Source organism: Mobula hypostoma, chromosome 8, assembly GCF_963921235.1.
Source record: "Mobula hypostoma chromosome 8, sMobHyp1.1, whole genome shotgun sequence".
Taxonomy (NCBI): domain Eukaryota; kingdom Metazoa; phylum Chordata; class Chondrichthyes; order Myliobatiformes; family Myliobatidae; genus Mobula; species Mobula hypostoma.
In genome coordinates this window covers 32,188,801-32,246,505 of record NC_086104.1, presented here as the reverse complement: position 1 = coordinate 32,246,505, position 57,705 = coordinate 32,188,801, and the positions used below count along the sequence as shown (strand labels likewise).

The following is a 57,705-nucleotide window of genomic DNA, read 5'->3' as shown; positions in this document are numbered from 1 at the left end:
AGTCTGATAGTTTATACAATTCTGAGAGGCACAGATTACATAAATGGCATCCTTTCCCTGAGTCCAAATGTCAAATACTAAAGATTACTTGATATTAGATAACACTAGAGAGATGGGTGGCTGGAATGCACTCCTCAGGGTGGTGGTTGAGATATATGATGGAAGTGTTTAAGAGGCTGTTGGATAGGATCATGAATATGCAGAGAATGGAGGGATATGGACCATGTGCAGGCAGAAGGGACTAGGTGTCATTAGGCATCATTAGCTTAATTAGTCAGGCACAACATCATGAGCCAGATGTCCTCTTCCTGTGCTACATTTGTCCCATGTTTCCTATTCTGTATTTCACTGACATCAGATACTACCAAAACATTGTAAATTGACAGTTGCAAGGAAAACAAACTAACCACTAATACATCATAACCACTTTTAACAACAAGAAGCAAAATTCACAATATGTATTCATTCCTGATGTGCAGCTTTCACTCAGAAACCATAGTCACCTCAAAAAACCCCAATCTTTTGCAAGAAGCGTCGATTAGATTTTTTTTTAGATTATGATGACACTCAGTCCTTGTTTATTGTCATTTAGAAATGCATGCATTAAAAAATGATACAACGTTCCTCCAGAATGATATCACAAGAAAACACAGGACAAACCAAGACTAAAACTGACAAAACCACATAATTATAACATATAGTTACAACAGTGCAAAGCAATACCATAATTTGATAAAGAGCAGACCATGGGCACGGTAAAAAAAAGTCTCAATGTCCCGATAGACTCATCATCTCATGTAGGCAGTAGACGGGAGGAACTCTCCCTGCCATGAACATCCAAGTGCCGCCAACTTGCCGATGCAGCACCATTGGAAGCACCCGACCGCAGCGGACTCTGAGTCCGTCCAAAAACTGTGAGCCTCCGACCACCCCTTCCAAGCACCATCCTCTACCAAGCGCTTCGACCCCACCCTGGCCGCCGATCAACAAGCAAAGCCGAGGTCTCAGAGCCTTCTCCTCCAGAGATTCTGTACCACCCACATAGTAGCAGCAGCAGCAGTGAAGCAGGCATTTCAGAAGTTTCACCAGATGTTCCTCCATGCTCTCATGTCCGTCTCCATCAAATCAGAATTGTGCACGGCACCCTACTTAACAAATAACAGACATCACCACCGGAGTGGCCACTGCAAGCTGCGTCACGCCGCGTCGCCATCTTCTCCTCCTGCCTTTTAGAGGATGGCACCCTGTGAAGCCAAGGTGAATAAGAACTGGGTCCACATATTTTATGTCTTAATCCTTCCTTTGCTCATTTCTCACCTGAGGTGCAAGCAACCGCATCTCATTTTGCAGGATTTCTTCCAATATTTCTAGTCCATTAATTTTGAGGGACAAGCCACTGAAAATATAATGGGTGTGGTAATAACTAGGTAAGTTTACTTAACAAGTCTTTCACAAAGAATTAGACTGCAAGAGCCAGGTATCTGATCTTTTCAAAAGCATTCACTTTGAGCTGTCAGCATTATTGGATACTAGTTCTTCTTGGTAGTGAACAGCACTCTATGCGATCAAAACTAATGTGGCAAAGTGCACACCACAGAAGCAGTGAAAACTGCAGATGCAGAAAATCTGGAAGAACACACAAAACTGCAAGAGGAACTCTTGCGGGTCAGGCAGCATCCATGGAAGGAAACAGATAGTTGTTTAGGGTTGAAATGCTTCACCTGGACTGGGATGTTACTACTCTGTGTAGAAATTATGCCTGCACATTTCATAGAACCTAACAGCACAGTAGTAGCCCTTTGGCCCATGATAACGTTCTGACCTTTTAACCTACACCAAGCTCAATCTAACCCTTCCCTCCATTACAGCATTCCATTTCCTTTTGTTCATACATGTCCCCATCGAAGAGTCTCTTAAATGTTCCTAAAGTATTGTCACGTACCCCATGACAGGAATAAAGAACCAGCAGAAATAGAAAACACTTTGGAGTCCAGTATTGCTATAAACTAATAATATGTATTAGTAACTGTGCAATACAGTAATATAAATGTAGATAAATCAAACAGGTTAGCAATGATCATATATATATATATATCAGTAAGTGTGGAAATATATATGTATGAAAAACGAAGCTTAAGTCTAGGAGTAAAAAGATAAACAGTCTTACGATGATGAGTAAAGTTCAGTTCAGTTCAGTTCGTGGCATTGAGTTGAGTAGTGACGGAGAGGGAGAGGTTTGAGTCTTCAGGTGAGCTGATACCATTGATCTTCTCGTCGTCCTCCAAAATCCTTTACAAGTCACCAACTGTGACTTTAACAAAGGGGACCGGTTTTCTGTGGTGGAGCTATCCCCCAGGCGAGGGTGGACACATAGACGACTCCCCACCAGTCAACCCTTCTTTTCCTTCTTTCCACTGCAAGAGCAATTGGATCGATCCTCTAAAACCCACTTTTTCTGCGGGCACAACAATGCTCACTCAGTGTCCAGATCATGTGTCTGAGGTCTGTATCATCTGACCTCCTATTTATCTCACCGTACTGAGCATCTACTGTCATTCAAATAATCCCTCCTTCCTTTGTCTGTGAAGAAATGCACAAGCAGGCGAACTGTCCTTGAACAAGTAATATCAACAACCTGCCTTCGGTCACCATAGCAACTTTCCAGCTGCTTGGTGCTGTCTCCAACTCCAAACTCAGTAGAAATCCTAAGTTACTTCCAGTGCCTTAAAGTGACAGTCCAACCGTTAATCTTCGTCTTTCTCTCTCTTTTACAAACAAGCCATCAGTGATAAATGACTCTCTCTCTCTCTACTTCAGGATCCCTTCACAGTATTTATCTCTACCACCAGCTCTGGCAGTGCGTCCTTAGGCAGTTATCACACCCTGTGTAAAAACAAACATAACTCTGACATCCCCCATACTCCAATCACTGTAAAATTATGCCCTCTCATATTAGCCATTTCTGCCCTAGGAAAATAGCACTAGCTGTCCACTCTGTCTGTGTCTCTTATCATCTTATACACATGTATCAAGTCACCTCTCTTTCTCCTTCTCTCTAAAGAAGAAAGCCCGAGCTCACTCAACCTTCTGTTGTAAGGCATGTTCTCTAATCCGGGGGAGCATTCTGATATATCTCATTTGTGCCCTCCTTCTTATGAGATAACCAGAACACTATCCAGTCATCCCCTTGTTCTTCACCTGCGTGTGGAGCACCTTGGCGTTTTCCTTAATACTACTCTCCAAGGCCTTCTCATGTCCCCTTCTAGTTCTCCAAAGTTCCTTCTGCTGTTCATCTTTCCTGCCCGCCTTGTAACTGCCAAGACCCTATCTGATCTTTACTTCCTTAACCTCAAGTTGCTTCTTCCTCTTGATGAGACGTTGCACTTCTCTTTCAACTATGGTTCCTCACCCTACTATCTGTTCCCTGCCTCAACGGGACAAACCCATCCAGAACCCCATGCAAGTGCTCCCTGAACAAGCTCCGCATTTCCAATATACATTTTCCCAATGCACCTGTTCCCAAATTTTGCTGCCTAATACCATCATAATTCCCTCTCCCCAGATTAAATACTTTCCTATGCAGTCTTCTCCTATTTCTGTAATAATGCCACTCCCCCCTCCTCTTTTACCTCCAACCCTGTCCCTTTTGAGGTAATTAAATCCTGGAACATCCAGCAGCCATTTTTGCCATTATGATAGCCAAGTTTTTGTAACAGCCACAAAGTCATAGTTCCATTTTCTCTAAAGTTTCCACCTTTTACCTTAAATTTATGTCCTCTCGTATTAAACATTCCAGTCCAGACAAGCACTAACCCACTGAGTTCCTTCAGCTCTTTGAGTATTGCACCAACAAACACTACCAGGATACACAAGAACTGAGCACCAAAGAGCACACATCCTCCAGTGACCATTGTAAACTGTGCCAGGAATGTATGTTAAGTAATAGTTACCACCGTATTAACTTCTTTCTGTATATCAAATTTTTCTCCAGCACTGTGCAGGCAAATTTTTTGACCCTATAGAATTTCACAATCAATAACTCACATTATCTTTGCTATAACAAAGTAACAACCTGGGCTGACTGGTGGCGCAATGACATCAGCGCTGGACCCAGGAGAGGAGGTTCTCAGGTTCAAAACTAGTCGGGTCCACTCCCGAGTACGCTTTCCAGCTGTGCCGGGTTGAGTGTCGAGATCGCAACTCGACCTCATAAAATAAAGGGAAAATACTGCAAAAATGTCTGTGAGGAGTGGCGCGCCACACAGTCTCTCTCTCTCGCTCTGCACCTTGTAAAAAGCCATGAAAAAGACATCATCGCAGATGCACAGACACGCCCCAAAAAAAAAGTAACAACCCATTTCCAAATACGGGTGACTTCCTTGATGAAGAAAGGGCTGCATTCCCAGAAAGCAACCACTATCATAATTTTTTGTAATACCAAGCCTTATTTTCTGTGCATGCATTAAGATGCGTTTAAAATATGTATTTATTTATATATTTAATCACATATACTTCATGAGAGCGAATTTTATTCTGTATCTCAAATTTTTGTCAGTGTTTTATGAATTCTGTTACCCGAACAGCTATAATGTGGGGATCCCAGAAAATAATCTAACAATTTCTGTTGTTGGTGAGGTGTTGTTTTTAGACATTGAAGTAGGAAACTAAAATATTAAAGGAATATTTTGTATTCATGCCAAGGAATTACAGATATACACTGGTAAAAGTTCAAGAATAATGATGCATATCCATATAAAAAGTGATTAATACACTCATGGAGAATGTCAATTTTGTAATGCAAGGAAATGATTGAAAAATTGGTACCACATATTGGTAGAAATTTTCCTTACCTACTGTACCTTTGTTTTAACAAACTGATAATTACTGTGATGAAAACAAACTCCTTTCAACCCATTTTAAATGGATACAGACATTATAAATATGATCTGTCTGACTGAAGAATTTAGAATTGCTTTTGAAATCCATGAAAACTGGCAAAGTTTGTACACATGAACAGATCAATTCATTTTGCACACTTCTCATTGCTAAAGAAGTGTACTTCCTCTCAAGTTGTATTCAATTTGAGATTGACACTGAAAAAGAACACAGTTTACAACGATAGTTAACTATATAACTGCTTTTATTTAAATTTCAAATCACAAAGTAAATTTACCTAATTCTTCCATCATTTTCAATTAGGATATGAAAAGCAATCAGCGTGCTTGCTTTTTCAAAATCATACTGTTCATATAATTCTATTCACTTAAAAATTATCATAGATCAAGAACTACTCTACTTTAAAATATCTTAGTACATATCCCACGTTTGCTTCAATTACCATAGTCTGCAAATGTATTAATTCACATTGGGTTAAATTTGTAGACTTTGCAAGTAGAACAGCAGTTGGAGGTAAATTTAATGCAGTAAAATCATAAGTAACTGCACCACCAAAATTCAAGATAACTAAAATTCCTGTCTCATGCCATTGTCTTACATATGCAAGGATATTTGTTGTATTTAGCATTACGCTGAAGTCACCATACTGCAAGGGTTGTTCTTCAATTCTCATCTTTCCAAGTGTTCTGTAAAATGACAAAGTTGATAATGGATCTTCAGACTGTTGCTGTTAAAACAAAGAAAAAAATTGTTATGCCCAAAACAAAATCATTATTATACATCCCAGATAGATGCAATTCAGCCTATAATATCTGTGCAGAAGCTCAGAATGATCCTGCTCTGCTCTTAATCGTTTGGCAAATATTTCTCATGATGTACCTTTGAAATATTTTTTAACTATCAGTCTTAAACTGGATACCACCTGGTCCCAACATACTGAAGCAGTTATAAAGAAGGCAAGACAGTGGCTGTTATACCTCCTTAGAAGTTGGAAGAGATTTGGTATGTCAACAAATACACTCAAAAACCTCTACAGATGTACAGGTTTCCCCCGCTATCCGAAGGTAGAGCGTTCCTATGAAACGGTTCGTAAGCCAGAATGTCGTAAAGTGAATAAGCAATTACCATTAATATGGGAAAAATTTTTGAGCGTTCCCAGACCCAAAAAATAACCTACAAAATCATGCCAAGTAACACAAAAAACCTATAATAATGGTAATATATAGTAAAAGCAGGAATGATATGATAAATACACAGCCTATATAAAGTAGAAATACTTTTCTGCAGCACTGTCTAGCGCAGCGAAAATCTCGCAGAAGCTCTCTCTCTAGTAACCTTTAAGCTATGAAGCTGCCAAATCATACCAAATAACACATAAAAATACACAGCCTATATAAAGTAGAAATAATGTATGTACAGTGTAGTTTCACTTACCGGAATTGGGAAGACTCCAATAAATTGCAGTTTTGTCACAGTTAAACACTTGCTTATACGAATAACCACCTGACACAATTGGCAATCTCCTCTGATCTGGGCCGACATTTACGTGCCGGGCAGCACCTAATTAATTAGCTTGTTTATTTCGCCTTTTTTCTTAAAGATGTGCTGGGTGCGTTCCGACTGCTGCTGCACCCCTGCATTCTTTGCAGCAACATATCGGTCTGCAGCCCGGAGGCTGGGGACTACTGCTTAAACTATGAAGCTGCCCTCACCTCAGAACCCAATCAAACCACTCATGACTACCTTTAAACTCCACTTTCGCAACACTTTCATCACCATCATCCAGTGCTTTCTGTTTCAGCTTATTAAAAAGACTGACTGATTTCTCCTTAAGTATAAAAAAACAATGGAGCGCCACGCTTTGTACACCCATCAATCCACTCAAGCAACAGACATTCCATTTTACCTATTATTGGATGCCGACTAAGAGAGACCACTTTGCTACGAGCAAAACCAACAGTAACATCGGCAGCTTTCAAAATTCTTTTCCGTGCTGTAATTGTTATATGGTTATATGGTAATCTTTAATGCTCTAAATAATCAAGAACCTATCAAACTTTTCTTTAAATATATTCAATGATTTGACCTCCACCACCATTGGTGGAAATGAACTCCAGACTCATCACTCTCGGGCTAAAGAAATTCCTTGGCATCTCTGAAGTCCTGCTGAAGGGTTTCAGCCCAAAACGTCGACTGTACTTTTTTTCCCCATAGATGCTGCCTGGCCTGTTGAGTTCCTTCAGCATTTTGCGTTCCTTGGCATCTCTGTTCCAAATGCACATTTCTCTATTCTAAGGTTGTGTTCTCTGGTCCTAAATTAAACCACTATAGAAAATATCTTCTCAACATTCATGCTATCTAGGCCTTTCATATGCTAATCGTTCATTCTTGGATCATTCTTCTGAAGTTCCTCTAGACCTTCTCCAGTGCCAACACTATTGTTTTATATTAGATAAAGGGCCCAAATGCTCACAATACTCCGTGCAGGCTGACCAATGCCTTATAAAGCCTCAGCAATAAATCCATACTCAGATATTGTTGTCCTCTCAAAAGGAATGATAATACTGCATTTACCTTCCTTACCACTAACTCAATCTGCAAGTTAAATTTTAGGGAATCTTGCACAAGGACTCAAAGTCTTTTTGCACCTCCGATTTTTAAATGTTCTCCCTGTTTAGAAAATAGTCTGCGCCTTTATTTCTTTTACCCAAGTGCATGACTATACACTTCCCTACACTACATTCCATCTGCCACTTCTTTGCCCATTCTCCCAATTGTCCAAGTCCTTCAGTAGCCTCCCAGCTTCCTCAACACCAGCTGCTCCTCCGCCTAGCTTTGTATTGTTTGCATGCTTGGCCACAAAACCATCAATTCCAACATCCAGATTGAGAAGTTGCAGAACCTGGGCGTCTACCTCCCTCTGCAGTTGGATCCTTGGCTTCCTAACTGGAAGACCACAATCTGTGCAGATTGGTGATAACACATCAGGGGTGTGTGCTTAGCCCACTGCTCTACTCTCTATATACACATGACTGTGTGGCTAGGGAAGCTCAAATACCATCTATAAATATGCTGATGATACACTGTTGGTAGAATTTCAGGTGGTGACGAGAGGGCGTACAGGAGTGAGATATGCTAACTAGTGGAGTGGTGCCGCAGCAACAACCTGGCACTCAACGTCAGTAAGACAAAAGAGCTGATTGTGGACTTCAGGAAGGGTAAGACAAAGGAACATATACCAATCCTCATAGAGGGATCAGAAGTGCAGAGAGTGAGCAGTTTCAACTTCCTGGGTGTCAAGATCTCTGAGGATCTAACCAGGTCCCGACAGATCGATGTAGTATTAAACAAAGCAAGACAGTAGCTATACTTTACTAGGAGTTTGAAGAGATTTGGCATGTCAACAAATACACTCAAAAACTTCTACAGATATACCGTGGAGAGCATCCTGACAGGCTGCATTGCTGACTGGTATGGGGAGGCGGGGCACAGGACCAAAAGCTGCAGAGGGTTGTAAATCTAGTCAGCTCCTTTTAAACCGCAGGGTGAATTCTATATTATAAACGAGAAAATCTGCAAATGCTGGTCATATTATGATCAGGCTCTTAAGGGTTCCTTTACCTTAAGCTCCCAAATCAAATCTGGTTTCCCTATCACCCTCACCTTTCAAAATTCACCCATCTTCATTTTACATTTTCCATGGATCTAGCTGCCAAACTCTTCAAGGTACTAAATTCTACAGATTTGTCACATTCCATGGGAAGAAATACCTATGCACATCAGTTTTAAATGACCATTCCACCTCTCACCCCAATGTTCCGGCCAACCCACCTTGTCCTGAAACTCAATGCCCTCATTCAAGACTCTTCCACAAATGGAAATGTCCTAAGCTTATCATGCCCACTTAGGATCTTATAAAGTATGTTCCAATAAGTCAGCTGAATGAGGTGGTTCTGAAAGATGTGGCTAAAGAAATAGTGGAGGGATTAGTAATGATCTTTCAAGAATCAATGGATTCTGGCATGATACTGGAGGACTGGAAAATTGCATCTGTCACTCCACAGTTCAAGAAGGGAGAGAGGCAGAGGAAAAGAAATTATAGGCCAGTTAGTCTGACCTCAGTGGTTGGGAAGATGTTGGAGTCAATTGTTACGGATATGGTTTTGAGGTACATGGAGGCAAATGATAAAATAGGCCATAGTCAGCGGGGTTTCCTCAAGGGAAAATTGAGCCAGACAAATCTGTTGGAATTCTTTGAAAAAGTAACCAACAGGATAGACGCAGGAGAATTGGTTGATGTTGTGTACTTGGATTTTCAGGGTGTCACACGAGGTTGCTGAACAAGCTATGAGCCCATGATATTACAGGAAAGATTCTAGCATGGATAAAGCAGTGGCTGATTAGCAGGAGGCAAAGAGTGGGAATAAAGGAAGCCTTTCCTAATTGGCTGTCGGTGACTAGTGGTGTTCCACATAGGCTGTGTTGAGACCACTTCTTTTTACGTTATACGTCAATGATTCAGAAGTCAAAACTGATGTCTTTGTGGCCTAGTTTACAGACGTTACGAAGATAGGTGGAAGAGCAGGAAGTTTTGAGGAAGCAGAGAGGCCACAGAAGAACTTGGTCAGATTAGGAGAATGGGTAGAGAAATAGCAGATGGATTACACTGTTGGGAAGTGTATGAGCATGTACCTTAGTAGAAGAGATAAAAGCACAACCTATTTTCTAAATGGAGCAAAAATTCAAAAATATGAGGTGCAAAGGAACATTGGAGTCGTTGAGCAGGATTTCCCAAAGGTTAATTTGCAACTTAAGTCAGTGGTGAGGAAGGCAAATGTGATGTTAGCAATCATTTCAAGAGGACTAGATGGATAGATGGATAGAGCTGGATAGAGCTCTTAAAGATAGTGGAATCAAAGGTTATGGGGATAAGGCAGGAATTGGATACTGATTGTGGATGATCAGCCATGATCACAGTGAATGGTGGTGCTGGCTCAAAGGGCCGAATGGCCTACTCCTGCACCTATTGTCTATTGAATAAAAGCAAGGATATAATATTGAGACTTATAAGGCACTGGTGAGGCCTCACTTGAAAAATTGTGAGCAGTTCCAGGCTCGTTATTTAAAGGATCTGCTGGCATTGGAGAAGATTCAAAGGAGGTTCGCAAAGCTGATTCCAGGATTGAAAGGCTTATCACATTGAGAAGCCTTTGATGCCTCTGGGCCCATACTCACTGGAATTCAGAAGAATGAAGCGGTATCTCATTGAAACCTATTGAATGTTGAAATGCCTCAAAAGAGATGATGTAGAGAGTATATTTCCTATGATAGGGGAGTCTAAGACCCAAGGACACAGCTTCAGAATAGAGGGACATCCATTTAGAATAGATATGAGGAGGAATTTCTTTAACCAGAAAGTGGTGAATCTGTGGAATTTGTTACCACAGGCAAATGTGGAGGCCAAGTCGTTGGGTATATTTAAGGTTCTTCATTAGTCAGGGCATAAAGTACTATGGGGAGAAGACAAGAAACTGGGGCTGAGAGGGAAATGGATCAATCATGATGAAATGGCAGAGCAAACTAGATTGAACAAATGGCCCAATTTTGCTCCTATACAGGTTTCCCCCACCATCCGAAGGTAGAGCGTTCCTATGAAACGGTTTGTAAGCCAGAATGTCGTAAAGCGAAGAAGCAATTATCATTTATATGGGAAAATTTTGTGAGCATTCGCAGACCCAGAAATAACCTACCAAATCATGCCAAATAACACACAAAACCTAAAATAACAGTAACATAGTAAAAGCAGGAATTATATGATAAATACACAGCCTATATAAAGTAGAAATACTTTTCCACAATCATTGCCGGCACTGTTCTCTGTAGCGAAAATCTCACGCATGCGCTCTCGGCAGAAAATTTCACGCAAGCGCTCTCGGCAAAAACACTCTCTCCAGTAAGCTTTAAGCTATGAAGCTGCCAAATCATACCAAATAACACGTAAAAATACACAGCCTATATAAAGTAGAAATAATGTATGTACAGTGTAGTATCACTTACCGAAATTGGGAAGACAGCTTGTCGAGCACACTGATGAAGGTGTGTTAGACTGAGTCGTCGGAGTTTGGGTGGTGCAGTGGCCTCCACCCTCTGGGCTGCCGACTGATACCGATCCGCGAAGCATGCAGGGGTACAGCGCTGGCTGGAACGCACACAGCACATCTTTAAGAAAAAAGCCGAAATAAACATGCTAATTAATTAGGTGGCGCCCGGCACGTAAATGTCGGCCCAGATCAGAGGCGACGCAATCAGCAATTGTCTCTGATCTGGGCCGACATTTACGTACCGGGCGGCACCTAATTAATTAGCTTGTTTATTTCGGCTTTTTTCTTAAAGATGTGCTGTGTGCCTCCCGGCTACTGCTGCATTCTCCGCGAATCTGTCCACGGCCTGGGGGTTGGGGTGGTGGGACACTGGGATGTCATCTCATCGTCTGTCTCCATTAGGGCAGGCAGCTCATCTTCTCCTATGACTGCCCACCTCGATGTCGAAGGTCAAGGTTCGTCATCTGCTGTGGCTGATGTGGAAGGCTTGCTTGACCGCTTAGCCTCGCGCGTTTTTAGATCATACAGTTCTTTGTAAGCACTCAAACTATCTTGCAAATATGCCCTAAACCGATGTACCCTTTCAAAATTAAAGTCGTACTTTATCATTGCAGAAAAAATCTCACCGCGGTTGCTTCACGTTCAGTTCCTGGACGACTTCACTTTCGCTACTGAATTCAGTTTCGATTGTTATCTTTTCCTCTTCCAATTGCCTCAGCTCTTCATTTATCAGTTCTTGGCCATGGGATGCCAAAACCTCTTGAACATCGTGTTCGTCAACTTCCACAAGCCAAACTCACTTTGTCCTTACTTCGTTCACCACGATCGAAACGCTTAATTATGTCTAGTTTTACGCTAAGTGTAACACCCTTACGAGCTCTTTCAGGCTTTTCCGATACCTTAGAACTCATCTTGCTAACGGCTGCTCACAGGCACATGTTTAAGCAATGCCGGCTAGAATGCCGTTCCGAATCCCGGGGAGAGTGGCTGCTCGGTGTGCGCGGCGCGCTGCCTTTTATCGGGCGCTGCTTTTTATCATGCGCTGCCTTTCTTCGTAACAGTGAAAACACCTTCTGTTAGCGAAAACAGGTAACTAATGTACTTTGTAGGTCTTTCGTAACAGTGAGGTTTCGTAAAGCGAACATTCGAAAAGCAGGAGACACCTGTATCTTATGGCCTACAATCATTCCTTTCTTTTAAATTCTAAAGAACACAAACCAACTTATTTAGCTACTTCAGGGACTAGCCCACTGAGTCTCCTTTGGCCTTTCTCTAATGCTGGTATATTGCTTAAACCAGAGGCCCAAAATTGTGCACAGTAGTCTAAATGCTGACCCCATCCGGATTCATGCACAAAAACAGACACTTCTGTATTTCAATGCAAACAACTCTGTATTTCATTCATTTGCAATCTCTTTTCATTTAGTTAACCAGCTGCTCTTTCATTTCTCTTACTGAAGTGTATGACCTTACACTGTTCCACACTAAATTCCATTGGTCAGGTTTTGCCCATTCACTCAACCTACCTGTATCTTGTTCCAGCATCCAAATATCTCCATCCTTCTCAGTCATGAGAATGCATTTGAAAGTCTTACACAACAATGAGTTAACAAAAATCCCTTAATACAGAGGTATAGTTTCAGGATCTAATCTTATGGGCTTATTGCTATTGGTGGATAGATCTATTTTGTGGGATGGCAGTGAAGCCTTCAGGACAATTGGACCCACTAGGTGAATCATATCCATTGTCACGATTAGGGCTGGGGTTGTACACAACGAACAGGTTGTCCTGTTCAAGAATGATGAAACCCCAGTGAAACAAATTTAGGAATACTGGAGTCAATGGACTGTATAATATGGAAACAGGCCCTTCTGCTCACCAGATACTTATCGATAATAATTCCTATTTCTATCAATTGGCACAAAGTATTCTGTGCCATGGTGCTTCGAATGTTCATCTAAAAAAACTTCTTAAATGTTTTTGAGAATACCTGCCTTCACTCCAAGCTGTTGCCCCATCCTGAGTACACTCTAGACATCAATCACTCTATGGCCGAAAAATTATCTCATATCCTTCTAAATGTCTTACCCAGCGGATACCTAGAGCAGATTTTTGCATCAGTCTTTACTGTGAATTATACCACAAATATCATGATGATCACAGATGGGCTGGTTTCAAACAGCATGGAAGAATGTGTAAAAATTTCAATCATGATGGACAAGGTATTAGAAAAACTCATGGGACAAAAAGCAACAAGTCTTCATGACCACTGATCTGCACCCAAGAGCTTTGATGGAAGTGACTGCAGAAATAGTGGGCCCATTGGTTGAAGTTTTTCAAACTCTGAATTCTGAGAGGATACCATGTGACTCCCCGTCCAAGGAAGGAAGGAAAATAAAAGGCATAAGACTATAGACCAGTCGGCTTAATATCTATTGTTGGCAAGAGGGAGTGAACAATCAAAGAAATAGCTGACCATTTAGAGAAGTTTAATATAATCAAAGCAAGTTAATCAGGTTTGACAAATTTGCTTGAGTTCTTTGAGGATGTATTAACTAGAGCAGATAAAGGGGAACATGTAGATGAGCTACATTTGAACTTCCAGAAGGTATTTCATAATAATGGAGGAAGAGCATCACTATGAATTGAGAATTGTTTATAACAAAAATAAACAGGTTTGGAATAAATGAGTCTTAGAAGGACCTGTGTAGTACCCCAGGCCCTAACTTATTTCTCTTTACATTAAGGACACCGTATGTAAGGTATCCAAGTTTGCTAAAGTCACAAAAATACGTAGAATATGTTTGTAAGAAGAAAATGTAACTAGGCTTTGGGAAAACAGATAAAATGAGTGAAAGAAAATCCAGAGTCCAATGTGGCAAAGTGTTAGGCCATATACTTTGATAAGAGGGAATCAAAAAATGCAGCCTAGTATCTAAATGGAAAGTGACAGCAAATCAATGGAGCATAGAAGAACATAGGTATTCTTGTGCTTGAACCAGAAATGCAACCAGGCAGGTCCAACTAGTTAAGAGGGTAAATGACCTAATAACCTTTAATATGAAGGGAATGGGAGTTTACAAATAGGCAGATTTTGTTATAATTGTATAGTGGGTGAGGCCAACCTGGAATACTGTGCATAGTTTTAATCCATTTATTCCAAAAAGGATTTCAAACTGTTGAATGCGGACCAAAATAGATTAACCAGGCTAATCCCTGGACTGAAATGCTAAATGCATTAGTTCTGCATTCTTCAAAGTGTAGAAGAATAGTGGGTTATATTACAGTAATATCCAACTACCATGCTTCAGGGAGAGGGGATGGAGTGGAAAGCACCAGAGATATTCTGTAATGATCAATAAACCAATTGTTTGGAATGAAACGACTTTGCCTGGTATCTCAAGGCTGAGTGTGTCTGCACCCATGCCACCACTCACATCTCGCACTCCTCTGCCACCTGTCGAACAGCCCTCCCGGGGGCCTCCACCCTCGCCATTCCAATATCCTTTGCTCCCGCCAGATTTACAAACTAACTCTCTCTGTACTATGGTGTCAAATACAGTACTATGCAAGAGTCTTAGACACTCTAGCTATATATATGTGCCTAAGACTTCTGTACAGTACTGTATGTTGAGACGTTTTCACTTATGGGAATACTCAATGAGGGCATATAATTTCAAGATAAAAAACCACAAGCCATAGGAGCAGAATTAAGCCATTCAAACCATTGAGTTGACTCTGCCATTCAATCATGGCTGATTTATTCTCCCTCTCAACCCCATTCGCCTACCTTCTCCCCACAAACTTTGAAACCCTTGGTAATTAAGAACCCATCAACCTCTGCTTTAAATGTACCCAATGTCTTGGCCAATACAGCCATTTGGGGCAATGAATTCCACAGATTCACTACCCTCTGGCTAAACAAATTTGTCCTCTCTCTGTTCTAAAGGGATATCCTTGGATTGAGGCTATGCCCGCTGGTCCTCGACTTCCTCATCATTGTATGGCCTAATAAGGCAATCTCCCTGCTTTGGGACTGTTTCGAACAGATTAACTAGCAGAATTTCAAGGAGGGTGCCACAACCAGAGAAGATACAGACCTTGAAGAATATGTCTCATCTGTCACCAACTACATCTGTAAATGTGTAAACTACGCTGGTACCTCAGGAACGGTCATGTCACGGCTGAACCAGAAGCCCTGGTTGCATGCAGAGGTGCGTTCCTGCTAAAAGCCTGGGACGCTGCCTTTAAGTCTGGTGACAGTACAGCTCTCAGAGCTGCCAAGAGAGACCTCAGGTTGGGAATTAAGAGGGAAAAGATTGCCAACACACAAAAAAATTCAGGAACACCTGTCTGATGATGATTCCTGGCATATGTGGCTGGGTATCAAAGGTATTACTAACTACGCAAGGAAAAACCATCAAATGAATCAGTGATGCTTCCCTCCCTGACGCTCTAAACAACTTTTATGCATGCGTCAAGGCATGTAACACAATGTCAGCCACAAAAGCTAACCCCCTTCCAGGTGAGCAGCCACTATTTCTAACAGCAGCAGACACGAGAATGACCGCAAAGAGCCAACCCAGGCCAGACAACATCCCAGGCAAAGTACTTTGGGAGTGAGTACACCAGCTCAGTGACATCTTCAACACTTCATTCATTCAGACTGCTGTCACAACACGATTCAAATCAGTCACCATCATCCCTATACCAAAGCAGTCTGTAGCGTCAGAACTAGATGACAATCACACAGTGGCACCAACAGCAATCATCATGGAATGCTTTGAATGCTGGTAATGGCACACATCAAAAACTCCATTCCTGCCACACTGGACATCCACCAGAACTGCTCTTTGACAGATGCCGTAGTGCCATCGTGTACCTGGTCCTGACATTTGTGCCAGAATGCTGTTTCTGGACGTCAATTCGGCATTCTACACTAAGGTGAACAAACTCCTACTCCTAATCCTTGGTCTAAATACACCACTGTGCAACTGGATGTTAGACTTCCTAACCAACAGATCTCAAATAGTCAGGATGCACAACCATTCCTCTCTCCCCATCATCCTCAACACAAGGACCCCCCCAGGGCTGTGTGCTGAGCCCACTGCTTTACACCTCCTCACACATGACCGCAAGGTCAAACATCTGAGTAATCACATTGTTAAGTTCGCTGATGACACAAAAGTGGTAAGGTTTATCATCAACGAGACGGTCTACAGAGAGGAGGTGGAAGAGCTCAAGGCCTGGTGCTAAGGCAAATAACCTGCTGCTCAATGTCAACAAGACAAAGGAGACGGTTATCAACTTCAAGAGAACTCACACCACTCTTAGCTCTCTTTACATCAGAGGCCCAGCAGTGGAAATTGCATACAGTTTCAAACTCCCGGTAGTGTACATCTTGCACAACCTCTCATGCTCCCAAAATTCATCCTACACAATCAAAAAAACTCAACAATATTTCAACTTTCTGAGGAGGCAGGACTATGCATATCAATACTCATGACCTCCTACAGATGCAGTGCAGAGAGCACATTAACAGCTGCATCACTGCATGGTATGGAAAGCACACAGCAGTATTCAGGAAGGCTCTACAATGGGTAGTCAAAGCAGCAGATTTCCACCATCAAGGACATATATACAGAAAGATATAAGGCTAGCAATATCATGAAGGATCTCACCCACCCTGTTCATGGACAATTTGTCCAACGCCCATCAGGGAGGAGGTTACATAGCATCTATCCAGGACTACCAGACCCAAAAACAAGTTATTTTCCCCAAGCAGTAAGGCTGATCAATGTCTATCAACCCACCTCAACTGCCACCACCATTAAATGTGTGTGTCTGTGGTCAGATCTGGAGTAACAATTATTTGATTGCCTTTTACATTTGTATACTGGAAATGGCATCAAATGATCTTGAATTTTTAGATCTCTCCACATTCACTCTTTTTAAGCCTTTCAATATTCAATACGTTTCAATGAGATATCCCTCATTCTTCTAAATTCCAGACAGTACGGACCAGGACGATCAAATGTTCTCATACATTAACTGCATCATTCCTGGGATCATTCTCATGAACTTCCTCCGGACTCTTTTCAATGCCAGCACATTCTTTTTTTAGATAAGGAGCTCAAAACTGCTCCAAATGTGGTCTGACAAATGCTTTGTAGTCTCAGTATTACATCCTTGCTTTTCTATTCTAGTCCTCTCAAAATGAATGCTAACATTGCATTTGACTTTCTTACCACCGACTCAACCTGCAAGTTATCCAACAAAAGGACTCCCAAGTAACTTTCCACATCCGTTTTCTGAATTTTCTCCCCATTTGGAAAAGTGTGTGTACTGTATATGTATGTGCATAATAAAAAACATATATATATATATATATAGATTAGTGCCTATGAAAGTATTCATCCCCTTGGAAGCTTTCATGTTTCATTATTTACAACATTGAATCACAGTGGATTTAATTTGGCTTTTTTGACACTGATCAACAGAAAACAATCTCTACAAGGTGATCTAAATTAATTACAAATATCCATGCAATTACTTTGTGGTTTATAAGTATTCGCCCCCTTCATCAGTATTTAGTAGATGCACCTTTGGCAGCAATTACAGCCTTGAGTCTGTGTGGATAGGTCTCTATCAGCTTTGCACATCTGGACACTGCAATTTTTCCCCATTCTTTTTTACAAAATTGCTCAAGCTCTGTCAGATTGCATGGGGACTGTGAGTGAGCAGCCCTTTTCAAGTCCAACCATAAATTCTCAATTGGATTGAGGTCTGGACACTGAGTTGGCCACTCCAGGGCATTAACTTTGTTGTTTTTAAAGCCACTTCTGTGCAGTTTTGGCTTTATGCTTGGGGTAATTGTCTTGCTGGAAAACACATCTTCTCTCAAGATAGAGTTCCCTTGCTGACTGCATCAGGTTCCCCACCAGGCTTTCCCTGTATTTTGCAGCATTCACTTACCCTTTACCTTTACAAGCCTTCCAGGGCCTGCTGCAGTGAAGCATCCCACAGCACAATGCAGCCACTGCTTCACGGTAGGGATGGTGTGTTTTTGATGATGTGCAGTGTTTGACTTACACCAAACATACAGTTTAGTCTGATGGCCAAAAAGCTCAATTTTGGTTTCATCAGAACATAGAACCTTCTTCCAAATGACTTCAGACTCTCCCACATGCCTTCTGGAAAACTCCAGCCGGATTTCACGAGAGTTTTTTTTTCCCTAACAGTGCCTTTCTCTTTGCCACTCTCCTGTAAAGCTGCGACTGACGAAGTACCTGGTCAACAGTTCTCTCCCATCTCAGCCACTGAAGCTTGTAACTCCTCCAGAGTTGTCACAGGTGTCTTGGTGGTCTCCCTCACTTGTCCCCTTCTTGCAGGGTCACTCAGTTCTTGACGACAGCCTGCTATAAGATTTACAGCTGTGCCATATTCTTCCCATTTCTTGATGATTGACTTAACTGTACTCCAAGGGATATTCAGTGACTTGAAAATGCTCTTGTGTCCATCTCCTGACTTGTGCTTTTCAATAAATTTTTCACAGAGTTGCTTGGAGTGTTCTATTTTCTTCATGGTGCCATTTTCGCCAGGATACTGACTCGCCTGCAGTTGGGACTTCCCAGCTACAGGTGTATTTTTACTACGATCAATTGAAACACCTTGACTGCACATAGGCCTCCAAAAACAGATCTCCATTTAACTAATTGTGTGAATTCTAAAACCAATTGGCTGTACCAGTGATGATTTGGTGTGTCCTATTGAAGTGGGTGAATATTTATGCAATCAATTATTTTCTGTGCGTGTGTATATATTTTAGAACAAGCATTCTTGTTCATTAAATAATCCATAATGGGTTATATACATAAACACGCAAATTGTATACATCATCACGATACCACACGTAGTGTGCACGGCTTACTTAAAGTAAACTTGAAGTTAAGACTCCTATGTCTTCCTTTGAATTAGTTTAATGTTTGAAGTTACAAAACATAACATCAACCCTGAACTGTCTAGAAAACCACATCACCAGCAATCAACCAGAAAAAATGCCCCTTTATTCCCACGCTTTGCTTCCTGCCTGTCAGGCAATCTTGCTAGTATCTTTCCTGTGATACCATGGGCTCTAATTTTATCAGCCTGATAAAGTGCAAATTATTTCAAACCTAGGCACATAAATAATTATTCTGGAAGAGGTAGTGAATCTCTGGATTTTACCAGAAGATTTTAAGAGGGGGCTAATTTATCAGAAGATTTTAAAGTAGTGAGAGATAAATTTTGATAATACTGGGGACTGAGGGCTATGGCTATCTGGCACAGAGGAGTTCAGATCTGGAGTAAATCATATTCAATAGTGGGGAAGGTTTCAGGGGCCAGATAGCCTACTCCAACTTTATTTTCTTCTATTCATGTGTACTTCTTGCCTTAAAACTCTGTCACTGTTTATGAATACTTACACTAAGTAAAAAAGCTTCTCACTTTCTACTTTAACTATTCTGTCATAATTTATTACAGTGTCATATTAATTACATGAAATGCAAAATGTTCATACATACATTAACAGTTGGTGTGTATACTGGTGTGTAAGCTGGTGAAATCCAAGGAACGCTGTTTGCAAATCCTGCATATTTAGATTTGTCCCATCGCATTAGAGGATATTTCGATTCCTGTTACATATAGCGCAAGATTAGAACCATATTTTAACCAATTAGGAACTTATAATAATAATAATAATAATGCTTTAAGCATATAATAACTTAATCACAACAGTAGATTTTGATTACCTTATAGTCTTTGAGAGCAATCTCATCTCCATAATAAAATACTGGAGTCCCAGGCATTGTTAATAAAAGTACTGCACACAATTTGATATAAGTTCCTTGTTGTTTTTCAGAGATCATAGATGCAATATGTCCTTCAAACTACAAGAAAGATTTATATAAAAATATTATATGCATCTAAAATGTATGTTTCTACAAAAATGTAAACATTTACTGGGTTCCATTGTAGATATTTATTCCGGGAGTGCAATGGCGAAAAGACCTTTGTCTTTATTTGGAAAACACTAAAAAAAAATCCATTTCCAATGAGCGAATGTTCAGGACTTTATTTTATAGTGAATGTTTGATTTAGGTACCTGTTCTTTGACTGAAAATCCCAGGATTTTACCAACATTGTGGGGGGGAAAGAGGATCAATGCCGCTGTCTTTTCATCATTATATCTACTGGTTTATTGCAGTTGCATCAAACATTTGCTAAAAGAGGAAGCAGATCTGTTTATTAAGACTTTTCTAGATTTCTGGAAGAGATAGGTACATAATTGTGGGGTAAGCAGAAACAGATTGAGGTTGGGAGTTGGACCGGATAGAACATTGAACAGTACGGCACAGTATGGACCCCTTGTACCATGATGCTTTGCCTATCTTTTAAACTACTCTATGATCAATCTAACCCTTCTTTCTACATAGCCAAAGACCCTCCATTTCTCTTTCATCTATGTCTATGAAATTAAATGTCCTTAGTATGTGGGTTTAGGGCTGTGAGACCTATGTTCATTTTTTTTGCCGGTATTAGGTAGTATACCACAATGCAATAAATTTAGGTGCTCATGCTGTACCGTGAAAATAATACCAGGCTATCAAAATATTTGCAGTGATATGATTTGATATTTTTATCATTATACTTCAGATTTTACTAAATTCATTAAATACCTGAAATATTTAAAAAATTAATTTCTGCAAAACCATTTTAGATCTTAAATTTAACCTTTTATCACAGGGTCTATACAGATCCATACCATGATTAAGCAGGTGCTAATTTTGATATAAATTTTAATAAATAAAACATACTATATTTATATATACTATAAAAAGATATCATTTCTGAATACTTACAATGAAACCAGACCATGCAAAATTCTGCTTATGAAAATAATTATTCAATGTCCAGGCTTTTTCAACTACTTTAGGATTTGTTAACAGATCATTCAGATAATAAACAAAAATCATTACTCCAGGAACTTTCATTAGAACTGAAATTAAGTAGTCTGGATCTTCCATACTAGTAGCAATAATAAATACTCTGAAAGAAAACAGTATTGTGTTAATCTATGTCATTGATTTCCAATTTTTACTTCACAATACAATCAATTCTTTTTACTTTCCTCAGCTGTAAAGGTTAGGGCAGCCCAAAAGTTGCATTGGATTCATTATAAAAAAATGTTATAAGTATCATCTAGGTGGATTTTAGGCAACTGAAGAAGTCCCATGCAAAAAGGTAATTAGAAGAACTGAGGCCCTTGGAACTGAAGGGTCACCAGAAAAAGATGCTGGAATATTCAGCAGGTCATGCAACATTTGTAAAAAGAAATAGAATTAGTATTTCATGTCAAAGGTTCCTTTTCATCAGCTCTTTTCAAAGATACTGCTTGACCTGCTAAACATTTCTTGCAATGTTTATTGCTGTTTCCAACTTGCAGCATCTGCATTTTAAGCCACACACATCAAAGTTGCTGGTGAACGCAGCAGACCAGGCAGCATCTCTAGGAAGAGGTACAGTCGACGTTTCAGGCCGAGACCCTTCGTCAGGACTAACTGAAGGAAGAGCTAGTAAGAGATTTGAAAGTGGGAGGGGGAGGGGGAGATCCAAAATGATAGGAGAAGACAGGAGGGGGAGGGACGGAGCCAAGAGCTGGACAGGTGATTGGCAAAAGGGATATGAGAGGATCATGGGACAGGAGGCCCAGGGAGAAGGAAAAGGGGGAGGGGGGAAAAGACCCTGTGGATGGGCAAGGGGTATAATCAGAGGGACAGAGGGAGAAAAAGGAGAGAGAGAGAAATAATGTATGTATATAAATAAATAACAGATGGGGTACGAGGGGGAGGTGGGGCATTAGCAGAAAGTGTCCCGAAGGTGTGGAAGGGTCTGGGATAGGGACACCAAATACCTCATGGCGGAGAGGGTCGCCTTCAGAGCTTGACAGGAGAAGCGACGAGAGGCAGAGTCAATAAAATGTGAGTACCTGGGATCCTCAGAAGGTCCAAATTGAGAGGCTTGAAAACGAATCCTAAAGCCAACTGGAGTAAGTTGGTGGCAGAGGCACGTTCCAAGAAAGGATATATGGCTGTGATAGCGAGTCCACAAGGAGATATTTGGTGTCCCTATCCCAGACCCTTCCACACCTTCCGGACACTTTCCGCTAATTCCCCACCTCCCCCTCGTACCCCATCCGTTATTTATTTATATACACACATTCTTTCTCTCTCTCTCTCTCCTTTTTCTCCCTCTGTCCCTCTGACTATACCCTTTGCCCATCCACTGGGTTTTCCCCCCTCCCCCTTTTCTTTCTCCCTAGGCCTCCTGACCCATGATCCTCTCATATCCCTTTTGCCAATCACCTGTCCAGCTCTTGGCTCTATCCCTCCCCCTCCTGTCTTCTCCTATCATTTTGGATTTCCCCCTCCCCCTCCCCCTTTCAAATCTCTTACTAGCTCTTCTTTCAGTTAGTCCCGACGAAGGGTCTCGGCCCGAAACGTCGACTGTACCTCTTCCTAGAGATGCTGCCTGGCCTGCTGCGTTCACCGGCAACTTTGATGTGTGTTGCTTGAATTTCTAGCATCTGCAGAATTCCTCATGCTTGAGTATTTGCATTTTGTTTGCTTTTCACCAGGAATAGGAAATTGGTTCAAAGACAGAAAACAGTAGCAGCAAATGGTCATTTCCTTCAAACTGCAGGATGTAAGACTGTGATTTTCCATTGGGATAGGGGCTGGGTCCATTGTTCATTTTCTGATCAACATAAAGAAAATGGGTGTGCAGTACATAATTTATAAAACTGTGGATGACTTATGCTTTGAAGTGTGGTAAACCATGATGATCATAATAGACTACAAAACACAGATAATGGATGAAGGAGATCTTTAGTATGAAGTGTAAAATTATACATTTTGATATAAGGAACAAAAAGAGACAACACTGACTAAATAGCATAGTTCTAATACAGGCACGTGAACAGAATGATTTGGAAGTACACATGCCTGAATCTTTGAAAGTAAAGGGCTTGTTGAGAGAGTACCATGTAAACCATAGGGGATCCTGGGATTCATAAACAGAGGCACTGAATTCAAAAAAATGTGTTTAAACTGTAAGTACACTGGTCTGGCCACAATTGGCATATGGCAGCCAATTTCCGTCATCACACATCAGGAAGGATAGATAAATCCTAGAGAGGATACAGAAAAGGCTTACACGAGCCCAGAGATGAAACTTTCAGCCACAAGGGTGGAATTAATAAAGCAGAATTAGAGAGGATATCAGATAGATGTATGCAAGATCTATGACTGGTTTAGATAGAAACATAGAAAATAGGTGCAGGAGTAGGCCATTCAGCCCTTCAAGCCTGCACCGCCATTCAGTATGATCATGGCTGATCATCCAACTCAGATCCCTGTACCTCCCTTCTCTCCATACCCCCTGATCCCTTTAGCCACAAGGGCCATATCTAACTCCCTCTTAAATATAGCCAATGAACTAGCCTCAACTGTTTCCTGTGGCAGAGAATTCCACAGATTCACCACTCTCTGTGTGAAGAAGTTTTTCCTCATCTCAGTCCTAAAAGGCTATTCTGGTTGAAATTTTCCTGTCAGCTGTACTTGCAGTGAAAATTTTGAAATACAAAATATTACATTGCAATATTGCAACCATATAAGCAACATTTAATTAATTGATAAAACAATGATCAGTTATCATACAGGAATAACAGCAAAATAACGTTATCAATTTAAATGTCAAAATACCTCAGTAGAAATTAACTGGGCACAATGCACAATCACATTTGGTATACAATTAAAAACAACTGCGTTATAAAAATACTAAAAATTACTCTCAAATATACCTTTTTCTTGATTTTGTACTGTATCTTCCAGCCATTTCTTTCAATTTTTTCAGAAGTTCTATAAACTAAATCCAAATAGAGGATACCATCTTAAATGTAAGTGATCTAAGCATAATAACCATAAAAGCTATTTATTTTCAACAATTTATCTTTCAAATAAATAGGTGAGCTGAGAAATTGGAAGTTTTATTTGTGCTATACAATCTCAATTTTGAATATTTTATATTCAAATTGGGGGACATTGGCCATACTGCCTGGATAATACATTCTAAAAATTTGATAAGGCATTCTAGTAAGTCTTGCCCAAAAAATGTCATGCATAGGAAGTAATAATAATAACAACTTTATTTATAGAGCATTTTTCATACAATTGTGTTTAACCATGGTTCTGTTTTAATAAGTAATTTCTTTTTAACCCTAAGTGGGGCCACTGTGTTCAATATATTTGTCAAGTTATTGTTGAAATTACCAACCATTTCATTTACTAAGCAGTTCTAAATCACATGAGTCAGATAAGCTAGCCAGCTCAGAGAATTAAAGTTGTGTTCCACATCAAGAAACTATTTTTTCTAAAAAATAATTTATTTCAAGGTCTTGATTCCAGGCAGGAAGGCATCAAAAATATACAAAAATGATCAGTTACTGAATTCAGACAGAGAGACATTAATAATATTTAACCCAAACTCAAGTGCATTGCCAAGTTGACATGCTCAGTGACATGTTGGGTAAGATCTCGGCTGTCTAGTAAGCTCATGAATTCAGCTGCCATAGAGAGATCATTAACATGAATATTTAAGTCACCAGAGATGAAAATCCTATCATAGTTCAATAAAAGAGAGGATAAGAATTTTGAGAATTCCGAGAGAAAACGGGCACTGGATTTAGCAGGGTGATAAATGACAGCTCAGAGGACAGCATCTGTACCATAAATTTGAAACGTATGTATTTCAAATTTTGAAAACTTGTTGACAGTGAGTAGAGTGTACCTAAAATGCTTTTTGAACATGGTAGCAAGCCTGCCATTTTGTCCTTAGGACATAGTCAGGGGGACACAGTTCAGAAGACAACTGGCTGCATTCATCTAGCTTTAACCAGGTCTCAGTTCAGAACATCAAATCAAAGTCTGTAGAGAAAATAAAATCATTTAAGATAAAAGACTTACTTGAAAGGGATCTCACATTTAGAAGAGCTGGCTTAAACTGAGTACCTTGGAGTAGTGCAACAGGGGAGGTAGGTTTTAAGAGTAGAAGATTATTTCTGTTAACACATTTAATAAGATAGTTCAACCTAGGGGCTGAACAGAATTGGTAACATTTACAGGACTGCTAAGGAGGATGCAGTGAGGGAAAGATCACATGTGCGATTGATTGTAAATAGCCATAGATGTGGATTTGCCAGCCTGCAGTGGAATATGTTTTTAGACTGCACACTGTTTGGGTGAAGACCATTGAGTTGAAAAATGTGGCATATTCCCAAAATAGATTAAAATTTTGAATGAAATACATGGAATGATGTTACTCACTATGCTATGTTAGGAAATGTAGAAACTAAAATTGCATTTTTCAGTTCACCATCACATAATGAAGCCATGTGCATGACTTTTATTTTTAGGTGATTTACACTGCTTATCATATTCAGCTCCTGTGTTGCATGACTATGTTGCATCTTGAAATACAGGGTGTATCGCATTCACCTCTGCTTATAAAACCTGTACATTCTTAGGCTTGTGCACCAGAGCAATTTTACATTAAAACAAAAGGAGAGTCACAACAGATCTTGAAGGTACCACTCTATTACATATTTTAGCATGACCAGTTAGTTGCATGCTCCTCAACCCTGGCAGTGAAGATTATATTTTGCCTTAGGCCCTCAGTGAGAGAAAGATGTGCATTCACAGGAGATTGGGAAGGTGCAGATAGAGGTGATGGAACAGGAAAAGGAAATTGGTACATGACAACAAATTGAAGTTCTTTCTAGGCATGCCCTAAGTGCCAATCTTATTGCCTAGAAATTCCCTAGAGAATGGCTTTATGCACAATATAATTAAAAGGAAGGATATGATGGGCTACTTTTAAGCCACCTAAATTTGGTGGTACTGAATGGACAACATTGTGTGGTAAGCTGTTGTGTGATCTGAACTCTATACCTCAACTAACTTCACTAAGAGTTGCCTTTACAAATCATATTTAAAAACTACTGTGAAAGATTCAAACAACCAAACCTCCCCCTTATAGAAAAACAAATGCCACTAAGACTAGATTCCAGAATAGTGATAAAGCTATGGTGAAGGTATCGTTTCCTTATCTTAAAGGATTCTTACAATCTATATCCTACTAAAATTCTCATGCTCTGTTTGTGACCTCTAATTAGCCCAAACGGTGCGTTACAGCAACACTTTATTTTTACTAAATCGACTTAAAATGCACTAACTTACAGAATGCACGCAAAGTTCAGGGTTATATATCTGTATAAAATTGCTCACTCATCAATCAACAGGCCCCACTTTCGACAACCTGAGCTGATTCCAACTTTAATGGAAACTGCGACGTGACACGACGACGCATGCGCACGGCCAGCTTCAGCAGCGCCTCACGATGCTCACAGAGCCAATTCCACCTTCCATGGAAACCACGACGTGACACGACGACGCATGCACACAGCCAGCCTCAGCAGCGCCTCACGATGCTCACAGCAGCGACACCAACCGCAGCAAAAGGGCAGGGCTATCACGTCCATTTAGGAAAGCGCCAACCACATCATCAAGAAAAATCAGCATCCTGGAAGCTTTGGTGTTACTGCTTCATATCTTCTATCAAGCATTAGGGTAAAAAAATATGGACAGCCTAATTATGCCGTGTGGAAAGAGAAGGGGGACAGTTTGGTCAAGAGATGATGCCAAACGTCGTCAGGAAGCGGCAAGGAGAGGGAAAGAACAACAACTGGATGAGGCCAGGGCCGCACGACTCCAGGATCAAAGAGTCAAGACAAAAAAGATGAGAGAAGAAGAGACAGAGAAGGAGAGCCATGCACGTCTCCAAAATGACAACAATAGGTACAGAAGGAGGCGAGAACAAGAATCGGATCAGGCCAGGGCCGCCGACTCCAGGATCAGACAGAAAGAACAAATGGTAGAAGAGATGAAGAGACGAAGGATGAAAGGGTTGCGCATCTCCAGAATGATAAAAACAGGCAGAGCAGGAGGAGAGAGGAAGAGACAGAGGAGAAAAGGCAAGATCAACTCGAGAATATGCGGCAAAAAGTACCCTATTGAATAATGAGCAAAGAGAAGTATATGAATATGTGTGCGACTGCTTGGAAAGGAATCTCTCTTCAATGGTTTTCATTGATGCACCAGGAGGAACAGAAAAGACATTTATCATCAATTTGATCCTTGCTAAAGTTAGGGGAGATGGAGGTGTTGCTATTGCTGTAGCATCATCAGGTGGTAGGACAGCGCACTCAAGATTCAAAATACCCCTCAAAGTCAATGAAGATGCCCTTTGTAACATTGATAAAAACACCAATACTGCAAATTTACTCCAAAATGCGAGACTAATAAGTCTGGGATGAGTGCCCCATGATTAGGAGGGAGAGCTTCGAAGCCGTGGAACGTACTCTTCGTGATGTATGAGGCGAGAATGAGGCCTTCGGGGGCATTTTAACCATTTGCTGTGGCGATTTCAGTCAGCTTCTAGCAGTTGTGAAACACGGAAATGATGCTGATGTGGAGAATTCATGAATAAAAAAATCCTACTTATGGAGAAGCTTCGTCAAGTTTCAATTGAAGAGAAACATGCGATTGAGTGAGGGACAAGGACAATATTCTGAGTTCTTATTGGATGTTGGAGAAGACAAGATTGAGAAAAATGAAAACGGTGAAATCGAAATACCTGAAGATATGATTCTGCCAGCAAAAACTATGGAAGAATGCATTGATTTCATCTACCCGACATTCGACAATCCTGCAGAACTGTTCTCGAGGAATTCTATCTTGGTTCCTCTCAATGAAATGATACGAAAAATAAGCTTCACGTGCATTAGACGCTTCCCTGGAATTATGAAAGAATACTGTTCCTTCAGTGCCATAAGTGAAGGAGCTAATGCCACTCATTTTCCAACAGAATTCCTTGATTCGGTCAAACTCTCTGAATTGCCACCACATAAACTGGAATTGAAGAGGGGATCTCCCATCATTTCAATGAGGAACTTGGATCCACCAAGGCTTTGCAATGGAATGCGAATGATGGTGGAAGAATTGCACAACAATCTTATCGTAGCGAAGATAAACATTGGTGCATTCAAAAATGACATTGTCATGATCCCAAGAATTACTGTCAATTTATCAGAAGGGGAAGGTGTCCCTCTTCAGCGGAGCCGGTTCCCAATACGGTCATGCTTTGCTATGACTATACATAAGGCGCAAGGCCAAACCATGGAGAATGTGTTGATTTATTTGGAGAAACCGGTATTCCAGCATGGTCAGCTGTATGTGGCTTTAAGCCGGGGAAAAAGAAATGAAAACGTTAGAGCATTCTTTCTTTTTTAATTAATTTTTTAATGCATTTCTACAGTACAATGACAGAAAAAAACCATCAACAAAATGGAAATTTATACAGTGCAAATCAAACGTGTCCAATATATGATTCATAACAATAAGGAAAAAGCACCCAAAATAAAATCATATAAAGTTAGTGTCCTCCCCACCCTCCCACTATAAAACCCCAGGACAACCAATTCTATGTATAAAAGAAACATTAATCGGAGCATTCAACCCTACAGAACTGTAAATATATATAAAAACAATAATGTAATTCACAACAAAAAACCGTTAAACTTACAGGAAAAAAAAGCTGAAAGGAACTGTAGTACAAAAAAAAAGGATAAACTTAATAACTTAATCTAAAGGGGAGTTATCAAAGTATTCAAGAAAAGGTCCCCACACCTTATGAAACTTTATGTCCCAACTAAGTCAATAATGAATCTTTTCACCGTCTAAGCAGGACATAATATCACTAAGCCATTGAGCATGACTGGGTGGGGCAGCATCTCTCCACCTAAGAACTAATCGTCTAGCCGAGAGAGGCAAAAGATAATGTTCGATGTTTAGTCGAACTCAAGTGCATGTCTACTTCACCCAAAGTGCCAAAAAGAGCAATCAGAGGGTTAGGTTCTAAGTAGCAATAAAGAATATGGGATAGAGTTAAAAAAATTTCTCTCCAGAATTTCTCTAGACTAGGACAGGCCAGTACATATGGATAAGAGAAGCCTCACCCCCTTTATACTTATCACAAACGAGACTAATGTCAGGGTAAAGCCGCGATAGTTTAGTTTTAGACATGTGAGCCCTGTGTACAACCTTAAACTGCAAAAGGCAGTGGCCAGCACATAAAGAGGTTGAGTTAACTGACTTAAGAATTGAATCCCAAACCTCGTCGGATATTTGGATCATGTTCCCAGGCAGTTCTAGTTTTTAATTAAACGGGGCACACTTCAAGATCACCAACTTATCCCGAATAGCAGCTATTAAACCTTTACCCAATGGAGTAATACAAACAGGTCCACAAAGTTTTTCTCAGGCATCTCAGGAAAGTTTGATATTAAAGGGTTAATGAAATGTCTAACTTGAAGATATCTAAAGAAGTGAGTATTAGGTAGGTTAAACTTTACAGACAGTTGTTGGAAAGCTGCAAAACGATTACCTATGAAAAGATCTTCAAAGCGCCTAATAGCCTTTCTGTACCAATGACAAAATGTTGAATCCCACATAGAAGGTAGGAAAAGATGATTGTGTAAAATAGGGCTGGAGAGAGAGAGATAAAAACCATGAAGGCCATTATATTTTCTGAACTGAGCCCATATTCTCAGAGTATGTCTAATAAGAGGATTAACAATTAGTCTAGGCAAATGACAAGGAAGCGCGGATCCAAGAAGTGCAGAAATGGAAAGATCCTTAGTGGCATTCAACTCCATTGCCACCCATTTTGGGCAGTCAGACTGATTATGGAAGAAAGACCAAAAAATAAGACAACGAATATTGGCTGCCCAATAATATAAACGAAAATTAGGCAGGGCCATACCACCTTCCCTTTTAGATTTTTGAAGGTGAGCTTTATTAAGTCTGGAACATTTGCCCTTCCATAGATAGGACGAAGTAATAGAACCTAACGCATCAAAAAAAGCTTTAGAAATAAAAATTGGTAAAGACTGAAATAAGTACAGAAATTTAGGAAGGATATATATTTTAATAACATTAATTTGACCTACCAGGGACACGGACAAGGGTGACCACTGTGTCAGATTCTGTTTTGTAGAATTTAGAAGACTGGCAAAATTTTCTCAAAAAAGATTCTTAAAGTTCCTTGTTACTGTAATACCAAGGTAAGTGAATTGATTGTTAACTACTTTAAAAGGGAGGTCATGAAATACTAATGTTTGTGCTTCTCTATGGATTGGAAAGAGTTCGCTCTTGTGTAAATTAAGTTTATAACCAGAAAGCTGACTGAATTTATTAAGAAGTGAAAACATTGGGGGTAAGGAGGTAGTCCGGTTTGATATAAAAAGTAAAAGATCATCGGCATAAAGGGAAACTTCATGCTCAACACCTCCCCTCCTAACCCCCATCGATTCAGCACAGCTACGAAACGCAATCACCAGTGGCTCTATAGCAGGAGTCCCCAACCTTTTTTGTACTGCGGACCAGTTTAATATTGACAATATTATTGCGGACCAGCCGACCCCGGGACCCCGGGGGGGGGGGGGGTTGGGTAGGATTGCCAACGGACAAGAGGAGCAGTCAAATACGTTGTGTTTACCCCGAGAAAGACTACCATGACCATGAAGCCTTGCGCGGGCACCTGTGTGCGCATGTGTTTACGTGCTGATTTTTTTTCTACAAATCATTTTTGGCGATTCTGTACGGGGGGGGGGGTTAATCACGACCAGAATATAGGTGATAAGTGGCTAATACACTCAATTTTGTTTCTAAAAGGGTTACGTCCTTATGTCCAGTCTATTCCGCAATTTAGTTTTCGTTACATTCATTGCAGAGATATGTTGGAAATGGAAGCAACGTTTTCAGTGCTTTCGTGGCTATCTCAGGATATTCAGCCTTGACTTTGATCCAGAATGCCGGCAGAGATATTATGTCAAACATACTTTTCAGCCCGTTGTCATTTGCAAGCTCGAGGAGTTGATCTTCTTCCCGTGCTGACATGGATGACGCGCGGGTAATGACCTTGCGTGCGTTCAAGCTCAACAGTGGCCGTGACAGGGAATGAGGAAAGGTGCAGCTGACTCATATCACCAAATCACATCGTTTCCTCGCAGCCCGGTAGCACATGCTTTGCGGCCCGGTGGTTGGGGACCGCTGCTCTATAGCCAAATCAAAAAGTAAGGGACTTAAAGGGCATCCTTGACGGGTGCCACGTTTAAGGCTAAAAGACTGAGATTGCTGAGAGTTGGTCAAAACAGAAGCGGTGGGACATGAATATAACAATTTAATCCATGTAATAAAACTCTGTCCAAATCAAATTTTTCTAACACCGCAAAAAGGTAATTCCATTCCACATGATTGAATACTTTCTTCGCATCAAGAGAAATAACACATTCAGGAGTCCCAACTGAGGGTGAATATAAGATATTAAATAAGCGCTGTATATTAATACTTTATACTTTATTGTCGCCAAACAATTGATACTAGAACGTACAATCATCATAGCGATATTTGATTCTGCTCTTCCCGCTCCCTGGATTAAAAATCGATAGTAAATATTAAAAATTTAAATTATAAATCATAAATAGAAAATAAGGTAGTGCAAAAAAAACGAGATGCAGGTCTGGATCAGGATCCGTTCAGCAGTCTTACCACAGTTGGAAAAAAGCTGTTCCCAAATCTGGCTGTATGAGTCTTCAAGCTCCTGAGCCTTCTCCCGGAGGGAAGAGAAACGAAAAGTGTGTTGGCTGGGTGGGTCGTGTCCTTGATTATCCTGGCAGCACTGCTCCAACAGCATGCGGTGTAAAGTGAGTCCAAGGACAGAAGATTGGTTTGTGTGATGTACTGGGCTGTGTTCATGATCTTCTGCAGCTTCTTCCGGTCTTGGATGGGACAACTTCCATACCAGGTTGTGATGCACCCTAGAAGAATGCTTTCTATGGTGCATCTATAAAAATTTGTGAGGGTTTTAGGGGACAGGCCAAATTTCTTTAGCTTTCTCAAGAAGTAAAGGTGCTGGTGGGCCTTCTTGGCAGTGGACTCTGCTTGGTTGGACCAAGTCAGGTTATTTGTGATATTGATCCCGAGGAACTTAAAGCTTTTGACCTGTTCCACTTGCGCACCACCGATGTAAGTTGGGCCGTGTGGTCCGCTACTCCTTCTGCAGTCAACAACCAATTCCTTCATCTTGCTGACGTTGAGGGATAGGTTATTGTCTTCGCACCATGCCACCAGGTTCTTAATTTCCTCGCTGTACTCAAACTCATCATTACCCAAGATACGGCCTATAATTGTTCTGTCATCAGCAAACTTATATATTGAGTTAAAAAAGGGAAGGCGATTTTTAATAAAACCAGTTTGATCTTCGGAAATAATAGAATGTACAATGTTCTCTAATCTACGAGCCAAACCTTTAGCCAAAATTTTAACATTAACAGTTGACAAAGAAATTGGCCTATACAAAGAACACTCTGTTGGATCTTTACCTTTTTTGGCGAAAAGAATGAAACAAGCCCCATTAAACGATGCTGGCAATTACCATGTTTAAACGAATCAGATAGAACTAAAAGTAATTGAGATGAAAGCAGCGAAGAAAATGATTTATAAAATTCTGTAGAAAACCCATCAGGTCCAGGAGATTTACCCAACTGTAATGCAGAGATGGCAGAGGATATTTCCTCTAGTGATAATGGCCCATTGAGTTTTGCTTTAGAGTCAGAAGAGAGCGAAGGAATATTTAAACTGTTTAAAAAATGCTCAAAAGAGATACTGTCATTTAAAGATTCAAAGGTAAAAAGTCGAGAATAATGTTTCTTAAATGTATCATTAATTTCAGAGTGATTCGAAGTAATGTTCCCATTTCCCATTTGAATTTTTGTAATTTGTTGTTTAGCTTTAGAGCGTCTTAGTTGGTTAACTAAAAATTTACTGGATTTATCATCATGAATATAAAATCAACTCTTACTTTCAAGAAGTTGGCATTCAAATGGCTGAATGGAAATAAGGTCAAACTTAGTTTGAAGTTCTACTCGCTTCTTATACAGTTTGGGATTTTTGGTCTGGGCATACAATTGGTCTGTTGCTTTAATTTGATTAATCAAGTCCATTTGCTCTAAATAGGTCTTTCTTTTCAGATTCGCAGTATATGAAATTATTTGACCCCTCAAATATGCTTTCATAGCATCCCAGACAACCTGGGATGAGATTCCAGATGACATGTTAGTACTTTAAAAAAAAGTTATCTGGTCCTTCATAAATTTTACAAAATCATTATTCAAAAACAAGATCAGGTTAAAACGCCAATGTTAATTCATTTGAGGGAAACCAGGGAAATTTATGGACAGGGTAACTGGGACATGATCCAAAATCAATTTACTCTGATAATCACAAGAGCGAACAGATGGAATCAGCTGGTTATCCATCTACATACTGCTAAAACTCTCATGCTCTGTCTGTGTGATCTCCAATTAGCGCAAATGGTGCATTACAGTGGCACTTTTTTTTGCTAAATCGAATTAAAATGCGCTAACTTTATTAGAATGCAGGCAAAGTTCAAGGTTATATATTCGTATAAAGTTCAAGGTTATATATTCGTATAAAGTTGCTCATTCGCCAAAATCATCAGGCTCCCATTCACCCAAGAGCCGATCCGCCATCATGGAAATCGGGACGCGACAGCCCCACGCATGCGCACGGCCAGCCTCAGCAGTGACATCTACGAGAGCAAAAGGGCAGGGCAGCTCTATTTCGAGGGGTCACATTCTGCTAATCACCATCAGCAAGTGCAGGATTGAGAACCATCAATAAGAGATAATTAAATTTTATTGTAATGACGTACTCTGAGACACCCATAAGACCCTTTGCTGCAGTCAAAGAACAGCGGTGACTATATCACGTCCATTTAGGAGAGCGCCAACCACATCATCAAGAATAGTCATCATCCTTTGGTGTTACTCTTCTATCCAGCACTAGGGTAAAAAAAAATGGTCAGCCTAATTATGCTGCGTGGAAAGGGAAGGGGGACATTATGGTCAAGAGATGTCGCCAAACATCATTGGGAAGCAGCAAGGAGAGGGAGAGAACAAGAATCGGATGAGGCCAGGGCCGCACGACTCCAGGATCAAAGAGTCAGGACAAAAAAAATGACAGAAGAAGAGACAGAAGAGGAGAGGCATGCACGTCTCCAAGATCAGAGACAAACAACAAACAGCAGAAGAGATGAAGAGACGGGGAATGAAAGGGCTTCACGTCTCCAGAATGACAAACACAGGCACAGAAGGAGAGAGGAAGAGACAAAGGAGCTGAGAAATTTATGTCTCCAGGATCAGAGATAAAGAACAAACAGCAGAAGAGATAAAGAGATGGGAGATGAAAGGACTGCACGTCTCTAGAATGACGAGAGGCACAAGGGTGGCAGAAAAACCAGAAATGATGCCATCAAAAGTGTGCTTCGTTAAACAAGGAGGAGCTATATTTGCTTTGCTACGTGTCATTCTTCTTTAATAAACTGAGGTTTTCTACTTCAGTTCCCAAAACAAAGCAATACCAATAGCATTCAGGAACATCTAATGTTCATTCTGGTCACATCAGACTGTACTACCCTTCTCTCAAAGGGTGCCCCAACAGGTCACCCCGTTGTCTAGTTAAAAAATAATCAGTTCTAGTAAAAGTATGATGGACATGTGAAAAAAAGGAATAATCTCTCTCAGTAGGATGGAAAAAAATGCCACATATCAGAGATACCATAATTAGAAAGGAAAGAGTGAATAGATAAAACAGTTTTGCTAGGAAGACTAGGGACAGAGGATCATCGATCCAATACTGGATTTAACCAGCAATTAAAATCACCACCCAATATGAGGGAATATAAACTCAAGTCAGGCAATAAAGAGAAAAAACGATCAAAAAAGTCCACATCATCTGAATTGGGAGAATAGAAGTTAGCTAAGACTACTCTAGTATTATACAATTTCCCAGTGACAATAATAAAATGACCATTTGTATCAGATACTTTGTTGGGAAGCTCAAAGGGAACATTCTGATTAATAAGGATTGAACCCCCCCCCCCCCCACCGGCTTTAGCCGGAAAGGCAGAATGGAAGTGCTGTCCCACCCACCTAGACATAAGGAGAGAGTTATCAAAACTACGAATATGTGTTTCTTGCAAAAAAGCAATGTCAGGTTTGAACTGCTTAACATGTGAAAACACCTTCCTTCTTTTAACTGGATGGTTCAATCCCTTAACATTCCAGTTTATAAGATTCAATGGGCTAACCATTGTCATTTAAAAAAAAACATAAAGGGTAGTAGGTATACACAAGAATAAGCATTCAAATAACAGCTCTGGGTTAAAAGTATAAAACAAGAGAATCAGGACATAAAAAAGGTCCTGAGTAACAAAGAATAACTAAAGGTTGTATAAATGGTATTAGCACTAGGGACCCTCCCCCACCCCAATCCCAAAACAAAATAACTACTAAAGAACAGCAGCAAGCTCTTCAGAAAAAAACTACCCCAAAAAACAACTTCCAGTTTCTGAATATCTTCATAAGCTTCGTTTAATTAACATTTCAAAAAAAAGCCAGAGAGCTTATGCACTATGAACTAAAACTGTACATAAGGAAAAAAAGAAACAGTTCTATCAAAAAGTATTAGACTTAACTCAAAGTAATAATCCAGAGTACCATACTCACGAAAAACTATGAAAAAGAATTTAGTAATTTAAAATTTTAATTTAAAAAGAAAACGGGGGGGGGGAGAAAAAACAAAGAGAGAAAAAAAAGTATTAATTGGCCATTTTAAATAATCATATCGAGTCTGAAGGAGTCGCAATGGCCGGAAGACTTTCAATGAATTCCTGAGCTTCTGTAACAGGGTTAAACCATTTTTGTCCCCAGTACTAAGAGTTATTCGGAGATGGGCAGGATAACGCAGAGAGGGCCTGAATCCACGGTTGCAGAACTCTTGCACAAGAACTTTGTACTCGGCGCGCAGCCTCAGAACTTGAGGAGCATAATCTTCAACAATACAAATGGAAAGACCCTTATAATGCAATTTTCCTCTCTGACGTGCTTCCATGATTAAAAGGTTTTTCACCTGATATCAATGAAAACAGAGTACAGCTGGGTGTGGCCTAGAGCCTAATTCGGGCTTGGCCAGAAATGTACAGTGAGTTTTGTCTAACTCGGGTGGAGTCGGAAGAGTATTTTTCCCAAAAATCTCACAAAGTAAAAAAGAGAAAAATTCAACAGGAGATCCGCTTTCGATAGCCTCTGGCAGACCGAAAATCTGTAGATTATGCCTTCTGCTCTGACCTTCGAGATCAGTTATTTTAGATGTTAACTTGGTGTTATACTCACTCAAATCAGAACAAACAGCTCCCAGCTGCTGAACATGACATTTTAAATCTTTGGTCTCTGAGTCAAGATGAGAGAGGCATACGGCATGATCCTCCACTTTGGAATTAATTTGCTCCAATTTTGACTCCAACAAACTGAAAGACTTATATTCAGACTTAAATTCAATCTCTTGTCGGTGCTGTTCCAAAATGGCGATAATCTCGGTAGAGGAGCTAGAGACAGTCGCAGTCACAGAGACTTCTTTTTTCCCCAGATTCAGAGGGCTTTGAAGCCACTGTAGGACAGGCGTATTCACAGGCAGGTAGGAGAACAAAAAAAAATTAGCAGTCTGGGGTAAAAAAAACACTAAGATAAGAAGTGTGGAGGTAAGAAATGAAATGCAGCAACAGTTTTAAACGATTAAACTATCGCCATCTTACCAGAAGTCCAGAGTATTCTTGAAGGGTGGCAGATCAACCAGAAATTTTGTCATCAAAAGTGTCCTTCGTTAAACGAGGAGGAGATAAATTTGTCTTGTCACGTGTCTTTCTTCTTTAATAAACTGAATTTTTCTTCTTTAATTTCCAAAGCACATCACATCAGACTGCACTACCTTTCTCTCAAAGGGTGCCCCAACGGGTCACCCGGTTGTCTAGTAAACATTTAAAAAGTTCTGATGTACACAATATGTAAACATAGATAGCTTTATCATTAGTAGCTATAGTCTTGATAATTTCCTGAGTAGAATAACAGGAACAATTAAATAAAATTAAACAGATTTCATCAAGGATCCTTAGAGAAAATTATTCTGATCGAGTCTCACCACTTACGACTGGCCTATCATCTACAGACATGGCTCTTTCGGGACTGGTCAGAACAGGAAGATCAAATCTATGACTCAATTCAATCACAAGTAACTCAGAACCTATGTAGGGATGTTATTTCTCTTTATCTACGGGTGCCTCATTAGAAGGGCCAAATGAAGTGAGAGAACTTGTGCTAATCTTTTACCTTAGCAAACAATACTGCCACATTATACACTATAACTTATGAACGTTCTTTATAAACCAGATACCAAAAACACCAATTATCACAGAGCAAAGTTGAATATAATAAAGAATACAAACTACTAGATACCCCTGGAATCCATGGTGTCCACTTTCTAAATGCAAGGTCACCAAGAGATCTGGACTGTTGCTTCATTAATATTGCAAGTCTACGACCAACATCAATGAAGAATTCACTCTATTTCATTGCAGAATTTAATTATCCAAGTACTAACATTACTTAAGCAATTTCACTTAACTGACCAATATGAGCAGTCTGACCTTCAACTGTGAAAACTGTAGGGAATACCCCACCTACACGTTAAATAGCTTCCATTGTCTTTACTTTTATCGCTAACTATTTCATCAAGTTACTTCTAATGTATTTACTCTGTTATCTTGCTATCCAAATAAATATACCTCACTGGCAGTAAATACCAAAAGGAATCAAAATGACTGCTCCTAAAATAGAAAAGTTCAGAAAGATAGTCAAGTGGCTCAGAATGGCATGAAGTAAGGTAATGCAAATGTTAAAGCTCTCTATCTCTGATCTTTTGTTAATTCCTACACCAGTTCCATCTCAATGTGAAGGTGTCTTCACCTAGGTCAAAGAGAGAGCACTAAAAATAAGCAATTCATAGCCATTTTTTCGGAGTTTGAACAGCAGCCAATTGGGGGTCAGGATTCAATAGCAAGGTTCAATGAAAATAATGCAGGGGCAGGCGGAGCAGCCATTGCATGACTGGTGCAGCGTTAGAGTGGGGTGACTTTTGGCTGTGGCTCAATAGACTTTGGTGACCTAAGTATCTGGTAATGCTTCTCTTGCTCATTCTTCACCTGTAAGTGTATAGTTAGGGCAGTAAGAATGCCTCCAGGGATGTGTTCTGTTCTTTATGTGAGATGTGGGAATCCAGGGAGACCTCCAGCCTCCCTGATAACCACATATGCACCAGGTGCACAGAGTTCCAGCTCTGCAGAGAACGTGTTAAGGATAAGGAACAGGAGCTGCAACTCGATGACCTTCAGCTCATAAGGGAAACTGAGGAGATGATAGAAGCTACAGGGAGGTAGTAGGAAGTAGTAAATGGGTGACCATCAGGAGAGGGAAGGGAAATAGGCAGCCAGTACAGAGTACACCTGTGCCCATTCGCCTCAATAACAAGGATATCATTTCAGATACTGTTGGGGGCGGGGAGATCTTAGTGGGGGTAACCACAACAACCGGATGTCTGGCACTGTGGCTCAAAAGTGAAGTGGACAAAGGAGGAATGCAGTGATAATAAGAGATTCCATACTTAGGGAGTAGGTAGTAGAGTGTGTGGAAGCCATAGAAAGACACAGATGGTATGTTGCCTCCCAGGTGCCAGGGACATCTCAGATCGTGTGACATTCCCATGACATTCTAAAAGGAAAGGTCAGCAGCCAGACATCTTGATACATATTGTTCCCAATGACACAGGAAGGAAAAGAAAGGAGGTCCAAAAGAGAGAATTTGGGAGAGCTCGATAGAAAGTTGAGAAGCAGGACATCCAGAGTAGTATCCTCTGGATTCCTGCCTATGCCATGTGCCAGTGAGGGCAAGAATAGGTTGATATGGCAGACAACTGTGTGGCTGAGGAACCAGTGCAGGGTTTCAGATTTATGGATTATCAGGATCTCCTCTGGGGAAGGTACGACCTGTGCAAAAGGACCGGGCTACACCTGAACCTGAGGGGGACTAACATCCTTACGGGCAGGTTTGTTGGAGCTGTTGGGGGAGGTTTAAATTAATTTGGCAGGGGGATGGGAACTGGAGTGATAGTGCTGAGAATAGGGGATATTGGTTTAGGATAGGGAAGTATAGTGAAACTGTCAGGCAGGACAGGCAGATGATAGGGCAAAATTGCAAGCAGTGAGATAGGCTGCATCGCAAAAATTGACAAGAGTGAAAAACACAGGACTGAAGTTGTTATATTTGAATACATGCAGTATACAAAATAAGGTAGATGATCTTGTAGAGCAGTTAAGGGATTGGCAGGTATGATGTTGTGAGTATCACAGAGTCATGGATGAAAATCAATTGCAGGTAGAAGCTTAATAGTTATCGAAAGCACAAGCTGGTAGACAGAAGGAGAAATGCCCCTGCTAGTAAAAAAAAAATCAATCTTTAGAACGAGGTGACATAGAAATTACACTGGGAAAGAGAAAAAGCATGTTAAAAAGGCAATGCTGCAATATTCATGGGGGATTTCAATATGCAGATGATTGAGAAAATCAGATTGATACTGGAACCCAGGAAAGAGAATTTGTGGAATGCCTCTGAGTTAGCTTTTTGAAGCAGCATGTGGTTGAGCCCACTAGGGATCAGGAATTCTGGACTGGGTGTTAAGTAATGAATCAGATATGATTAGGGACCTTAAGGAAATGGAACCCTTAGGTAACAGTGATCATAATATAATAGACTTTACCCTGTAATATGAGAGGGAGAAGCTAAAGTCAGATGTATCAGTATTTAGGTGAAGTAAAGCAAACTGCAGAGGCATGAGAGGGGAGCTGGCCAAAACTGATTTGAAGGGAAAGGGGACACTAGCAGGGATGATGGCAGAGCATCAATGGCTGGAGTCTGGGAGTCATTTGGAAGGTGCAGGATAGATACATCTCAAAGAAGAGGAAATATTCTAAAGGCAGGAAGACAGCTACAGTTGACCAGAGAAGTCAAAGCCAACATAAAAGCAATAGGGAGTGCGTATAATAGAGCAAAAATTAGTGGGAAGTTAAAGAATTGGGGAAATTTTTAACCACAGAAGGCAACTCAAAAACCATAAGGGGGAAAAAGATAAAATAAGAACACAAGCTCACCAATACTATCAAAAATGATACCAAAGGTTTTTTCGGATATATAAAAAGTAAAAGAGGCAAGAGTAGATACACTGGACTGTTGGAAAATGACACTGGAGAGGGGACAAGGAAATGGTGGAAGAACCGAATAAATATTTGTATTGGTCTTCACTGTGGAAGACACTTGTGGTAAGCTGGAAGTTTGAGTGTCAAGGGCATTTGCTATTACTAGAGAGATGGTGGGTGGCAAACTGAAAGGTCTAAAGGTAGCTAAGTCACCAGGATCTAATCCAGGGTTCTAAAAGAGGCAGCTGAAGTGATGGTGAGGGCATTAGTAATGATCTTTCAAGGATCAATTGATTCTAACATGGTTCAGGAGGACTGGAAAATTGCAATGTCACTCCACTCTTCAAGGAGAAAGGGAGATAGAAGAAAGGATTTTTTTTTTGGCCAACAAGCCTGATCTCAGTGGTTGGGAAGATGTTAAGAGTTGATTGTTAAGGACGTGGTTTCTGGGTACTAAGAGGCACATGACAAAATAGGCCGTTGTCAAAATGGTTTCCTTAAGAGAAAATTTTACCTGACAAATATATTGGAACTCTTTGAAGAAATAAGCAGGATGGACAAAGGAGAGTCTGTGGATGCTGTGTACTTGGATTTTCAGAACGCCTATGACAAGTTGCCGCACATCCAACTGCTAAGCAAGAGCCCACCAGTATTAAAGGAAAGATACTAGTATGGATAGAGCATTGGCTGACTGGCAGAAGGCACAGTGGGAATAAAGGGATCCTTTTCAGATTGCCTGCCAGTGACTAGCGGTGTTCCACAGGGAATCTGTGTTGGGACCGCTTCGTTTTACATTGTATGTCACTGATTTGGATGATGAAATTGAAGGCTTTCTGGCCAAGTTTGTGGATGATAAGTTAGGTGGAGGGGCAAGTAATGTTGAGGAAGCAAAAAGTGCAGAAGGACTTAGACAGATTAGGAGAATGGGCTACGTGGCAGATGGAATACAATGTTGGGAAGTGTACAGTCATGCACTATGGTAGAAGGAATAATAGCATTGACTATTTTCTAAAAGGGGAGAAAATTCATATTTCTGAGTTACTAAGGAATTTGGGAATCCTCAGGGAGGATTCCCGAAAGGTTAATTTGCTGGTTGAATTGGTAACGAGGAAGGCAAAAGCAATGTGTAACCCCCCCATCACCAGAGCTCGGATGTCAGCTTGGCTCGTTAGCTAACTCAGCTAACAGCCACGACTCTGCAGTGAAGAGGCCACCGTGATAAACAATATACGTCTACAGTCAGTATGATTTGAGGTTCAAACATACAGGAACGTTGGGAATTCTGATTAAAGGTACCTCAATTTAAGCAAATGCTGTGTAAATCCTGTACATACACAATTATTGGTCAAGTTCTCATCACTAGGACAGCAAGCTACTTATCATTTACCTGTGTTGTGCACTACATGCAATTTGAATTATATCTTACTAACTTATTTACAGAACTATTTTAGCTTATGTGCTGATTGTGATATATGTTTTATGATATATGTTTGGCTGTATATAAACTTGAACTTGAAACAGGAAACACAAGTTTAAAGGAGATCAGCAGAGATGACCGAAGACTTTGAATAAGTTAATGATTGTTATTTTCTAAAATTCTCTACCTTCTGTCAAAATATGACTTTATACTGAGAGGATAATTCCCTGAATGGGGAATATAGAACTATGGAACATACTTTCAAAATAAGGCACTGTCAATTTAGGATGGAAATAAGAAGGGATTTCTTATCTCAGAAGCTTGTAAATCTTTCCTTCCCCAGAGAGCTGAAGAGACTAAATCTTTGAATATATTTAAGGCTGAGATGTGCACCAAAGAGAAATCAGCAGTTAGAAGAATTGGCAGAAAAGTGAAATTGAATACCAAATTAAATCAACCATCATCATATTCAACACTGAAGCAGGATAGAGGGAACACCTGTGGGGGGAAAGAAAATCATACAACAGATGCTGGAATCTGAAATCAAACAGCATGCGTAGAAAGATGTTATCTCAGAACTACACAGAAAAAAATCGATGGCAAACATTTTTTTGGTGGGGAAAAAAAACAACCTTTTGCCTAGTGCCAGAAAAACAGAAGTACTAGTCATTCACTTCAGGAAAAGGGGCAGTACATCTACATCAGTGGTGCTAAGGTTGAGAACTTCAATTTCCTAAGAGTGAACATCATCAATAGACTCCCTTGGTCCAAACATGCAGACATCATAGCCAAGAAAATCCACCAACAACTTTGTTTCATCAGGAAGCTAAACAAATTTGGCAGGTCCCGATCGACTCTTACCGATGTTTATTGATACACAATAGAAAAAGCCCCGATTCCATCATGACTTGTATGATAACTGCTCGGACCATGACTGCAAGAAACTGCAGAGAACTGTTTACAAAGCTCAGTACATCATGGACACCAGTATCTCTCCATGGACTCAGTCTAAACTTCTCAACACCTCAGTGAAGCAGCTAGTATAAAGACCCTGTCCTGGATATTCTTTCTTATCCCCTCTCCCATCACGCCGAATATACGAAAGCCTGAAAACATTTCCCACACAACTCAAGGACAGTTTCTATCCCACTGTTATATGAATACTGAACAGTTCCCTAGTACGATAAGATGGATGCTTGACCTTACACACTGGCCCCTATCTATTTAAGGTGCAACCCGTCCATCTTGTGCAGATCACCTATGCCCCATAATCCAAGAATTTAAATCCCTGCCCTCTGCCACACATTCATCTGCCGAGACGTAATTTTCCATTTCTACCCTCACTAGCATGTGGCATTGTGGCAGAGATCACTGCTCTAGAGGTTATGTTTTTTAACCTCTTTACTAACTCCCTATATCACTCTGCAGTATTAAACATTTATTAGTACCTCTCATCATCATCTCAGGCAGTATGTCCCATACCGTAACTGCCCTTAACATGAAAAAAAAATCTTCCTTCAGTTCCCTTCTAAACTTCTGACCCTTCATCTTAAACTTAAAGCTTCAAGTTGTAGACAACTCTGCCACTGGAAGAGTTTAATATCTACTGTATGCCTCATAATTTTATATACCTGTCAGGTTCTTGCCTCATCCTCCAGTGCTCAACAAAAAAGCTCAGCCTATCCAACTACTGCCACCTGCTTGTGCATATTTTTAAAGTATTAATATTGAGTACCCGCAACAATGATGCAAACAACTCCTTGCAAGTTCTACATGTAACAAAGTGCCTCGAATCCTCCACAGAAAATGACAGCAGTTTCTTAACTGCATAACTTACAGGGCACTTCTAGATCTACATAAAGGAAAAATCAAGCATTTTGGTTTTAAAACCAGAAAAAAATAATTCAAATTAAAGTTAATTATTACAAAATAACTCTTACAATTGTTTTCTTCAAATTCACTGAATTCATTTTGAGGAAGATTCCATCTACGCCCTCTCCGAACCAGGTATGAAATTCTGTCTAAGAAAGTTTGAAGAAAATATGCTGTTGTACTAAATTTACTTGATAATAAAAATTACACTTAAAATATAATGTTTTTACCAGTAAATTCTGCAAAGGTTCCTCAATATCAGAAGGAGTGTTGGTTAAATTATCACTTTCAAGTTGAGCAGACAATACAGTAAGATCAAGGATAACCTTCACACCTTGAAAGCAACAATGAAAAAACTCAGTAAAGGCTCTAAGGAACATGACATTAGTATAGATTGAATACAAGATAAAGGCATACCACATTTTTCAGCTGAGTGTAATAAAGCTTTCATGTCTTGGCTACTACCAAAGATATCACCATGGAATTTTGAAGGATTCAATATGTCAGCTGTTTGATTTAAGTTGTTATAAGGTACAATGATCACAGCAACTACACGCAGCAGAGCGATGTATTCTAACTGCAGCTGAATTCCTGAAAAGCAAAGAATATGTATTTTTTGTAACTGGCTCAATAGGCAATTTAATTTATAAAATGTTTTAATTTTTTTTAAACATGTCCAAGAAAACAGATTAAATAACTACTAGAGAATAGTTTGATTCAATAGCAACTCTCAAACACACTCCCTCAGCTGAGAGCGCTATTAAAATTAAATTACAAATAATCAATCTCAAAATAAAGCTATTGCAGGAATACAACTTTCACTTCTAATTAGTATCCTGCTGAGAGTTTGTACTATAATCATATAGAAAATAATGCTTCTCAGTAAACTGAGAGATCGAACAGCAAAAACTTCAGTCACGTGCCAACAGTTGCCATTACAGACTAGTATCTCCACATAAAGTAGTAATAGATGGAATTTTTTAAAATCACTTGTTGAAAATGGGACCGTTCACTACATTAATGACGTGTTGGAAGAGTTGGTACGCAGTTCCCAAACAGCCAAAGATATGAAAATCGGTGAAAAAGCTTGTACTGCAATAGTACATAAAATATAGAAGAGAGACAAATTGAAGTCACCCACTACAAATATATTGCTGTTTTTAACATCCTTCCATAATCTATCTCCATTTTTTCTTGTTCTGCCTATTTAGATGACCATGATGTGACGACAGCTTTCTTATGCCTGAGCACTATCACTCTGTCTCACCAGATAAGCTCTCCAAGATGACCGAAGTGTTCTGGGATTCTCCCTGATTAGTCATGCAACACCCCTCTCCATCATGTCTGAAATACCCGAATAAAGGAACATTGAGCTGCCAGTCTTACACTTCTTAACCAAGTATCAGTGATGGCTGCAACATTGTAGCCCTACGTTCATACCCAGGCTCTAAATTCATATGCAAACGCTGCTGAATTCATAAGTAATCTGTAATACTCTTTTCGCTGAAATAAATAACTGCAGCGCATCGGCTCCACCGTACTCATTAAGCTGTCCCTGCCTGTCCTTTACATCTCTGACCCAATCTCTACCTTCCCCTCAATCTCTCCTCTTACTGACCTACTATTCTAGTTCCCATCCCCCTACCTCACTACTAACATGGGCAAACTTGCTGCAAGGATACTGGTGCCCACCAGTTTAGGTGCAACCATCTTTCTTGTACATTTCCTTTCCTGGAAGAGAACTCAATGATACATGAACCCAAAGTCCTCCTCTATGCATCAGCTCCTTAGCGACACATTTAAGTACAGTATATCTGGAAGAAAATGGTACCAGTGAACAACTCGACCAAAGACAACATCCTCCAGACAGATCACGAAACTACATCTTTCACATCTTCTTTTTCTTTCAAAAGTGGTTCTGCAATTGTTGGAGCTTGTGATCTGCATTTTGGTGGTGTGTTTTTGGGCCTATTAAGTGATCTAGCAGGTTGCTGTCTCCGAGGGTGGTGTGCAGCCTCAAGGCCGAGAAGCCTGGATCCCATAATCGTCTCCATTTCTCGCCGATTAAAGTGGTGAAGATGACTGAAATTGTTGAGAGAGGAGAATGTGAGCAGGTGTTCAGCGTCGTCTACTGACCTCTCGCTTGCTGCTGCCAGAGGAATGTGCATGCAAGTGGTAGTTTCTCCCACCCTGCTCCTGGAGGAAAGTCCCTGCGTTCCAATCATTTCTCTCTCCCTCAATGCTGTTGGAGGATGGTGCCAGTGTCCTGGATCATGGGCAACGTTTATTCAACGTGGTTATGGATTGGACTCAGTAGTTCACCTTATGATGTGTTTCTGATCGCTCCTTTTTTTTGGTAGCTATTTTGTGCGATTCTGATTGGGGTGGCCACAGAAAATAAATGACAGTGCTAGATTGACCTAGAACTGAGCTGAAACTGAACATGCCTAGATTCTTTCAATGACTTTTGAGGGATGGTACCTTATTTTCTGTGTTTTTCACTTTTTTTGCCATTTACGCAACTTTTTTTTGCACAGGTTTTTCTTGGAATGGGTTCCATGGTTTTTATTTGTTTCATGATTGTGAGAAGATGAATCTCAGGGTTATATTCGACATAATACTTTGATAATATATGTACTTTGAACTTACTATCTATTTCTTGCCTTGCTAGCATGTGACACAGAGAGCATTCCTGAGATTATAACTGTATTGGTTCTGCTTTTTAACTCTGTCTAACCCCTTAAATTTTCTTTCCAGGACCTCAAAAGTTCAAAATACATATATGTCATCATATAGTACAGCGGTCCCCAACTACCGGGCCGCAAAGCATGTGCTACCGGGCCGTAAGGAAACGATACGAGTCAGTTGCACCTGTCCTCATTTCCCTGTCACACACTGTTGAACTTGAACAAAGAGTTGCCAACTGTCCTGTATTAGCCGGGACATCCCGTATATTGGGCTAAATTGGTTTGTCCCATATGGGACCCCGTATTTCCCCCGCTAAGGTAGAGCGTTCCTATGAAATCTTTCGTGCCGAAATGGCGTAAAGCGAATAAGCAATTACCATTAATTTATATGGGAAAAATTTTTGAGCGTTCCCAGACCCAAAAAATAACCTAACAAATCATAACAAATAACACACAAAACCAAAAATAACACTAACATATAGTAAAAGCAGGAATGATTTGATAAATACACAGCCTATATAAAGTAGAAATAATGTATGTACAGTGTAGTTGGGAAGATTAAGCCAAAACTGATTTGTGGAAAAAAAAATCGGCACGTACACGCATGCGCATGTCACGCATGTGCACACAGGCGCCCGCGCAAGGCTTTATGGTCATGGTAGTCTTTCTTAGGGTAAACACAAATGTCCTGGGATTTGACTACTAATTTTGTTCCTTATTTGGGAGTGAGAAAGTTGGCAACCCTAACTGTAAAAGACGTGTTGAGGTGAGTTTAACCCTACTTGAACACCCCCACCCCCCACCGGGTCGGCAAGAATATTGTCAATATTAAACCAGTCCACGGTGCAAAAAAAGGTTGGGGACCCCTGATATAGTACCTCGAAATACATTTTCTTGGAGGCATTCATAATAAATACACAGAAACACAGTAGAATCAATGAAAAACTACTAAGACAGACAAATAACCAAAGTGTAAATACATAAACAAAATAATAATAATTGATAAATAAGTATAAATAAAATTGAGAACAAGAGTTGTAGAGTTCTTGAAAGTGAGTCTGTAGGTTGTGGACTCAGTTCAATGTTGGGTTAAGTGAAGTTATTCACTTTGGTTCAGGAGCCTGATGGATGAGTAATAACTGTTCCTGAACCTGGTGTTGTGGGACCCAAGACTCCTGCATCTCCTTCCTGGTAGCAGCAGAAAGAAGAGAGAATGGCCCAGATGGTGGAGGGTCCTTATCTCTCTTCAAGCCTATGTTGCTAGTACCAATACAGATCATAAAACCATAATATATAGTAGACCATTTGGCCCATCAAGTCTGTTCTGCCAATCATGGGCTGATCCAATTCTTCCAGTCATCTCCACTCCCCTGCCTTATCCCCATGATGCCCTGGCTAATCAAGAACCTATCTATCTCTGCCTTAAATACACCCAACGACTTGGCCTCCACAGCCACCTGTGGCAACAAATTCCACAGATTTACCACACTCTGACTAAAGTAATTTCTCTGCATCTCTGTTCTAAATGGATGTCCTTCAATCTTGATGTCATGCCCTCTTGTCCTAGAATCCCCTACCACAGGAAATAACTTTGCCATATCTAATCTGTTCAGGCCTTTTAACATTTGGAATGAAATGTTTCTATGAGATCCCCCCTCATTCTCCTGCACTCCAGGAAATACAGCCCAAGAGCTGCCAGGTGTTCCTCATATGGTAGCCCTTTCATTCCTGGAATCATTCTTGTCTATCTCCTCTGAACCCTCTGCAATATCAGTATATCGTTTCTAAAATAAGGAGCCCAAAACTGCACACAATACTCCGTGTGGTCTCATAAGTGCCTTATAGAGCCTCAACATCACATCCCTGCTCTTATATTCTATACCTCTAGAAAGGAATGCCAATATTGCATTCACCTTCTTCACCACCGACTCAAACTTCAGGGTATCCTGCACAAGGACTCCCAAGTCCCTTTGCATCTCTGCATTTTGAATTCTCTCCCCATCTAAATAATAGTCTGCCCATTTATTTCTTCCACCAACGTGCATGACCATACACTTTCCAACATTGTATTTCATTTGCCACTTTGCCCATTCCTCTAAACTATCTAAGTCCCTCTCAGCAGGCTCTGTTTCCTCAACACTACCTGCTCCTCCACCTATCTTTGTATCATTGGCAAACTTAGCCACAAATCCATTAATCCCATAGTCCAAATCATTGACATACATCGTAAAAAGCAGTGGTCCCATCACCGGCCTCTGTGGAACTACCGGCAGAAAGCCAGAATAGGATCCCTTTATTCCCACTCTTATTTCTGCCCATCAGCCAAGGCTCCACCATGCTAGTAACTTCCCTTTAATTCCATGGGCTCTTATCTTGCTAAGCAGCCTCATGTGTGGCACCTTGTCAAAGATCTTCTGAAAATCTAAGTACACCACATACACTGCATCTCCTTTGTCTACCCTGCTTGTAATTTCCTCAAAAAATTGCAGGTTAGTCAGGCAGGATTTTCCTTTCTCCAGGTATGCCATAATCGCATCCCTAACAAGCGATTCCAACAACTTCCCAACCACTGGTGTCAGGCTAACAGGTCTTATAGTTTCCTTTTTGCTGCCTCCCACCCTTCTTAAATAGCGGAGTAACATTTGCAATTTTCCAGTCATCCGGTACAATGCCAGAATCTATCGATTCTTGAAAGATCATTGTTAATGCCTTCGCAATCTCGCCAGCTACTTCCTTCAGAACCCGCTTGTGCATTCTAGCAGGTCCAGGAGATTTATCTACCCTCAGATCATCAAGCTTTCTGAGTCTCTGACTGTTCAACTTCTCCTTTCAGCATGTTTTATGCCCACTCAGATCATGACACCAAGAATGCAACAGAGCATTTGTGAGTCTTGCTGGATGTCACAGAATCCCCTATGTGTTCTTGACTAATAAATACAAAGAAACACAATAGAATCAATGACCCATCTAGCACTCATCTATCTGACTGAATCTTTCGTATGACCACCTGCCTGAAACTCCTGCCAACACTCTCTGCTTCCTGTATATTCTTCACTGAGTCCAACTGCTGCTCCAACTTATCCATGCAGTTCATATACAGAGAAAATCCAAGGTTGGAAAGAGCTGCAAAGCTGGATACACTTCCTACAGACATATGTGCCAGGGACACAAGACCACTCTCTCATCTTCCATATCTCAGCATGAACTCAGCATCTCCACTGAGTGTCATCTCTCCCACTTTTAACAAGCCAAGGAAAATTAAAACTGTTGCCGCTCCACAGCAGAATATCTTTTACCAAAACCCACACTTTGACCTCAGCAGCTGTACTTTGAACTTCAACAATGCCCTTCTCATAATGGCTTCTCCACTGGATCGTGACTCCCTTTCAATTTCTGCTTGGCATCAGGTAAAATAAACAACTCCTCACTGGATACAGGATAATTAAACTTATGTTTGACAGACTCAGGCCTAGGCAGAGATAAAAATCTGATCTTTCTTATTTCTTTGCTGCCATTGTACTATTTAAGATGGCGGTATTTTAATGGCAACAACGTGTTACAGAAACGAAATCTTTTCAGCTGGAGTAGTTAACAATCAACATCACGAATAAAAATCCTGGACAGTACTAAAAGAAATCTAATAATCACAGATACATGGTTAAGACTTTTGGAGATATTCTCAAATTCATTACTGTATTAGTTTTACAGTAGAATAAAGGAAATTGTAGAGGCATGAGATGGTTGGAAGCAGACACTACCAGGGATGACATCAGAACAGCAATGGCTGGAGTTTCTGAGAGCAATTCAGAAGGTGCAGGGCAGATACGTTATAAAGATGAAGGAGTATTTTATAGGAAGATGAAAACAATGGCTAACAAGGGAAGTCAAATAGAGCACAAAAGCAAAAGAGGGGATATAATATAGCAAAAATTATTTGGTAGTTAGAGAATAGGGAAGCTTTTAAAAACCAATCGTGAAAACTAAAAAGCGAGAAAAGATTAAATATAAAGGTAAGCTAGCCAATAATATAAAAAAAACACCAAAAGTTTTGTTTCATATAGATAAAGAGTAAGAGAAGTAAGAGTGTATGTTGAACCACTAGAAAATGACACTGGAAAGTTGTTATAGGGAACAAAGAAACAGCGGACAAACTTAATATTTTGTGTCAGTCCTCACTGCGGAAAACACCAACAGTATGCCAGAAACTTGAGTGTCAGGAGGCAGAAGTGAGCATCATTGCTTGGGAAGCTGAAGGGTTTGAAGGTAGATGTCACCTGAACCAAATGGACAACACCACAGGGTTTAGAATGAGGTAGCTGATGAGACTGTGGAAGCATTCGTAGTGCTCTTTCATGAATTACTCGATTCCAGAACGGTTCTGGAGAACTGGAAAATTACAGATGTCACTCCACTCTTTAAGGAGGAAGGGAGACAGATAAAAGGAAATTATAGGTCAGTTAGCCTGACTTTAGTGGTTGGGAAATGTTGGGAGTCCATTATTGAGGATGAGATTTTGGGGTTCTTTAAGGCACATGATAAAATAGGCCTAAGTCAACATGGGGAAATCTGTTAGAATTTTTAGAGGAAATAACAGGCAGGGTACAAATGGGAGTTAGTGAATGTTGTTTATTTGGATTTTTAGAAGGCCCTAGACAAGGTGCCGCAATGCTTAAGAGCCCATGGTATTATAAGAAAGAAACTAGCATGGATAGAATATTGGCTGATTAACAGAAAGCAAAGAGTGGGAATAAAGGGTGGCTACCTGTGACTAGTGGGTTGATGTTGGGACCACTTCCTTTCACATGATATATCAATGATTTGCATGACAAAATTAATGGCTTTGTGGCCAAGTTTGCAGATGATACGAAGACAGATGGAGGGGCAGGTAGTGTTGAGGAAGGAGAGAGTCTGCAGAAGAACTTAGATTGGGAAAATGGGCAAAGAAATGGCAGATGGAATATAATGCCGGGCAGTGTATGCTCATGTACTTTGGTAGACTATTTTTGAAATAAGGAGAAAACCCAGAAATCAGAGGTGTAAAGCAACTTAGAAATCCTTGCGCAGGATTCCCTGAAGGTTAACTTGCAAGTTGAGTCAGTGATTTATTCATTATGTGCTGTGTCACATGGGGATCATGGTCTTTCCATGGCTTCTTGGCAATTTTTTCTACAGATGCTTTGCCATTGCCTCCTTCTGGGCAGCATCTTTATTATATGGATGAACTCAGCCATTATCAATACCCTTCAGAAATTGTCTGCCTGGTTGTACTTCCACTCTGCCAGACAGTGGGGTGGTGGTAAGGAAGGCAAATGCAATGTTAGCATTCATTTCAAGAGGACTGGAATATTATAGCAAAAATACAATGCCTAGGCTTTTTCAGGCACTGGTCAGACCACACGAAGTATTGCGAACAGTTCTGGACCCCTATCCAAGAAGATATGCTGGCACTAGAAAGGTCCAGAGGAGATTCAACAGAATGATTCCAGGAATAAACAGGTTAATGTACGAGAAACATTCAATGGCTCTACTCACTGTTCAGAATTATGAGGGAAAAATCCCTAATGAAACCAAAAGAGTATTGAAAAGCCTAGATAGAGTGGATGTGAAGATGTTTCCTACAGTGGGGGAGTCTAGGACCAGGGGGCACAGCCACAGGATAGAGGTATGCCCATTTAGAACAGAGATGAGGAGGATTTTCTTTAGACCATAAGACCAAAAGGTATAGGAGCAGATTAGGCTATTTGGCCAATAGAGACTGCTCCACCAATTCATCATGGCTGATCCATTTTTCCTCATAGTCCCAATGTCCTGCCTTCTTCCTGCATCCCTTCATGCCCTGACCAACCAAGATCTATCAACTATACCCAATTACTTGGTCTCCATAGCTGCCTGTGAAAAATTTTCACAGATTCATCACTCTCTAGCTAAGGAAATTCCTCATCTCCATTCTAAACGGACTCCCCTTATTCTGAGGCTGTGTCCCCTGGTCTTAGACTCCCCCCAGCATCGGAAACATTCTCTCCACATCCACTCTATCAAGGCCTTTCATCATGCAGTAAGTTTCAATTAGGTCACCCCTCATTCTTATGAGTTCCAGTGAATGCAGGCCCAGAACCATCAAACACTTCATATGACAAGCCATTCAAACATGGAATTATTTTTGCGAACCTTCTCTAATTCCACACATCCTCTCAAAGATAAGGGGCCCAGTAATGCTCACAATACTCCATGTGAGGCCTCACCAGTGCTTTATAAAGCCTCAACATTACATCCTTGCTTTTATATTCTAGTCTTTTTTAAATGAATGTTATCATCGCATTTGCCTTCCTCACCACTCACCTAACCTTAACAGAGTCCAACACAAAGACACCCAAGTCCCTTTGTGCTTCAGATTTTTGTATTTTCTCTCCATTTAGAAAATAGCTAACCCCTTCCACTCTTCTACCAAAGTGCATGACCATACACTTCCCAACACTGTATTCCACCTGCCACTTCTTTGCCCATTCTCCTAATCTGTCTCAGTACTTCTGTAGCCTCTCTACTCCCTCAAACTACCTGCTCTTCCACCTATCTTCATATCAATGATGCAACAAAACCATCAATTTTATCATCCAAATAATTGGCATACAATGTAAAAAGAATTGGTCCCAACATAGAGGCCCAATGGAACATTACTAGTCACTGGCAGCCAACCAGAAAAGGCTCCCTTTATTCCCAGTCTTTGCCTCCGGCCAATAAGCCATTGCTTTTTCCATGCTAGAACCTTTCCTGTAATATTATGGGCTCGTAGCTTGTTACACAGCCTCACATGTGGCACCTTGACAAAGGCATTCTGAAAATCCAAACACACAACATCAAATGATTCTCCTTTATCTACCTTGCTTGCTATTTCATCAAAGAAATCTGACAGATTTGTCAGGCAACATTTTTCCTTGAGGAAACCATGCTGATAAAGTCTATTTTATCATGTGCCTCCAAGTACCCTGAGTCCTCATTCTTAATAATCGACTCAAACATCTTCACAACCACTGAGTTCAGACCAACTGGCCTATAGTTTCCTTTCTTCTGCCACTCTCCCTTCTTGAGGAGTGGAGTGATTAGTGTTCTAATAAGATAATCACCTGAGGAATTTTTGCAAAGCAACAGGCAGACAAGTACAAAGTACATAAAAGATTAAAACAGAAAAGTGGAGTAATATATTTAACAAAGAATTAGGAATAGCACTGCAGTCACACTTCAGTTATGAATTATTTCACTTATGAATAGTGACTCTTGGTCAATTGTCCCTGATCAACATTATGTAAATTTGACCTTAATTAGATAGATAGATAGATATATTTTATTGATCCTGAAGGAAATTGGGTTTCGTTACAGCCGCACCAACCAAGAATAGAGCATAAATATAGCAATACAAAAACCACAAACAATCAAACAACAAAATGCAAACTATGCCAGATGGAAAAATTCCAGGACCAGTCTATTGGCTCAGGGTGTCTGACCCTCCACGGGAAGAGCTATAAGTTCGATGGCCACAGGCAGGAACGACCTCCCGTGCCGCCCAGTGTTGAATCTCGGTGGAATGTGGCCTAAGTCCAACAGTAAAAAGTTCAATATCCGGTCCAGAAACACGTTCTTCGATCGTAATACGACATGGATGCACCATCTGTTGTTAACCAGAACAGTAAGCACCCAACTCCTTTACGCTTACCGCTCTTAGTGCACTTCCGGTCAGCCCGAACAGTCTGGAAGCCGTCCATGGAGAAGTTTTGATCGGGTATATCCTCGTGCAGCCCCGTACCAGTGAAACACATAACATTACACTCCCGAAATGTTCTCTGACGCCTGGCTAGCGCCACCAACTCGTCCATTTTATCACCTACCGAACTCCTCTTCTCCGTAAGTCTCTGCTGTCTCGACCCGGTCCTCTTTCCTCGACTTTGTGATCCCCCTCTGCATCCTCTGTGTGTTTTCCTCCAGATTTCAGCAGGGGTGTCCTCCGCTCTGCTTGCTAAACCAGCCAGCATTAGCGCAAGCAGCTGGTCCCTGGAATGAACAATGCGACCATGCTTCTGTCCCATGTGTCAGGATGTAACTATTTCCAGTGCTAAAAACCCAAACAAAACACTCTCTACCAGCATGTTAGAGAGGGTGCAGCTTCAACGTGTTACCGTGGAAAAAAAAATACAAGAAATAACGTAAGTTAAAAAGTAAGAAGAAAAAAATAAGAATCCGATCGGAACGGCTGTAACAGGCTGCATGCATGACCGGCCCATGCACACAATTTTACCTGAGTGTGCATTAATTCCCATTATTCAATGCTGCTTTTTGTAAATGACTGGTATTATATTACAAAGCTCAGTAGCTGTGCCAATAATTTTGGTTCATGAAGCTTTAGCATTCAGATCTGGCAGATGAATATGGTTGGTAATTGAATAAGCCACTCATTCTTAGAGGCATCTCCCTAGCATCTTCCTGCCAGAAGTGTCCTTGCGCAAGTCACCTGCTCACATTTTTGTTCAGCAGTCAGTGCAGGTTCCTCAGACTCCAGAATGGATCCTGACAGATCTTTCTCCACAGAACGGATGGGTGCTACTACCGTGAGTAATATGATTGGTACTTCAGGAAAAGTAGGAATTATAGTTCTCCATGAGAAAGATTATAAATTGTTTAAAGTGGGTGCAAACAAATATTATTTTTAGAGCATTCCAAGCAGCATTGAGGAGTTTACCAGGCTATTTTAATGCTAGAGTGCTGTACACAAATTTCTAAAATTAATATCTATCACTTATACTCTTCTGGAGACACGCAGGTAGAATAAGCTCAAGGCCTTCACTTACTGTTTCTATGTTTCTTTTCTCAAATTGTGAGGTTGTGATTTCTTGAATAAAAGGGTGCTGGGCTTTCCTGAAGCCTTCTGATCATTTTATTAAAATGCTTTCAAAAGGCTGTTTGGAAGGCTCAGAATTTTACAAAGCAATGGTGACATGGAAGTAATAATGAGGTGAGAATTACAAATGAACTCGCATCCTCACACCTCTGCCTTTACCCCTCTAAACTGGGCAGATCTCAAAGTGGAAGCAGGAAAATTAGAAAAGTACAGCACATTGGTTGGCATGAGGTGAATTGGACCAAACAGCCTGTTTTCTGTGTTGTTTTACCAAATAACGCTAAAGATGAATATTTAAACTTGTGAAGCAGACTGTTTTGTCCTATACAACAAGTATCATGCAATATTTGCGCAACACATTCACCCAAATCCAGGTGAGATTCCGGGGCCCTGGAGTTGTAAACATTGATTAAACTACAATCAGAGCCTGTTTATCAGGTAGGTTTGATCACTATCGAAGCAGCCGAAATACTTAGACAATGTCTGAATCACCCAGTGATGGTTAAAGACTACACAGTAAATGTGAATGAATGCTAAGACTGAAAATAAAATACGGGCGCAGTTTTACCTGGGAGGTCTCCAATTCCATTCCCAGTCGTATCGCGGAACGATTGAAGAGCAATGCGATATAATGGTCCCTCTTGCCACCATCCCAGTTTAGGAACAACCTTACACTCGGGGGTTTGAATGACGATCACGAGGGCCGCTGCTGCAAAGCAGATCACAGCGATGAAAAACAAAGCAAGGGTGAAACGCCGGATACACATCCATTTGGGCCCGCTTGCCATCTGCAACTCCATTTTGTTTAGTATCCTATTCGAAGATGCATTTAAGAGTCGTGTAGCTTGGGGTCTGGTGCTGCCACTAGAACGGGCAGACCCCTCTGTTATTTTTGTGGAGCCTGAAGGCAACTTGTTCTGACTCGACGCCTCGCCAAAAACGCTCTGATCGAAGGAGGGGTCAGGCGGCACTACCACCGAAGATTGGCTCTCGCTTACAACATAAGAGGCTGCCGGAGACCCTCTCCACAACGGTGTGGCCACATTAATCGTAGGTTTAAGCTCTTCGTCCATGTTGGCGGTGCTTCTTCCAAAAAAGCAAGGCCCGAGTGAAACCGTCACGCGTTCACTCTCCACGTGCCGCAAACCGAAACACCTCGCGCTCCCTGGCCGGCCGGCCGGCCTCAGCACACGTCACGCACACGCGTGAGATGAGGCTTGAACTTAACGGCGGGGAAAGTCTCTCTTAAAAGACCAATGAAGCTCGCGTTTTGCTTAGTGACAGTAGCAACCGTTTATCGTAGTTCTTAACTTTTGATCGCCAATGTAAAATGTATGCTAGTTTATTCAAGGTAGTAATGAATTTCATCACTGATATCTGCCTTTGTCAAGAAGTGGTTCCTGCAATACAGGAGGTAGTTCACATTACGAACATTAATAGCTCGTACAGTATAATGCAGAAGGGACAGCTCAGCTTTTAATACAGTCATCCCCTACAAACTGGTGCAGAAATTGAGCAACCTGGGCCTTGGCAGTTCACTGTGCTCAGGGATACTGGCTTTTCTGAGTAACAGACCCCAAATTGTCAGGATGGGAGAACACACATCATCTACTCTCATCCTGAACACCGGTACACCACAGGGGTGTGTTCTCAGCTCCATCCTCTATTCTCTTTTCACCCATGACTGCTCTATCATTCACTCCACCAACACCATTGTCAAATTTGCTGACGATACCACCCTAATAGGTATCATATCAGACTGTGATGAGACAGCCTATAGGGAGGAGGTACAGCATTTGACAGAATGGTGTTGTCATGATAACCTGGACTTGAACATCACAAAAACCAAGGAGCTGATAGTAGACTTCAGGAAATCAAAGCGCGTCGAGCACTCTGCTCTGCACATATACAGGAAAGAGGTGGAGAGAGTAGAGAGTTTCAAGTTCCTCGGCGTCCACATCTCAGCTGACCTCTCCTGGACTGCCCATATCTCTTATCAGGTGGGGAAGGCCCAACAGAGGCTCTACTTCCTAAGGAAGCTAAAGCACGCTCTCCTCCCTCATCACCTGCTGATCAACTTCTATCGGACAACTATAGAGAGCCTCCTGACATATTGCTGTGCACTGTGGTTTGCCAGCTGCACAGAACAGAACAGGAAGGACTTGCAGCAGGTGGTGAGGGCAGCAGAGTGGGTTATTGGCACAACATTACCCTCCCTCAGAGACATTTATACTGGCAGACTTCAAAAGAAGGCTACTTGTATTTCAAAGGATCCCACTCATCCTGGACATCACCTGTTTTCCCCAACATACATCAAAGTTGCTGGTGAACGCAGCAGGCCAAGCAGCATCTATAGGAAGAGGCGCAGTCGACGTTTCAGGCCGAGACCCTTCGTCAGGACTAACTGAAGGAAGAGTGAGTAAGGGATTTGAAAGCTGGAGGGGGAGGGGGAGATGCAAAATGAT

The 57,705-nt window shown here is 40.8% G+C and overlaps 1 protein-coding gene across 2 annotated transcripts; it reads right to left on the bottom strand.

The window, feature by feature from the left end:
• Nucleotides 1–5,185: 5,185 nt before the first annotated feature.
• Nucleotides 5,186–56,368, bottom strand: LOC134350080 (4F2 cell-surface antigen heavy chain-like). 2 transcript variants are annotated; one of them, XM_063055009.1, is made up of 6 exons: nucleotides 55,809–55,922; nucleotides 23,900–23,964; nucleotides 20,901–21,087; nucleotides 19,791–19,928; nucleotides 19,563–19,673; nucleotides 5,186–5,623 (listed from the first exon to the last, which is right to left on the bottom strand). In XM_063055009.1, exons 1-6 carry the CDS (start codon nucleotides 55,827–55,829, stop codon nucleotides 5,288–5,290), a joined length of 858 nt encoding a protein of 285 aa, XP_062911079.1. In that variant the 5' UTR covers nucleotides 55,830–55,922; the 3' UTR covers nucleotides 5,186–5,287. The 2 variants fall into 2 exon arrangements, with proteins under 2 accessions (XP_062911079.1, XP_062911078.1); XM_063055008.1 differs by lacking the exon at nucleotides 20,901–21,087 and having other exon boundaries at nucleotides 55,809–56,368.
• Nucleotides 56,369–57,705: the final 1,337 nt, after the last annotated feature.

Coding starts and splice junctions, on each gene's coding strand:
- LOC134350080 (XM_063055008.1), bottom strand. CDS start 56,313: ATGGACGAAGAGCTTAAACCTACGATTAATGTGGCCACACCGTTGTGG. Junction 23,965..55,808: donor TGGAATTGGAGACCTCCCAG/GTAAAACTGCGC, acceptor ATTTGGATTTAG/TTTATAGAACTTCTGAAAAA. Junction 19,674..19,790: donor TTGCTCTCAAAGACTATAAG/GTAATCAAAATC, acceptor TATATGTAACAG/GAATCGAAATATCCTCTAAT.